This window comes from Limanda limanda, chromosome 1 (assembly GCF_963576545.1).
Source record: "Limanda limanda chromosome 1, fLimLim1.1, whole genome shotgun sequence".
Classification (NCBI taxonomy): domain Eukaryota; kingdom Metazoa; phylum Chordata; class Actinopteri; order Pleuronectiformes; family Pleuronectidae; genus Limanda; species Limanda limanda.
In genome coordinates this window covers 3,623,963-3,695,395 of record NC_083636.1, presented here as the reverse complement: position 1 = coordinate 3,695,395, position 71,433 = coordinate 3,623,963, and the positions used below count along the sequence as shown (strand labels likewise).

The 71,433-nt window shown below is 42.2% G+C and overlaps 4 protein-coding genes across 4 annotated transcripts in view; 2 read left to right on the top strand and 2 right to left on the bottom strand.

Moving 5' to 3' along the window:
* npr2 (natriuretic peptide receptor 2) overlaps positions 1–27,343 on the top strand; it is a 48,235-nt gene extending 20,892 nt beyond the window's left edge. Inside the window, exons 8-22 of the mRNA XM_061074287.1 lie at positions 2,536–2,656; positions 4,607–4,681; positions 5,670–5,747; positions 8,194–8,298; positions 10,376–10,447; positions 11,729–11,888; positions 11,970–12,125; positions 13,993–14,161; positions 19,554–19,700; positions 20,703–20,826; positions 21,695–21,763; positions 22,277–22,451; positions 24,350–24,448; positions 25,889–25,980; positions 26,760–27,343. Of these exons, the coding sequence (XP_060930270.1) occupies positions 2,536–2,656; positions 4,607–4,681; positions 5,670–5,747; positions 8,194–8,298; positions 10,376–10,447; positions 11,729–11,888; positions 11,970–12,125; positions 13,993–14,161; positions 19,554–19,700; positions 20,703–20,826; positions 21,695–21,763; positions 22,277–22,451; positions 24,350–24,448; positions 25,889–25,980; positions 26,760–26,822 (1,705 nt within the window). The 3' untranslated portion in view covers positions 26,823–27,343. The remainder of the gene's footprint in view (positions 1–2,535; positions 2,657–4,606; positions 4,682–5,669; positions 5,748–8,193; positions 8,299–10,375; positions 10,448–11,728; positions 11,889–11,969; positions 12,126–13,992; positions 14,162–19,553; positions 19,701–20,702; positions 20,827–21,694; positions 21,764–22,276; positions 22,452–24,349; positions 24,449–25,888; positions 25,981–26,759) is intronic.
* Positions 27,344–40,324: 12,981 nt separating this feature from the next.
* On the bottom strand, positions 40,325–40,735 carry pmchl (pro-melanin-concentrating hormone, like). The gene has a single exon (XM_061080295.1). The coding sequence runs from the start codon at positions 40,733–40,735 to the stop codon at positions 40,325–40,327; it is 411 nt and encodes a 136-aa protein (XP_060936278.1).
* A 17,667-nt stretch (positions 40,736–58,402) lies between these two features.
* Positions 58,403–62,825, bottom strand: ccnb1 (cyclin B1). The gene is made up of 9 exons (XM_061073849.1): positions 62,691–62,825; positions 62,332–62,457; positions 61,156–61,308; positions 60,870–61,058; positions 60,634–60,792; positions 60,316–60,552; positions 60,088–60,228; positions 59,204–59,314; positions 58,403–59,091 (listed from the first exon to the last, which is right to left on the bottom strand). The coding sequence occupies exons 1-9, from the start codon at positions 62,709–62,711 to the stop codon at positions 58,987–58,989; spliced, it is 1,242 nt and encodes a 413-aa protein (XP_060929832.1). The 5' UTR covers positions 62,712–62,825; the 3' UTR covers positions 58,403–58,986.
* A 1,512-nt stretch (positions 62,826–64,337) lies between these two features.
* Positions 64,338–71,220, top strand: LOC133026413 (AN1-type zinc finger protein 5-like). Its single transcript, XM_061093339.1, has 6 exons — positions 64,338–64,533; positions 67,283–67,467; positions 67,566–67,710; positions 69,505–69,608; positions 70,028–70,156; positions 70,295–71,220. Exons 2-6 carry the CDS (start codon positions 67,311–67,313, stop codon positions 70,441–70,443), a joined length of 684 nt encoding a protein of 227 aa, XP_060949322.1. The 5' UTR covers positions 64,338–64,533; positions 67,283–67,310; the 3' UTR covers positions 70,444–71,220.
* Positions 71,221–71,433: the final 213 nt, after the last annotated feature.

The window sequence follows — 71,433 nt, the reverse complement described above, 5'->3', positions numbered from 1 at the left end:
GGAAAAAGCGTTTCCCTCACACACCTGAACATGTTTCCTTTCACTGGATCTGAGCCCAGAGGCCATTAAACTGTAAACGCTGGAGGGAAATATAAAGTCCAGCGTCTTTTAGAAGGTTTTTTTCCGTGACGGCTCTGTTTGATACCAATGCTAACAAGTTGCTTCCTGTTTCCTGTGCAGACACCAGAGGAGCTTTGCTGATGGACGGAGACGCAGACAGCAGAGCCTTACGACCGGCCGGCTGCTGAAAGGCTCCATGTTCACTACTTGACCTACGAAAACACCACTAATGCCTTTCAAACACTTTGGAGTTGTGTCACTGTTATTCTGTCGTTCTATCTCAGATCCGACTGTCAGTAAGTCTCTCCAGCTCGGGGGATGGGGGGGTCGGGGGGGCGCTTTATACACTATGAGGGTTGCAATTTATAAGACAGATATATATTTATTTTTGAATGAGAAGAAATCAAATAGAAAACACGTTGTCGTTTCTATTAATTATTATATACTTGCTGCTGCTTACGTGTTTATTTTTTTTAATTCATGTAAGATTTTTATACTCAGATTAACAAACTCTTATGGGAAGAAATGGGATTTAAACCAATTGATCTGCAATGAAATGATGAAGCTCTATACTGTGAACTTGTATTTTGTATAACAAATCGGTGGCGGGTTCGATATTTTTCTATTACAATTTGTCCTATGAAATAACACAAGTCTTAATTGTCGCCTGTGTCAGATGCACACAATGGTAAAAAAAAATGTGTGTGAGTATACAATTTAATAATAAAAAGCAACCTGTGTATTGAATCTGTTGGTTTGTGTTGTTTATTTAAAGTCACTAGATCCAGATTCTGATTTGGATCTGAATCAAATTACCCATCGTTTAAATATCAGTCCCCTAAACAAGTTTTAATATAATCCTGCAAATTAACAAAAAAATAAAACACACAATTTCCTGCTTAAAATGTATATTAAATAATAATAAATAAGATAGAACTGTATTGTTGAAGCAGCAGATGATTTACCCTCATTATTAATCACGTGTACATGTTATCGAGCTGTATTGACGTTGGTCGGCTCTCGTTTGATTCTTGTGCAGCAGTAGGGTGAGGGGGGGGGGGGGTGCAGCAGTGGCTCTGTTGTTTTAATGGAAGGGCTGGTCCAGCAGAGGTATTCACATGTGGGACTTATGAAACAATAGGCCCAGTGTGAAGGCCCACACTTTGCCCCTCTGGCTGCCAGAGCTCTCTGAGCGACGCTCTCTAAATAGAAAAATACCTTTTTTTTTCTAAGCTGCAGGTTTTAATGGAGTTTCCTGTTCTGAGAATGTGCAGCGGCACGGTCTGGAGTATATTTGTAGACACAAACAAGCATCAGAATCCCCCCTTTAAGTCCCCGGGTCCAGCAACACCAGCGTCTGTCCAGGTGAAACAATAAAGAAAGAGGTGATTCTTTTTCGGGTCGGGGGGGGGGGGGGGTTCGGGAAAAGGCTAAAACGCGGTGATGTGCAAACGCTGCAATAATTTCCCTGCTGCCATCTGGAAGCGTTTTACACCTTTTCAGATTGGACTGGAATGTGAGGGTCCCGGCTCCTTTTTCCATTTTCTGAGCGTTTCAAACAGAAGATGAATTTTTCCTCGAGAGAACAAATAATTGGTTTTCACGACTCTGGAATAAGTAGTTTTTACTCTTGAAAGTGTTTAAGTCAGTACGATAAACACACAGTCGAGTCTGAACGTTTCAAGAAACAACATCAACAGCTTCTCTTCTCCTGAGACTTGCTCCCAAACATCTGCAGATTTACTGGAATTCCTCTCGGCTTCTGGCTCTCGGTCCTTTCCAGTCAGACTGATGCTCAAAACTAAATGTTGAATATATCACTGACATGTTAATGACTCGGTTCATTATTTACTCTAATTTGTTTAAGATGGTGAAACAGACTCTGTCTATAACATGAGGAAGAACAGTATTATTAGTGAGATCTTATAAGAAAGAGACAAACCAGTTAAACTAAGGTCTTTGACCCCAAAGATAAAGGTTGAATGACACATAACAAATAACCTGTAAAATGGATTTAGACTCATGTTTTGACAACGTTTCTATTTACGTGAAATTACAGATTAATAATCGGTCGAGTCAACGAGAAGCCGGCGGCTCTTCACTGTGGATACGTTGTGTTTTCTGGGCAGAAAGACGCCTTTGTCCTGAAGAGAAGTTTGTTTTACTCTTCACCAAAGTTCAATAAGCAAAGTGTAATTACAGAGCAGTGGAGTTAAGATCTAAAAGAACACAAACTCCCGAACCTGCACACATCAACACATCAACACATCCAAAAATGAAACAATTAGCTGCTTAAGGTTAAATCTAAGTTGTTTCAAACCAAAGCTGTGACTCAACAAACCACCTTGACTCTGAATGAGTTTGGTTAACTCGTAATTAAATACACTTTTATCCACAGCGTCCTTCAATCACCTGAATAGGATCGTGTGCTTCTTGTTCTCTAAACTGATTTTACTGAGTTTTTTCTTCTTGCAGGAAACTGAAGCTGGAGAAGGAGCTGGCTGGAATGCTGTGGAGGATTCGCTGGGAGGACCTTCAGTTCGAGAGCCCCAACAAATACCACAAGCGAGCCGGCAGTCGACTCACCCTGTCGCAGGTAGACGATCTGATGTTCCAAACTATAGAACTAGCTTCTTTACTGTTCGATAAGAGAAACACGATGTCTCCAGAAAATGATGCACGGGAAACTATGGGACCTTCAATTGTTTGGTAACATTAAAGAAAATAAATATTCGTAACCTTACTTAACTGATATGCAAAGTACCTCCGACAGTACGACGTGCTTCTAGACTGTGTTTTGAGAAGAAATCAAATAGAAATGAAAGCCCTGGTACAAGTACATCAAAGTAAAAATGTGGAATATGGCCAAAATGGCCACTAAATACAAAATAGCAGGCTTCCTGTTGTGTTTTTCCAATTGCACCTAAGACTTTTTTGTTTGTCTGGTCATGATACACCTGTGTATCGATTTTTGTGAAGACGGGTCAATGTGAACACGTTCCAGGGGTCTCGGGGGGCACCGTTGAGCCATTTTGCGACGCCCATTGAAAATTCCTTCAGAATACGTAAAATTTTCACCACTTTCTAACTTTCTGCAAATTTTGGTAAGAATTTGAGCATGGTAAAGCCCTCAAAAAGCCAATTCATTTGCCTGAATAATAATAATCCTTACAATTTCAATAGGGCCTCACCTGACCTTTGATGTCAGTGCTCGGGCCCTAAATACGTTGTCGTTTCTATTAATTATTATATATTTGCTGCTGCTTACGTGTTTGTTTTTTAATACATGTAAGATTTTATATTCAGATTAACAAACTCTTATGGGAAGACATGGGATTTAAACCAATCGATCTGCGATGAAATGATGAAGCTCTATACTGTGAACTTGTATTTTATATAACAAATCGTTTGCGGGTTCGATATTTTTTATATTACATTTGTCCTATGAAATAACACAAGTCTTAATTGTCGCCTGTGTCAGATGCACACAATGGTAAAAAATGTGTGTGAGTATACAATTTAATAATATTAAATAGTATTTAGAATTCGAACACGTTGAATACGACTCTTCTCTACGATGTGATAACAACCGACAGGCTCAAGGAAACATCTTTCCTCAGCAGATGTGATTATTTCCTGATGATCCCGAGCTTCATTCACACACGACTGATTATCAAATCCTCGAGATTCTCCCGTAAAAAACTTGGACCCTCCAGGAGCTGAGGAGAAGCTAATTGGAGGCGTTTGGAGTTTGGTGCCTCTCCCTCTTTACACACCGTGAGCTGTGTATTAAAAACGCAGTTTGTGGTTTTTCTCAGAAAAGACCCCGAGCTTCAGCCCGGAGAGAGAATCCAAATCCATTGTTAGTTTACACATTCCTGGGAGCTGTGCCTGTGGTTTGTTGAAGGTGGCCGGGCTCGGCGGTGGCAGACGCATATTAAATGATTGTTAAAATAAGCTCTCGCCCTGCGTGTGTGTGATTCCTCATCACGTCTTCCTCCAGTATCGGGTTGTGTTGTCTGAGGGCTAATGCATCTCCTCTGGGTCGTGTTTCATCCTGCACATGCAAGCGTTCATGAGAAGCACATGCACACACCTTTTTCATTACAGGCTTTCCGTCCAGTTCCTGGGATCACGTGTGTGCGTGCGTGTGGAAAACACAGTAATTTTCCAGACCAATGTATTTTCCATCGTGCAATGTGTTGCCAATATTTGCATTCTATACAAACGTGTAGTCGACTGCGCTGGCAGTTTGTGTGCTGCAGCGCCCACGTGGTTGTTATTCACTTTGTGTGGACTGCAGACATTCGCCCAAGGACTCGAGTTGGCGTTGTGTAGAAAAACTGAAATCGCTTTATTCTCTCAGATATAAGTGAAAGGCAATTTCATGTTGCACGGAGAAAAGTATTTTGTGTATGAATGTCAGTGGGTGAAAGCCCTTTAGAAAAATCTACATCGCAGTGAAGAGGAAGATTAAATCCTCCTTTCTCTAATCAACACATTTATTCCTCTCTCTTTCTCCTCTTTCTTCTCTCCATCTTCGCAGAGAGGCTCCAGCTACGGCTCCTTGATAACTGCCCATGGAAAATATCAGCTATTTGCTAAAACGGGCTATTTTAAGGTAAGGCTTAGTGAGTTCTGACATTTTCAACTCCTGCGCACTCCCTTCCCTCCCACACGTGTGCACACTCGGGCGAGAAAGAGCCGGAGAGGAGAGAGACAGAGAGAGAGAGAGTGTGGGCGAGTTTCGCCGGGTTTTGATTGCGAGCTGCAGAACGTTTTTTGAGATTTTTCTCCCATTTCTTTTCCTTCTCCGGCCTCAGTCTGGACAGGAGTTGCTGCTGCTGCTGTTATTTTGTGAGATGGAGGAGGAGGAGCAAAGGAAATGTGACACAAAGATCCTGCTGACTAATGAGATGAGTGTCTCGGTGTTGAAGCTGGGTTTCATATAAACGCTGATGTCACGGTACAGCTTGAAACAGACGAGCACGGATACATTTCTCAAATTCAATACAGGCCCGGGTCGATTAAATCTGACGCCAAAGCACAAATGAGACGCACAATCCAAGAAAACCTGCAAATTCTGGAAAACATACTCTATGCTTCTGTCCGTCTGTCACGTCTGCAGCTCGGAGGAATTCACCTTGTGTCCTGAACTGATCCTCACATCTCAAAGAAACAGAATTCACCTGCAGGCTGAACCTCACGATGCTGTTCTCTCTCTCTCTCTCGCTCTCTCCATCTTCAAGATCCTTGTTTGTCCTCTTTTTTTTTTTTTGAAATTCTCTTTTTATTTAGAAAGGCACATTTCCATCACATACATTTAATACAGCTTTAGTCTGTCAAGGACATAAGAAAGGATGGATGTAGTTTCTGGGGTTTTGTTTTATGGACCTAAATTACTCCATGTAGGAACAATAACAGAGGTAAAGAAAACACAACCGGGGAGATCACATGAAAAGCTCAAAAAAAGGAGGATCACACAAAACACAAGCATATTCAAATAAAATCGGATCTGTTTGTCCTCTTTTTTAGACTTTTGCATGTCCCTGTGCTCGTTTTACCTCCTCACATATTGAAGGTTGTGTCTCTTGTCGTGCTGCACGCAGGGAAACCTGGTGGCCATCAAGCACGTCAACAAGAAGAGGATCGAGCTGACCAGACAAGTTCTACTGGAGCTCAAACATGTGAGTGTTCACTCGAAGCTTTCAGTCTTTTACGGGTTTGATTTGATTGTTTTTTGTATTGATTTTAGTGCAATTAAATCTGATGAGATTGTTCCTGGTCTACAGAAGATAAACCGTTGTTTATAAAAGTGTAGCTTTAACACGGAGTTGGAGTTTTGTTTCAGCAAAGGTTTGTAAATGAGCACAACTTTGAGACACTACACACAGATTTAGATTAATGTATTTAATTAGTTGTACTTCATGAAGATGAATATTATCAGCTCTGATCTGTAAAACAGTAACGTCTTCCTTGTTCCAGCACGTTTGTGTTTTGCAGCATAAATGTAATATTTCCTTTTTAATGCAATCGATACAAACTTCTTGCATTTGGCCCTGAGATCTGTTCAGTGTCTTGAGTGGCCTCAGTTTAAAGGAAGCCAGACGCTGAGACCTTGAGGTGAACTGTATAAAGAATAAAAAATAAACTCCACCTGAACAAGATCATTTATCCTCTCACTCAAATGAAACATACCCGCCGCGGCTTTGAGTATTTCCCTCTGACTCAGTGCAACAGAACAAGCTTTATTCTGTACTTTTCTGAGAACTGTCGTCTTGTTAGCACACTCGACCGGAGGCTGTGACCCCCCCGCCCCAGCCCCCCACCGCCGGATGTCTCTTGTTCCTCAAGAATTATAACATCCTCAAACTGTCTCTTCATCGTCAGCGACAGCAGCTGCGGAGGACGAAGACGTTCCTCAGGCTGGAAAGAGTTTTACGAGAGAGCGATAAGGAAGCTGAGGGACTCAAACAAACTCTGGAAACTCGGTGTGACGGCATCGGCTGCAGTTATATACCCCCCCGCTCGAGGCTTAACGACCACTCGGAGCTCTTGACTGTCACTCGCTGCTCACAGGCTGCAGGCTGCAGGCCGTCAGGAGACATCTGGGATTCAGCGTCTTGCTCGAGGAAACTAAAGCTGCGTTTCCACTGAAGGAACTTTCCCAGGAACCTTTGCAGGAACTCTTTGATTCCTTCGCAGGAAATTTCCTCAAGAACTAGGAAGCTTTGTAGGAACTCTGTGTGTTTCCCCTTCAAGGTTCAGAGTCTAGATTAAATTCTAGGGGAATCTTTTTACTAATCAGGGGGTCGTACTTTGAGAGAATACAGGAACCAGAAGTGCTGAAGATGCCTAATTGGTCGAGTATTACAAGTTTGATTTCAACTGGTCAATCACCACAGGAGCTCATGAAATTTGTTTCCTTACTTAAAGGGATTCTGGGTGTTTTAAAAACACCTAGATAAACATCATGGTCTCTTTAATGATGAACAGAAGCGATATTTGAATCTCCTCCATGTTTACTGTTGTTTTATTGTTGATGCTTGTTGAGAAAAGTTCCAGGGAATTAAAAGTTCCAGGAGAATTTGGTGGAGATTTGGCTTTTGACTCAGACTGGAGGAGCTGGGAATGGAACCCTCAACCCTCTCTCCTCAGTGTGGCATCAGGGACCCCCAGAGTTCTGGCTCCTGGAAGCTGCCGCGGCCCCTCGGTCAGTCCGCCGGCCCCCCATGGGAGAGAGAGAGGCTCCTCGGACGCCCCGGGGGCCTGATCAGCTGTCAAACCTCGTGAAAACGGCAACCAGATGGAGGAAGAGACAGATTTGCCAGTGGAAACTTAACCACTTGTGTCTCAGCTCTCTCCTCCTCCTCCTCCTCCTCCTCCTCCTCCTCCTCTTCCTCCTCCTCCTCCTCCTCCTCCTCCTCCTCCTCATCCTCTCCTCCCCAGTGTGCAGCGGGGGGGATTATATAGGCCAAAGGGTAGGCTAACATCTCCAGAGCCGTGAAACACAAACCACCGACTCCCCGGGTTTCTGGTGCGAGAGCGGCCGTCACTCACTCACTTTTGCTCAAAGGACAAAAGTCGACTGTTGAGATCCTGGAGACGGTTATTGAAGTTTCACGCCGCAGAAAACTTTTCTTTCTACGGGAATCTGTCCCTCACTCGTCCTCAAACATCCCTGTTTGCAGATTGTTTTATTATTCCTATTGATTTATGTCGAGGAAGACGTAAACATGGAAGAACCAGCGTGACTCTGTTTCCCGTTTCTCTCGTCCTCCTGCTCGTTCGTCCTCTCAACACCTCCACATGTTTTTTTCCCCTTCATCACCCGCAGCACACTGGCTCATTCATAAACCTCCAAGGCCGATTTATGCACATGCACATGTTTCGACCGGGTGCCCTGAGTCGGAATGTGTCTCAACACGTAGAAGAAGACGGCGTGCCAGCTCGCCAACTGCAAATAGACCTTACGACCATTCTGATGAACGTCTGGCAGCGTGATCCCGAAGAGTTTGTTTATAAACGAACCGTCGGTCGTCTGTTTCCACCGGGTTCGGGAATGTGATGTTTGGAAAGAGCCACGGTTCACAGTTGCGTTGTGTGTTTGTGTGTTTGTGTGGTTATTTTCAGATGAGAGACGTTCAGTTCAACCATCTCACCAGGTTCATCGGGGCCTGCATTGACCCCCCCAACATCTGCATCGTGACGGAGTACTGTCCCCGAGGAAGCCTGCAGGTAAAGTCTCCGGCTCACAGAGTGCACATACCTGAAAACTGATTTCTATCTGATTCCTTCTGCTCGGTTTCATCTGCTGAGGGTAGAAAGTTCTGCTGTGAGGTTTTAACGAGCTCATACATGAGAGTTCTGTAACATTAACATTAGCTCAGAAGCCAATTACTGTCCAATATTCATGGTTTCATAGAGAAAGAAGACGAGGGGGTGATTTTAGTGGAAAACACAAATTATTATTCCAACTTTATTGAAATGAATCAGCCAAAATTCAAACATTAATTCTGACAAACAACTGCGCCAATAATTCTCGAATTTATGTCTGTGAAAACTTTATCTATGTGAAATCCTGTTTACATTGTACATGTTACTGTTATTTTATTATTTCCTTATGTTCAAATTGCACATGTACTCGTTTATTACGTTTTCCGTGACGCATATTATTTTAATATCACTTTTGCTAATGTCGCTCTCGTGGGTCTAATCAGAATCAAAAACACTTTACCGCTCCCCAGGGAAAATTAGGTAATAACAAATAAATAATGATATCTAATGCATCTGATTGGTCCGACATTATCTTATTTTAAAGATGTTACAAGCAAATAAAAAAGCTTTGAGAGACCAACTCCTGTGCCGAGGCTGTTAAATCTCTACGTCGATTTTTTAAAGGAAATATTAATTCTCTCATGTCCGTCCAATAAACCAGCAGCGAGTTAACTTGGAAACAGCGAGATTCCATCTGTCTGAAACTTGTAAAATCCAGTTGCTACCAGAGAATAACAGTCGGCTGGAGCCCTTTGCATGGCACATATTTAATAGCTCATGAAAAAAAAACCAGTACCAATGGCTCTTTTGAAGGAACTTTATAACTTAATCCTTCAGCAAATTCCTGGATCTACAACATAAAAACCACACACACAGATTCCCTGATTATTCGCTGGTGAATTTGCCAAATGTTCCAACAAATTTCACCCTAAATGTAACAAACTTGAAACAACCAATCAGACGTTACACTAACAGTGGAGGATTAAACAGCGGCAGCGTGGGCGGTCTGTTCCTGGCAGGTCGGACACCGAGCTCTGGCCTCTGAGCTCCGTACAGGACAGACTGACATCATCATTAGTCCTCAGAGAGAACACACCATGTGCCTGAAGTCCATGTAAACTAGGTCTGAGCTCAGTGTTTTCAATATGCCAGCAGCTGCTTAACCCTCTAGACTCCGGAATCAGGCTCTAACTATCAAATTTTCCATTATCAATTTTTATATTTTTATATTATTTGTTTCTTTTACAGTTGTTTACAAATACTTACATCAGCCCAAGGGGAATTTTCTTTCTTCTGCTGTCAACCTTTTTCAAAATTCCGTAACTTTGTACATTTTGGGAGAGGCATAGTGTGTACATGTAGACAATAATCACAGATAGAATAAAAAACAACAACATGTTAGATAGATAGATAGATAGATAGATAGATAGATAGATAGATAGATAGATAGATAGATAGATAGATAGATAGATAGATAGATAGATAGATAGATAGATAGATAGATAGATAGATAGATAGATAGATAGATAGATAGATAGATAGATAGATAGATAGATAGATAGATAGATAGATAGATAGATAGATAGATAGATAGATAGATAGATAGATAGATAGATAGATAGATAGATAGATAGATAGATAGATAGATAGATAGATAGATGATAGATAGAGTACTTTATTCATCCCCGAAGGGAAATTAAGTCGTCGGTATAGCTGGTATATTTGAATACAATAAAATACAATACAATAGAATAAAATAAAAAGAGGGTTAGAGGGTTAAATCTGTGTTTTAGGGTCAAATCTGTCGGGTCCTGAAGGCAAAAGAAAAGACACCAAACATGGACGTGGTAACATGATTTTAACGTGGTATTCAAATGGAATAGAAAACAAGCCAAACAAGCCCAGAACTCTGAAGGGTGATTCATTAACTCTGCTGCTAAATCTGTGATAAAGAATACAAGGCATGCAAGAGAAAATATTATTTTAACTGTCTGTAAAAGTTGTCGTGTCTATTTTCACGTTGTTGTGGTTCCTCCAGGACATTCTGGAGAACGAGAGCATCAACCTGGACTGGATGTTCCGCTACTCGCTGATCAATGACATCGTGAAGGTGCGTGGAAACAGAGCTCGATTCATCTGCTGCTTTCATAGAAATGTGCTCAAAGCGGCTACTTTTCAATGTTAAATAAGTAGATTGTGTTGCTTTAGAGACACACACACAGACTAACGTCTAGGTTGCCATGGTTTCACATGGACAGGGAAAGTGCTGGTGAGGCAGAGACGAGCTCAGAAATGTATTTTTGGCTCAGTGCAGCGGATGAAGCTACAGTAAACATCACCATTATCCTGAGTAACGTGGGACAGAAGCCGGTTCTTTCCAGCTCAATCAGAACTAATCAGGGTCGTGCTGCAGAGGATCAGGTTTAATCCGCTCCAATAAAGAGTCTTTTTGTTCTGGAGGTCGGTGTCTCGGTCTCGGTCGTACTCGGCATCGAACCACCGGCTCCGTGACGGAGCTCTGCGGCTGAAGAGCTCCACCCGGGGCTCCTCCTTCAGACAAGAGGCGCTGGTGGAGCTTAGAGAGGACGGTTGACTCACTCTGTCCAATATGAGATATTTAACATGAGTTTAAAAGAAATTAACTGTAATTTCACAGACAAATTCCCCCGGGGGATTGTTCCCTCGAAGGAAACACCGCGTTCCCCCAAACGTCCACTTATTTTATTTCCATATGTCTGGATTTTTGTGTTTTTATGTATGATTTGCTGTGAGGAAAAGAGAAGCGAGAGAAAGAGAGAGAGAGAGAGAGAGAGAGAGAGAGAGAGAGAGAGAGAGAGAGAGAGAGAGAGAGAGAGAGAGAGAGAGAGAGAGAACACAATATCGTCTCGTATAATAAAATGTCCTGATCCTAAACAGCTTTATATACAGGATAAGAAGAGGAATAATATGCATCTAAATAATAAATAGAAATATTAGAGAGAGAGAGAGAGAGAGAGAGACAGAGAGAGAGAGAGAGAGAACACAATATCGTCTCGTGTTATAAAATGTTCTGATCCTAAATAACTTTATATACCAGATAAGTAGAGGAATAATATGCGTCTACATAATAAATAGAAATATTAGAGAGAGAGAGGGAGAGAGAGAGAGAGAGAGAGAGAGAGAGAGAAAGAGAGAGAGAGAGAGAAATATCGTTTCGTATAATAAAATGTTCTGATCCTAAATAACTTTACAAACTAGATAAGAAGAGGAATAATATGCATCTAAATAATAACTAGAAATATTAGAGAGAGAGAGAGAGAGAGAGAGAGAGAGAGAGAGAGAGAGAGAGACAGAGAGAGAGAGAGAGAGAGGACACCCCATAATGCCTGACTTGACGTTTCTTCTCCACCAGGGAATGAACTATCTCCACAACAGCTACATCGGTTGCCATGGGAACCTGAAGTCCTCTAACTGCGTGGTGGACAGTCGGTTTGTTCTGAAGATCACAGACTACGGCCTGGCCAGCTTCCGCTCGTCCTGCGAGAACGACGAGTCCCACGCGCTCTACGCAAGTAAGTGGAGTTGATGTGTTTGTGCTCTTCCTCCCGCCCGTCACGTTTTCCGGGCGTTTGACCTTTGACCCGTCGTTTCAGAGAAGATGTGGACGGCTCCCGAGCTTCTGATCTACGACCGCCATCCTCCGACGGGGACGCAGAAGGGCGACGTGTACAGTTTTGGAATCATCCTGCAGGAGATCGCCCTGAGGAACGGGCCTTTCTACGTGGAGGGCATGGACCTCAGCCCCAAAGGTAAAGCGTCTGCTACAGGCTGAGGAAGGTCAGCTGACCCCTGGGCCAGCAAATGATCAAATGAATATAAACACAAAAGAAAAGTGATTATTTGGTACATGCACAAGTTTTGTGTCACTAAGAAAGTAGTCTGAGGAGAAACTGAGGAGAACCCACGTTCAGGCCAGATGTCAGCGGCAGGTGGAGTCACAAAGGGAAATAAATAGTATAAACATAGATTTCTTCATTCATTCTAAAGGAATGCTGAGTGAAATAAAAACGTCTAAAAAGAAAGAGACTCAGGGTTTGGTCGTTTTGATAAATCTGCGACGAGATTCTTTTCATAACGGATTTTTGTGTAAGTGATGGACGACCCATCCACGTTTAAATTCTGTGGGAAAGGATAATAAAAGCTGATTCATCAGTCTGAAGTTTCCGTCACCTTGTCTCCACCACAGATCATACCAATGTGCAATAATAAAGAATAAAAGAAATGCTAATACAGTAATTCCTAAGATCTTCGTAATTGCACCACTTGTCCTTCGCTTCCTCTTCCATGCTGACAATGGAGAGAAGATTCCAAGCAGCAGTTCAAGAATCTTGATTTCCACTTCCACAGAAACGCTGCAGGGGGGGGGCACGCTGACTTCCATTAGTCTCTCAGGCGGCGTCACGCTCGCTGCTGATTGAACAAGTGTCTCATCCTGATCCATTAACCGGCAGCGAGCGGTGAAAGCTGTCACCTGTTCTCCGGCATCTGAGCGTAGTTTAATCAGCACGCTAATCATGTGGCGGGCGGGGGGGAAGGAGGATGTCTCCAACAATCTGTTAAATTGATTTAAAGCATGTTTCACAGAGGAGAATTAGCTCAGTGGAATATATCACAGATCATCACCAGAAACACAAAGACATCAGAAGAACGTCAATAATCCTGGAAATAGAAGTTCACTCAGTTTAGCAGCTTCATTGGAACGTAAAATAAAACACAGTGGAATTCACAAGGCTGCTGAAAACCCCTGAAGAATGAACAAATATATTATTATTGTTAATATCATTAGTTAAATAAAAAGTATGTTACCGCAGAATGAGCCTTTATATCTGCATCGGGAATAAGAGAGAACATCTGTCTTCTTATCCAACTCTCTGCAAGAAAGAAAATGTTAAACTACTCCTTTAACTACTCCTGTTTACATTATACATGTTACTGTTATTTTATTATTTCTTTATGTTCATATAGCACGTTTACTTGTTTATTACATTTCCGTGACCCATATTATTTTAATATCCCTTTTGCGTATGTCGCTCTTGTGGGACTTTAATGTCGCTCTTGTGATACTTATCAGAATCAGAGATACTTTACCGATCCCCAGGGAAAATTAGGGGTAATAACAAATAAATAATGATAATAAACAAATAAATAATGACAATAATAATGATAAATTGATTTACATGTTTCACAGAGGTGAATAAGCTCAGTGGAATATATCACGGCTCATCACCAGAAACACAAAGACATCAGAAGAACCTCAATAATCCTAGAAATAGAAGTTCACTCAGTTTAGCAGCTTCACTGGAACGTAAAATAAAACACAGGGGAATTCACAAGGCTGCTGAAAAACCCCTGAAGACAAATATATTATTATTGTTAATATCATTAGTTAAATAAAATAAAATGTTACCGCAGAATGAGCCTTTATATCTGCATCGGGAATAAGAGAGAAAATCTGTCTTCTAATCCAACTCCCGGCAAGAAAAGAAATGTTAAACTACTCCTTCAAATGAGATGGAAGATGTCCACCTGTGTCTCACTCTCTACACGTCTGTCTGTGTGTGTCCTTTATTACATTATTATTACATTTCATTTAGCTTTACACTTTTCTCCCCTCAGAGGTCGTGCAGAAGGTCAGGAACGGGCAGAAGCCGTACTTCCGTCCCACCACCGACAACAAGTGCCACTCGGAGGAGCTGACCATCCTGATGGACGGCTGCTGGAACGAGGACCCGGCCGAGCGGCCCGACTTCGGCCACGTCAAGATCTACATGGCCAAACTCAACAAGTGAGTACCCACAATGCACTCTGTTCCCTGACCCCCGACCCCCCAGTGTCAACGTGTGAGATTTTCAGTGAATTCAATTACACCAGAACACAAGGAGCTAGATTACATTTTCTACACTTCTGTAAAAGCAGAGACAATTTGACAGATTGAAATCAACAGTTTGTCGTCTCCCGCCCCCCCACCCTCTATAAGAATCATCCCTATTGTGTAAGTTGATATTTTAAAAAAACGTTTAAAAGGGCAAACGGGAAAAACAAAGCATGTCCCGGAAATCAAAGAGACAAGTTCAGATAAAAGGCTCGTGATTCCCGACAGGCTTCTCTCGACAGGAAGTTCTGATTGTTGCCTTTCCATCCCCGACTGTGTGTGTGTGTGTGTGTGTATGTGTGAGAGAGAAAGACGAGTGTGTGAGTCCATGTTTTTGGTTTTGTTTTCAACGATTCCATGAATCATTCATATGCATATCTTGGCTCCGAGTGGAGGAACAGAGGCACACGTTCCCCCCCGAGTGGAGCGTCTCTGTCAGACTCAGTTACTGTGAGAAGCTTCTGCTACAAAGTGAATCAACACAACAAACACAAACACGTTCAATGAAGGAAGTTATTGTCTGATCCACAGCTCTATAGCTTTTATAGTTTATCTTATAATGTGCAGGAGGAAATGTGACATCGCAACATTAGGATTTATCTGACGTAACTGAATCATCGAGAACTAGAATGAAATCAATCGATTCTGGACTCAAATCTAATCAGCTCATAAGTGCTGATTGTGTTTTTTTGAAAGTTTGACTCAATATGATTAAGTTGCAGATTCCTCTTAGGTCATATTTTTCATATCCTGGATTCCAGACTCTCTATTCAAGGGGTGAGATCAGCAAGTTCTGTTGAGGGCTCTAATCTCATCTCTCTAACTTGTTTACTTTTGTATTTTATATGTACTTCCCACCATGATTTGTTCTTATTTCTTCCACTTTAAATCCTTGTGTTTGTTTTCAGTATTTATTCAAATACACTAATGATCCTTTTATAACTTTGAAGCGAACCCTGGTTTTGAAAGATGCTTTATGTGAAAAGATATGAATTTAACTAGCTCTCTTTATTTCACTCAAGGAGATTGACCCGCAGGCTTTGAAAATGTCAGGGCAAGATGTACAAATATTTCATATATTGTGGTGATTCATTATGGAACCAAATGTTCCATTCCCTTTTCCTTGTGTAGTTACACAATGGCCGTGGAGGCGATGTGAGCTGCTGCTGCATTCAAGTGTATGAATCCATCTTTGGCCATGAAAGAGCACAGACTGTCCAGGTGCAGCTCTGATGCTTCCAGTCCTTCGTCAATACCTGCTGGAGCCGAGGATTCTTTATGATATATAAACAGGTTATTCAACACTGTTGTTGGGGACATTTTGAACCAGACTAAAGTACAGGGACAGAAAAAACTCTTTTAGAATACGCAGGTTATTGTATTCGCATGTTTTCCATTAAAACCCTCATCCACTGCAGAGTCCGAGAGTTGATGTCGATTCGTGGACAACAATTCAATTCAATTCATGGGTGAATAGATCTAATATTTAATTTCTGCTGCATATCATTGATGTTGTGGTTTCTTTCACCAATTAATCAGAACTAAACTAAGGTCACTTACACACGATATAGAATTCTTTAAAACAAACACTCCACCATAGAAACCTTTTGAAAGCACACGGCCGTCACCTGCTGTGAGCGTGAATGTGTTTGTCGGTGAATCCAAGGCCGTCAGGTGTCGGGGGGGTAGGTTTGTGCACTGGTACATTCATGACTAAAAGCGGCTCTTTGAAATAATCCATAAGACGCCTTTGTGCATCAGTACTCTACGATCTTCTCCAAAGACGACTGAGCCTTGAACCTTGAGCACAAACAATAAGCAGCGATGTTGACGAGCAGGATTCAGTTTCATATTCTCCACTAAGAGCTCGCTGCTCTCATTTGAAATGCAAGCACCGGATGTCAGACCATCTTTTACACAAATTGGATTTGATGGAAGCCGGCCGGTGATGAGGAAGACGAGGCGTGTAGCGGCTTTAAAACATCTTCTCGAGGACAGCAGCGGTTTTTGACAGCTTCAACTAAAAACTCTAAATGCACTTGTGTTGCTTTGGCGTCTGAAAGCAGCTGGTTTGGAAGAAGAGATGAAAGCAGCTGGTTTGGAAGAAGAGAAGAGAATCTATAAACAGATCTGTGTGTTTCTCCCTCAGCTTGACCTCCTCCTCTGTTTGCTTTGTGAGTCAAGGCGGGATGAGCCCGGTGATGTATGGCCGTCCATTTGTAGTAGAGAGTAGAGTAGAGAGCTGTGTCTGTGATTTATATCCTCTCAAGCACTCAGGGAAGCTCCGCCCACAGGCCCTGTGCGTTAATGCACTGTTTGCCGGTTATTTTCATTAGGTAAATGTGTGTTGTTGACATGATGTGATGGATGGATGGGCTGTTATTTTTGGTGTCCGAGCGCGCTATGGCTTGAAGGGCGCGGGAACAAGGGGGGGGTGTTCAGCGGCGAGCGGGTCGGTTTGACCGGCACGGGGGGGGGGAGCGGACACTTGACTTCCATGAATAGCCGACCTGTCACCAGCCGACCTGTCACCAGCCGACCTGTCACCAGGGACATCGAGTGTCTCCCTGTTTGCCATCACTACTCACACAGCCGGAGAAATTCCCTCTCACCTCGGACTTGTTTTATTGTGTTTGTGTGTTTGTGTGTTTGTGTTTTTGTGTGTTTGTGTGTTTGTGTGTTTGTGTGTTTGGCGGGAAGTGCAGAGGATGTCAAAGTTCTGTCTAACTTTTATTTAACTTTCATAAACCAACTAGGAGCCGCACTCGAAAGGACAATATGAGCTTTCTGCTTTATTCTAATATTAAAAAGATTCAAGATTCAAGATTTTTATTATCAAATGCACAACGATAACATGAAGCAGTCGCTGGCAATAAAATGCTTGAGTCACAGGCTCTCTTCTAGCAATGCTCAATAATTACAACCAAAAAAAATAAAATAGAAATTGTATAAAATAAAATATCAAAAATTTTTAAATAGAAAATAAAATGTATATATCTAAAAATAGATAGATAGATAGATAGATAGAGAGATAGATAGTTAGATAGATAGATAGATAGATAGATAGATTACTTTATTCATCCCCGAAGGGAAATTAAGTTGTCATAGCAGCCGGTATATTTGAATACAATAAAATACAATACAATAGAATAAAATAAAAAATATTGAGGTAGAAAGAATAAAAACAGAAACACAAGATAAATAGGTAGATAAGGTGCAGTGGCAAGATGATGGTAATAGTACTGATGATATGATGGTAATGTTATTGTTAGACAGTATATAAAAATAGTACAGTATATATAGTATATAATATAACATAATATATATACATGATAGTAATTATACCAATATAATGGCAGTATATAGTAATAATGGCAGCAACAGTATATATAATAATAATAGTAAATATAATAATAATAATAATAATAACATATACACATGTATAAATATGTGTATATGTCTAATATATACATACAGCTCAAGAGAAAAATAGAACAACAGTGTTTGTTATTAGAACCTACATTACAACCTTTTCATTTATTCAATAATCAGCAGTAGCATATCAGCTTCTTTTTTGGAAATGATAAACTATGGGACCCATAAACAAAGAATAATGCATTGAAGATAAATAAATATGGTAATAACTTTTGTTTTCAGGCTCATTCACACTAGTATTCGTTGTCTGTCGTTATGAAAACACAGAATGTTGCCATCCATCACAGATACTGTTTACACAGAAGTCATTATGTCGATAAATGGGGCAAATGTAAGATGTTTGATATAGAAAGTTTTGCCAATTAATATCATAAACTTTGTTTGTTGGCCTAGAAAATATCAAAAACATTTCTCCAATACATTATTTGAGTGGTGTTTGTTGTTGGTGAAAAGTAATTTAAAGTTTTTTGTATCATCGCTGTTAGATTCCAGATGGTTTGTGGTGTCTGTGGTTGCTATGGTTACAAAGTAAGGTCGGCAGCAGAATGAAAAAGTGGATAAAATGTGTTTTATAGTTTGTTACATTCAGGAGAACTCGAGTTGTCCTCTGACGACCTCAATGGTTGTTGGGTTTGACATCGGAAAATAAATAGTGGCTGATTTACTAATGATATTATGAGTATTACGTTGTATTTTCCTCTTTAATTATGACTTTATTCTCGTAATATTATGATTTTTTAAAATTTGTTTACAACTTAATTCCCGACTTAATGTTTAACATCTTTAAAAAATAACAAATTCTTTCCCAATTACGACTTAAGTCTCATAACATTCTCGAAAAAACACCGAATTTTTGTTTTCTCCAATTTGGCCCAAATACTCCTTCGTACTTTATACATAAACTGAGAAGAGTCCATAACCATAACAAGCATCAGCGTTTCCCTCCGTCAACAGACACACGAATGGAAGAGCGAACACATCAGCGATCTGATCCATTTATCTGATTCCTCTCTCCATCCTGCTCTAAGAGGAACGAGTGTTTGAAGACGAGAAGCAGGATGAGGTGAAAATGCTTCTTCCTCTCCGTCAATGGGAAGATCCGGGCGTCTGTGATGTGGCTTATGATTTGATTCTCATCAGTGTCGTCCACGTCTCCCTCTGATGTTTGCTTCTTTAAACTTAAACAACTCGTGGGCGTGTGTAGGATCCGTGAGCCAGAGGAACCGTGGCAGGAGGCCAGGCATTGATGCTTTTAGCTGCCACGCTGGTGAGGATGAATCACCTTCTCGCTCCGTCGCAGGAAATGCGTGTGAATGTGAATGTGGAAATATCCCGAGACACACACACGTTATACAATACATGTGTTATATAATTCGGTCAATATATGGGAAAGGCTACGACGGTGAGGATAGAAATAGATTCATATAGGATGTTTGTCTTTGTGTGTTTTCCTCCGTGTTGCAAACAGCTGCAGAGAAAACAGCGAGTTGGTGTTCTACCTGTTTTACTCTCTCTCTTCTGAAAGTGGTTGCTAATGGTGACAGGTGGTCGTGTCGTGGGAGAGAAAGCGACTCTAACTCCTCTCGAGGACTGTGAATGAATGGATTGTTTGCTTTGTTCAATGTCATTTAAATGGAAAAATGATTTTACTTGTATTGCAAACTGCTCACAAATCAATGGAGAATGAATCTCGGTAGAAATTGGGTTCCTGGCTCAATCCTGTAGGAGTGAAACTGGAGATCCGACCGTTCAGATGATGTTTCAGATCATCAGGATCTAGTGCAGCTTTGGAAAAGGTTGTTTTCTTCCTGTAGTGTTACTGACTCATGTTGACGAATGCCTGACTCCTCTGTGCTTGTGTTTCCCACAGGGAGGGCAGCACCAGTATCCTGAACAACCTGCTGTCCAGGATGGAGCAGTACGCCAACAACCTGGAGAACCTGGTGGAGGAGCGGACTCAAGCGTATCTAGAGGAGAAGAGAAAAGCCGAAAACCTCCTCTATCAAATTTTACCACAGTAAGAAAGAAAAAACAAAAATACAAAATCACATTTGCACTTTTGCCCTTGAAGCCAAAGAGCTTAAAAGTCCAATTAACTTGAGCCCGGCGAATATGGAGCGGATTACCGAACCCGGCTCGATGACACTTGTGAGAAATCCCTGCGTTAATTAGGAACTCGGAAATCCTCCCGAGCGGCACATCCTGTTAACAGATGCACATTTCCCCCCCCGTGGCGTTATCTCTCTGTGAGATGAGGAGGGAAAAGTTAGCTGTCAGGCGAGCGGCTCATTAAGGCCGAGACAGACGAGGTGACACGATGGTGACTTTTAGAGTTTCGGTGCCGCGGCAGCAAATCTCTCTCTCTCTCTCTCTCTCTCTCTCTCTCTCTCTCTCTCTCTCTCTCTCTCTCTCTCTCTCTCTCTCTCTCTCTCTCTCTCTCTCTCTCTCTCTCTCCCATTCATCGTCTTCTTCCTGCTGAACAATCTTCCCTCCTTCAAAGGCAGCGGCTCCAGACTGAAGCTGGAGAGAGAGAGCTCAGATAGAGCTTCTCACAGCGCTGGTGGAGTTTTTAGCTCGAGCTGTTATTTGATTTATATCAGGGGTCTTCAACGTTTTTCAGGCCAAGGACCCCCAATCTGAGGGAGAGATGGAGCAGGGACCCCCTACTATATATATATTGTATGAAATTGTGTTTTTTATTAAACTGGTCCTAGTGCCATGTGTAAACATAGCTACCCTGTTATTGTCAATACTAAGCTATTCAAATAATACACAGAAAGTCTTCTGCCTCCATTTATCCATTCGCTATAATATGTTGGGTTCATGTTAATGTGTATTTAAAGACATTTAAATTTGTTGGAAAAACATTGTTTGAAAAAAGAGTTAAGTTTAGAGTTAAGAGATAAACTGATGAGTGTTTATAAATGAAGGAAATCACCTCCTGATCGTTTTATTCTCTGCTGTTTGACCTGTTGTCTCCTCGAAAGCTCTGACCTCCTGCTTCTCTCTCGCCACACAGTTCCGTAGCGGAGCAGCTGAAGCGGGGGGAGACGGTGCAGGCGGAGGCGTTCGACAGCGTCACCATTTACTTCAGCGACATCGTGGGCTTCACGTCCATGTCTGCAGAGAGCACGCCGCTCGAGGTACGCCGACTCCTCCAGGGAGCTTCCTGCTTCCTGCTCCTTCCCTGACTTCTCTCCGGAGCGTTTTCTAAAAAAGTCGTGATCAGAGTTGCAGTGAGTTCTCCTCTCCGGCAGCGGCAGGTCTCTTCCCACAGTGTGTCTCACCGTGCTGCTGTTCCCACTCATCCACGTCCACTCAGAGCAGTGCAGTTGTGTGATGGAGTCGTGCACTGACGCAGGGTTGAGTCACTTTGTCTCATCTCTCGCTGCTGCTCCAGGTTCAGAGACCAGAGACGTTCTGATGATGATGTCTCATGTAGGCAGAGGGTCTGACTGGACGATCTCACACTTTCACATGTAGAGGAAATAAACCTGTTCCTCGCCTCCACCTCCACTTGCTTCCTGATAAAGCCAGAAACTCTATCACCAGAATGTGCAGCCAAAAACCACACAACATGTAGAGCCTGGGTTTGATTTGAGGTTCAGACCCAATTAAAAGTAAATCAACAATAAAGACAGAGACTAAATAAATAACCGACTTATATATTACAACATTTATTATAACGGCCAACACGGCTTTGTAAACGCTGTGCAGATTGTTTGTAATATTCCATCTGTGGATTTGATTTATGAGCCTGTGCATGTGTTTGTCTCGGTGGGCGAGCGGCCAGCGACAGGCGGGAGATAAAGTGAGAGACTGTGAGGTTTTGCAGAAGCCTTGGCCCCCCTCCACCCCCCCGGTCTGGCAGCCGTTAAACAAACGAAAACAACGAGTTCAACTTTGGATTTACGGTCACTGGAGTCACGTTGCTCTCAGCTGACGCTCACTTCATGTTCCTCTCGCACTTCTGTTGTTTTATTATAATAAAAACTGTTTCTCTCTGTGCAGGTTGTGACGCTGCTCAACGATCTGTACACCTGCTTCGACGCCATCATCGATAACTTCGATGTTTATAAGGTGAGTGTGACGGAAATCTGGAGATACAAGAGGCTGGAAACAACAAAGTTATCTACGTGTATTTAATAAGGGGCTTTCTGCAGAAAGGAACAACACAGAGAAACCACAAGGCTCTCAGAGTGAAGATGAAGAACAGTCACATGCACAGATCTTGTATCGGAGAACAAGGCTGTTCAGACTGGTTCTGTAGGGTAGATCCAGACAGGAACCAAAGCACAGGAACAAATCATTTACATACATTTCCATTGGGTTCCTTGGACAGTCAATAAGTAATGGAAAGGTCAAACAGGTATATAGAAAGGTCAAACAGGTTTCAGGTCATAAACATTTAAGGTCATGGAGTCTTAGACAGGTTTGCAGAGAGTTACCCTTCAACTATCAAATCAACACTTTGCTGTTTCCCACTTCACCAAGTCATGTTTCCAATACATGAGTTAAGTTTCATCACAGGAACTGTAACTGACGCCGGGGAATACAACAGCGTTACAATCAAGCTTCTGATTGGCTCCTCAGGTGGAGACCATCGGCGACGCCTACATGGTGGTGTCCGGGCTGCCGGTGCGGAACGGGAAGCTGCACGCCAGAGAGATCGCCGGGATGTCGCTGGCGCTGCTGGAGCAGGTCAAAACCTTCAAGATCCGCCACAGACCCAACGACCAGCTGAGGCTCAGGATAGGAATACACACAGGTGAGTGCGACCTGGAACTGGGCCCGGCTGAAACGAGACCCGGGGCCACAAAGTTCCGACGGCTCCTGATGTCCAGTGTCCGAGCTGCGCAGACGTCCTTGACCCGAGCACAGACAGATTCATTTCCCATTAGATACACAGAAGAATCTGCTGAGTCAGCAGCCTGATCATGTTACAATGAAAGGTGCTCACTCGTCCACTGACAACAACAAGTCTTCCTGCAGCCATTTGGATAGATAGATAGATAGATAGATAAATAGATAGATAGATAGACAGACAGACAGACAGACAGACAGACAGACAGACAGACAGACAGACAGACAGACAGACAGACAGACAGACAGACAGACAGACAGACAGACAGACAGACAGACAGACAGACAGACAGACAGACAGACAGACAGACAGACAGACAGACAGACAGACAGACAGACAGACAGACAGACAGACAGACAGACAGACAGACAGACAGACAGACAGACAGACAGACAGACAGACAGACAGACAGACAGACAGACAGACAGACAGACAGACAGACAGACAGACAGACAGACAGACAGACAGACAGACAGACAGACAGACAGACAGACAGACAGACAGACAGACAGACAGACAGACAGACAGACAGACAGACAGACAGACAGACAGACAGACAGACAGACAGACAGACAGACAGACAGATAATAGATAGATAGATAGATAGATAGATAGATAGATAGATAGATAGATAGATAGATAGATAGATAGATAGATAGATAGATAGATAGATAGATAGATAGATAGATAGATAGATAGATAGACAGATAGACAGATAGACAGATAGACAGACAGACAGACAGACAGATAGACAGATAGACAGATAGACAGATAGACAGATAGATAGATAGATAGATAGATAGATAGATAGATAGATAGATAGATAGATAGATAGATAGATAGATAGATTACTTTATTCATCCCCTAAGGGAAATTAAGTCGTCATAGCAGCCGGTATATTTGAATACAATTAAATACAATACAATAGAATAAAATAAAAAATATTGAGGTAGAAAGAATAAAAACAGAAACACAAGATAAATAGGTAGATAAGGTGCAGTGGCAAGATGATGGTAATAGTACTGATGATATGATGGTAATGTTATTGTTAGACAGTATATAAAAATAGTACAGTATATATAGTATATAATACAACATACTATATATTTATATTATATTAAATATATATATATTATTATTATATTATCATTTCCCACTGATGAGAGGAGGAATCTCTCATCCCTAATGGCTCCAGACCAACTGTGACACTGGTTACACTGGTGCTCTTCACTTATTATAATAATAAACTGTAAAGCAGTAGTAGATTTAACGAGTGTGAATGAAGCTGGAAAACACGACTGCACAAATTCCTCCCATCTCGCGCCAATGACCAAACATCAAAGTGTGATAAGAACTAAAAACAACATAAACCATTTTGAGAAAAACGGTGACGTGTTCTGTGAGTTATTGGTTTGGTCCGTGTCCCAGCTCCTAACATGGAGGAGGCGGGGTTTCCACAACCAGGATGACCTCACCGACCCTCACATCTTCATTTACAGTCAACGTCTCAGGTTGTTTCATCTCGATGTGTCTGCCTCATCGGGTCGGACTCAGTATTTAGACGACATCCTCTCAGAGTGGAACTGTTTACGTTCTGATTCAGACACTTGACGTGCGGCGGGGATCGAACCGGCGGGCTGCGTGGGCCGGCTCGTTAGCGTTGTCAGACAAATCACTCACACACGTCGGCCCGTCCTATTTAAATACATGTTCCCTGGCAGCCGAGCCGAGCCACCCAGGGATTACTGGATATGATATTTTTCCATTGTAACGTGTGCCTGTGTTTATCTGGTGCTTTACAGGTCCCGTCTGTGCCGGAGTGGTCGGGCTGAAAATGCCCAGATACTGTTTGTTTGGAGATACTGTCAACACGGCGTCTCGGATGGAGTCCAACGGGGAGGGTGAGTGAACCCGCTCAGGGTTTTATACTCTGGCTGTAGTTCATAGCAGGAAAGTAAAGTAGGTGAGATGTTAGACAAATATCTGCCCATCGTCTGTTTTCTGTGTTTAACAATGTTTTAAAAGAACCTGCGTGTAGCTGCTGATTTAATGTTCTTCTTCTTCATTCATTTTAAAACAACACATCAGGGCGCCGTGGTTTTTTACTTATCAAACAAAAGTAAACAGTGCATTTGTCAGGGACTATTTTTTCAGCTGTGGATTAATACACATTTGGTGCTCGAGCAGAGTGGTGTGTGTTTGTGTGTGTGTGTGTGTGTGTGTGAGAGTTTCTCATTGATTTGTTTTGGAGACAATGGAAACACATGTTTTACTCCTCATGTGTTGGATTTGATTGTATTTTAGTGTAGAAGTTATATCGTTTTGATGGATTTAACAGTACTATATAATGTATATATTAAGAATAATAATAGTAACTTTATTTATATAGCCCACATAGGGTCAAAGTGATTTACAAATACATGTATTTTGTCAATATAGACGTTTAGTAATAGGAGTTAATGGGTCTCATCGTTTTTTATTATACTTTTGCTGGTTTGATGGAAACATTTACTTAAAAATATTATTTCTACGCTAAATATAAAACTATAGTCCTCCTGAGTCTGTCTCCTCGCTGGCACCGGCAGGAACCAGTGCTATGAAACTGTGGTTTCCTGCGAAGCGGATCATCAGATGTATTGATTAACGACCGAGTCGCTTCCTGTATCGTTGCCTCCGTTGGTAAATAATTGATAGCACTTACAGCGAAGGGCCCTGAGCCGGCGATAAACCCGGCCGACGCTCTGCAGGCGGGAGTCACAGCTCACGTCTCCGCACTGAGAACAGTGATTGGACAAAAACAATTCAGATTTGTATCAGCGCTGCCGACGGGAGCTCAGTCTCCTCCTCCGCCCCCCCGCCCTGTATGGAGGACCATACATGACTTAAGTATAAATAAATAAATAAATAAAGGTATAAATAAATACAGAAATAAATAAATAAATAAAAAAGGAAATTAATTAATTAATACAGAAATAAATAAATAAATACGGTAATAACAAAAGAAATAAATAAATAAATGTCTTAAATATATTTCCACATTTATTTTTTTATTGACAGCCTCATTTCTGTGTGGTTATGCTAATGAGAAAGGCGGGCCTAACCGCAGTCTCATGCAGGATTGGTCACAGGAGTGTGATGATCCAGTCCTACTACTTCTGTATTAATTAATTAATTTCCTTTTTTATTTATTTATTTATTTCTGTATTTATTTATACATTTATTTATTTTATACTTAAGTCATGTATGGTCCTCCATAGCCCTGAGGCCCCGGTGCTAAACAAGATGTCACATGTCGTCAACTGTGGGGAGATGTTCAGTCTGCTCTGCTTTGTGCTTCACAGCCTTGAAGATCCACTTGTCCTCGGCCACCAAAGAAGTTCTGGATGAGTTCGGCTATTTTGATCTCCAGTTACGAGGAGACGTGGAAATGAAGGTAAAGATAAACACTGTGGTGACCAGGGTGGTGATCACTTGTGTTGCTGATGGTGAACAAAGCAACACACTGCAAAGAAATCTGAATCAACAAGTAATTTCGCTGATGGTCATTTTCATTAGTCTGAGGAATGAAAACAATATTCATGAATAATAATTAGTAAATAATCTTGTTTCTGTGTCTTTGGAGATATATATCAACCTGAAGTTGACACATTTCAGTGCAGTTCAAACATGTGATTATTATGGCTGTAAGTTTATGATGAATATACCTGTGGATAAATGTATCAACAAATAGAAAATGAGATGGGAAACAAAGCCGGTAGATGAGGAAGAAGGAATTAAAAAAAATACAATGTAAACACAGGGAAGTATGAGAGATACAAATATTTAGAATCTAAACAAAAACAATATTTAAAAAATGATACATGGCCTAAAATTAAATATTAATTCTTGTCAAATCGTAAAAATAAGGATATTGTAATATTACGACTTTAAAATCACAATATCTTCATTCAACATAAGCCCTAATAATCTGCTGTGCTATATAGATATCCCAAACATCAGGGTTGGAAGATAGAATCGAGAGGAATAAGGTTTCCACTATATTAGTATGAGATATGATTTTGTTCTGCTTGTGTATGATATGTGTATGAAGGTGGAGGTGGAGGACAAGGCTCACCCTGATAGAAGGGCAGCTTACTGGAGGACACCACCCCCCCCCGCCGCCCTCACCTCATCTCCATCGATAAACATATTGATTTCTTTGTTTTCTTCCAGGGGAAAGGCAAAATGAGAACGTACTGGCTTCTAGGGGAGAAGAAGGACGTGTATGTAATCTGAGGCCTGATGATCACCTGACCATCACCTGCAGCCGCCGCCGCCGAGACGACCACGGGAGCCGCGGCGGCCGAGCCACTACTTTATTTGTTCTAGAATAAGTCCTTATTGGGGATTTCCACACAAAGGGAAAAATCTCCATAGAAAAGAAAACCCCAAAGGGAAATCCAGGTATATTTATTACCTGCATATTGTAACTGCAAACAAAAAAAGAAATATCAAAAAAAGTCAATCTGTTTTTGTATGAAGAACCTTTCTGTCCTGAGAGTGAAACACTTTTCACTGATAAATTCTTATTTTTTGTGCTTTCTATATTAAGATTTGTATAATGTGTTTGGAAGTCAATGATGTATTAATATTTCCTCGGAGCCTCCCAGTGGAATTTGGAGCGTTTCGGATCAATGTCACTGCAGGGGTTCTTCAGCCGTGTTACACAGTACAGAATATGATGTATATATGTATATCCAAGATACTGTAAGATATTTTGTTCAATAAACTGAGTAAAATACTCTTTTTTTTCCATTTATAGACCAGATGGTGTTTTAATATTTGTTTAGAGAAAGAAAGAGCAGCTGATTATCAAATCAATCTGAACCTCCTCCCTGTTCCTGTTAACTCTGTGAATCTGGGCCAGATCCTCCTGACAATACTCACTCACATGTTTCCATCCAAGTTTAACCCAGAAAGAATAAATACATGACCTTGTGTAGCTCCCCCCCCAACACCCTCCATCAGCGTATGTAAAAAGACAGAAGCAGATGAGAGGCAGCAGATGAGCGATTCTAAACTTTAGGGAACAACAACTGGTTTTCCTGGGGATGTTAAGAGGAAAAGTAACTGGAAATCATAGCGTCTATACACTAGATTTTTACCATAATCTCGAAAGGAAGTCTGACTCAACAAAAATTAATCCAAAAATATCCCATCATCTTGCACAGGTGGTGTCATTTGGAGCCAGAAACCGCCCAGTAGCGATGGTCGATGGGATTTTAGTATTTAAAAGCTGTCGACTTGGGGATCGAATCACAAAAAAAACTCATGTTAACATTTTTAAAACAGGTTTCAGTGTTTGAGACAGAGGCTGAACAGAGGAGCTGCAGCGATGGACAGTGAGGAGACCCTAACCCACTTATTCAACCTGAATATACAACCTGTGTGCTTTTACCCCTTGTTAGCCAGGTTTGGGTTTGTCCCACGCATATTAATATTAATTTTACACGTGAAGATCCTGGTGTCATAGAGTCTGATCCTCGTTATTCAGTTGTGTTGACAGCTTTTTAAATACTATTCGGTTTAGTATTTAAAAGCTGTCAACTTGGGGATTGGATCACAAAAAAAACACATGTTAACATTTTTAAAACAGGTTTCAGTGTTTGAGACAGAGGCTGAACAGAGGAGCTGCAGCGATGGACAGTGAGGAGACCCTAACCCACTTATTCAAATGATCAACCTGAATATACAACCTCATGCTTTTACCCCTGGTTAGCCAGGTTTGGATTTGTCCCACGCATATCAATATTAATTTTACACGTGAAGATCCTGGTGTCACATGGTCTGATCCTCGTTATTCGGACGTGTGCATTAGAGGAGCCGAGCCTCATTAGCTGCCGGCTCTTGTGGACAGAAAAGGGAAGAAGAGGAGGAGGAGGAGATCCAGCCGGTAGCAGGCAGCTGTGTGTTCCTTGTAATGACATCACTGATCATTAGATGCTCATTATCAGAGTGTGGCAGAGGGGGGCGTGTGGGGGGGGGTCGCAGTGTGTATCTGTCTGTGGTGTTTCATCTCTGCGGGAGGACATGTTTCCCTCCTGCACAGCTGTAATTACCGCCCACCTTCTCCCAGCGACAGGCGGCCGACGCCCACTGGATGTGAAGGTCTCTGCCGAACGCCACGCTGACCTGTCGACTCCTCGCCACTGACCAGGCCGAGCCTCAGCACGCCGTGTGATGCTTCCCGCCTTTTCACTGAGCCGTGACCTCCGAGCACAAAGACATCCGACACACTGATAACTGCACAGACGAGAAATAATTCACAAGGAATAACTCAAACATATTGAACTGTTTGAGGATTTCACGACTCGTGTCAGATTATAAATCAAGTTAATTCATAGAAGGATTCATAAAAAGTTGGTTTTATCTTTATTGAGACAGTTAATGAGGTTAAAGAGGTCAGAAAATATTTCAACACTAATTATGAGGTTCTTTCATATCTGCTGCACAGTAGAGTAGTATTTTTTTTTCTTGGGAGACTGCAGACACCATCACAGATGTACATGATTTTGTAAGATTACACAAAAATGACTGAGACATCTTCATTTTCAGGGAAAGTTCATGGATCTTGATGTTAAGGGGACTGATATTTATGAGAATGTGCATTTTGGTGCAGATCCAGATAAAAATGTGAATCAAGAGAATCTAAATGTGGTTTAATAAGGGAACTACTTATACTTAATACACCATAACTCCACTTAACTCTATACAGATGTTGTAATAGGACCAAGATCAAGTGTCACAGAGCCAAGCATCTGTTTTCCTGAGAGACGAATCTCTTGCAAAACCAAGGTCACTAATCGCTGATGTGAAGCTGTTTCCAGAATCCTCCGACTCGTCAAAGCATCTTCGCTCGCTAGCAAAGCTCCAAATCGATTTCTAAACATGAATGAAATCGTTCTTTGCTAATTGTTTACAACAGAATACAAATATAAAATATAAATATGACCTTTTGATCATCTTTGTTTGGATTCACAGAGACAGAATTGAGCCGGAGCTGTGGGAGTTGCTGAGACCACACAGTGATGAGGCTGATGTCCTTGACGTCTCGCTTTAGAACTGATTCACTCTGAATCCTGACGTGACTCAGAGACAAAGACACACAAGTGGGAACACGACAAATATGAAAAACTGCTGAATGCTGAAAAAAAAGCATTTCATTTGAAATGTCGAGAACAAAGTCGCTCCAAGGCCTCGTGTTTGAGAGGCAAATTGGTTTTTACTGTATCATCCAATGAGATAATGAAATGTTTGTAGAGAGCAGCTGCATGAATATAAGCTAAAGTGACTTGTCGCCATAGCTACCGCCTACTAATCCCTGCTGGAAGCTCAGAGAGGATCAACAGCTCCTGAAGGTGTCCTGCAGCTGACACAACACACATGTGCAGCTGCAGCGCTACACTACAGGATTCACGACAACGTGTTGTGTTGCACATCTGCAGACTGTGGGCCGGTGTCTCTGTGAAGGAGGAGAAACTCCCTCTGTGCTATTTTCAGAGTCCTGGAAGCTTCTCTCAGCGAGATGTTGGTCCGGTGTAGGAGGGAGGAGGTGCAGCTTGTTGATGCAACAATTAGGAGGTGGCAAGAGGAGAAAGGGAAATGACAGAAAGAAGAATGGAGCCCGGAAACAGTGCGGCTATAAGGAGGAAGAGAAATGAGAGAAGAAGAAATTAGAGGCTGCAAATAGTTAATTTAGAGTTAAATTTAAATCTTTTTGAGACCAAATGAACTGAAATTAAATCTGAGTGTTTGTAGACGATCAATTATCATTTCCACATTGGTCTTGTTTGAAGTTTTATTACAATGAGCTAATATCTGCATCACTGAGAAAGAACTACAACAAACTGAGACATATCAAACTACACATGAGGCCCAAATACATCTCTTAAAAATTTAAAATAAACTCCTCTTGAAGCACAATGGAAAAAGTAGCTCTAGATAAAGGTTAACGTAATAAAGACATAAACCACAAAACAGAAATACACTCATAACATTCTTTGCTATCAGCACTGACCACTATACACACACAGTGCTGATACTGATAAAGTAAATAAACTGGGAAATGTTTCTCAGCAAATCCACACGACACAAACTTTCTGTGTTTTGTATCAAAGTACCAGCGACAGTTTGTTCTGCAGGTTTAAAGTTCACGTGTCAGTGATCTTCTGTCAACAGGACATCAGCTAATATTGATTCATGCACATTTCCAGGGTTCAACTTTGTCACTTAACAGTCACGTGTTTTATTTTACATGTATATATATTTGTGGTGTAGTTATATCTCAGGGTTGTGTGCTTGTTGTTCAAGTTTGTCAAAGGCAGCTGATCACTGACATCATCATCAACGTGGTAATGAAGTGATGTCATGTGACGCACTATCTCAGATGTCGGGGGGGGGCTTCACTTCATCCATCCGCTCGCTGATTTGTTTGCTGAAACACGCCGACCTCCTGAACGGAGTTTCCGGGTTCTCCACGGCGGACACACCCTGAGAGACAGAACAACAGCGGATCAAATGTGGAAGAATTGATTTATATTATCTCTTTAACAAGAACTTAAACTGTCCAATATGATTTAAGACGAGACACAAAAAACAATATCGTGACAACAGCAGAACGCGACATCGTATAAGACGTGAAACAACGTGACAAACATGTATCTGCTGCTGGTTTTCACTCCAGAAGGTGATCGCCTCGTCCGTCTTATAATCATGAACCTGGAAACACAACAAGAACAAAACATCGAGGATCTGATGTTATTCTGCTTCTATTTATAAGTGTTAATTAGCATTTTGTTTCCACAACTTATCAACAAGGCCCAGGACCCCCACCTGACTTGGACTCTTATCCCGCACCCACGTCTCAATTCTTTGTTACATTAACACACATAACATAACAGTATATTGCATATTGCACATCCCCATTTCTCTCCTGCTTTGCATTTTACTTTTTATTTAACTTTTTATATCTTGTATATATCTGTTTTTGCATTTTACTCTTTATTTAACTTTTATGTCTTGTATATATATTTGTTTTATATACAGTCATTTCTTTCTTATGTGAAGTACTTATTGTGTTTTTATGCTTTATGTTAAATGTATGCACCTTTTTACCAAAGAAAATTCCAGGTAGGTGTAAACCTACTTGGCAATAAATCCTTTCTGATGCTGATTCTGAACTATCTGTCTCTAATATTAAGGAATCTATTGACAATGCTATGATATGAGTTCAAGTCTTTTTTTTAGATTACATTACATTACATTTCACAATAAGTGCATTCAACCCTGAGGGAACAAACCAAGAACAAGAAGAATCAAGAAAGTACAATTTCTTCAAAAATAAAGCAAAACTACAAAATGCTATAAGTAAGAGCCATTTAAGTGCTACTAAATTGTGAGTTTCAAAAATTGTTGATTTGATTTCACCACTACTAACTAACGTGTAACCTCGTGTCCACCACATACTTGTGTTGTTTCCGGGACATGAGGAACGAATCCCTCCACCCTGAAGTCCCTCTGGTGCGTGGAGCAGAAAACCGTTTTGGGAATCTGTGGTTTCTGTTCAGCTTGAAGCTTTTCGCTGGGAAAACGAGTGGAAATCAGATTCTGTCAGTATTTACATGCGTCGTCCATCTTCACTCACAGTCAATGCTCGGTACATTCAATCTTTTTCCTTCATGTGTGACGAATGATCCGAGTAAATAAATATACGTTACTAAATGTTTTCTTGCTCCTGCTCTGCGGACTTTGCCCTGAACGCGTCGTCACACATGAGGAGACGTGGAAAACAAAGTGACAGTTAACGTGAACAGTCTTGAATCCACAGGAATGGTAAACATGGACATTATCTCGGGGCCGACGGGTAGAAGAACTCGATCAGGAGGCCGAGAAACACTCGTCATGCAAATGTGTTCCCACACAGTCCTGAGAAGAGGTCTCATCAGGAGTGTGTGGGCGAACCAGGGATGTAAGAGCCGTTAACACTGTTCATATAGGAAGGTAATTATCTTTATGTCGATTATTTAACCCTTCAAGGTCTGTTCTGCTCATTTCTGAATGCACAATTACACAAAAGGCTTCATGTATGACAATCTATAGACAAACGTTGTGCCACCATTTAAAATAAACACATCAAATATGCCAGAGCTCATAACTGTGTCTGTCAGCAACGATGCAGTATTATAAAGATCTGTATTTCCATGGTCTGAGGTTTGGAGAACAAAATATGACAAGTTTAAATAAATAAAAGGTAGAAATAAATGAATAGATAGATGAATAGATACAAGTTAGAGATGAAAACTTAACTTTTTCTGCTCATCTACATTTATTTATACTCGTCATTATTTGTCATTGGACAAGGTTCCTGTTTTGTCTGCATGGTAACAGCTTTGAAAGATCCCACAGAATTATTATTATCCTATCACTGACTCATATCTGTTTGTTGGTTTTTCCGCAGGATGAGAAATGGGCAAAAAAATACCTCATATTCTTTTGGGGGCAGAACCAGAATTTGTTTTCGTACTTTATTTTGAATTATAAGGAGACCGCTGGGCCTCGGCTGCTGGGACATGTTGAACCAGAGATAAAGACTTAAAGTCCAGTTCATCATGTAAACTGGAGTCAAAAGAAACACTGATGTGATTTAAAACCTTCCCCTGTTCAAGCCTCTCATCTGTTTCAATCTGTTTATTAATTTTTTCAAAATGAAATTGTGTTTTAACAAAACAATTGATGGATAAAACCCCTTGTGGTCTCTTTGCCGGGGACAGGAACCGAGAAGGAACCAAGCAGCATTGGTGTGATCTTATAAAGTCCATGGAATTAAGGGTAAGACTTCAGTGATGAGACACTGTCCACCTTGGATCTTTATAATAACCACTGTACAGTTACTCCCGAAATTATATTATATATAATATAATATATATTATAATTATATTTAATTATGTTTATTTATTTCACCCTCACTGTATAACGGTAATACACATACCGTTTAATATTTATACCTGCACTTCTTTTTCTTAGACCGTGGCACTGTTTGTATTTTGTATTGTTTCTGTGACTGTTTGTATTGTATTGTTTTGTTTTGTGTTAAGTATTCTGTGTAAGCAGCACACTGAGAGCTACTTTACCGATTCAAATTCCCTGTTTGTGCAAACTTACTTGGCCAATAAACCTGATTCTGATTCTGACTACTGGAAGAGCCGGTTTCATCTGAGAGACGAAGGTTTGTATTCTTTATGATCAGTTCACATGTGCTGGATATTAATGACCACATCTGTAAGGATCCACTCTATAAACCCCATTAGGACAACAAGGCCTCCGTGTCAAATAACATCATAAAACCCGATTTCAAGGTATTACAGCTGCGACCGAACAGTAAAACAAACCCAGACGAGTAAATATTACATCACTTCGCTCCAGCGTTTTCCCGACAGCTCCGGGTCGGTCACGGCAGCGTGGACTCACCTTATCTTCTCGAACAAGAGCTTTTCCATGAGCTCGCCTCTGACGCCTGGACCACAGAAATACAGAAGAAGAGATTTAGTGAGTGTTAGAATGAGAACAAGGTTGTAATAGCCAACAATGTGCATACTGTAATTTGGTATTTTTAAATAAAACCTTTGAACACACACCTCTCTGCCTCACGTTGTGACTCTTGGGAGCGACGTACGTTGCTCTCACGGTGGTGAGCGTCGCCAGCTCGTCATCCTGGTTCATGGTGATGATCCCGATGTGTCCACGTCTCATGACCAGAGCCGGGTTGTCCTCGTTGTTGAGAGCTTCAACGTTCTGCTGCTTTAACGGACGTGAAGAGACACAAAAGTGTTACGATCGAAAGCAACGCAAATAATACAACCTCTGCTTATTCTTATACTCTACATAATACATTGTGTATTGTATTTGCACTACTTTACATTTAAATCTCATTTAAGTGTTTAATTATTCTTGTATTTTATTATATTCTTTATAAGACCTGTAGTTAGTCTGTACTTTAATACCATGATTTACCTGAAAAATAGTAGAATCTTTTTTGATCTAATTTTATCATATATATCTTTAGTAAATAAACTGCATGTATTTTTTATTTTACAATCTAATTACAGCTGTTAGCTAGTTAGCTTCTTTTCTACATTTTAATAGAACAGTTTATTCTTAATAGATTCATTGATCAGCCTGTTTAAAAATCTGCTTTTGATTTTCTGTATCCAGAGAGTTAGGATGGCTGGTCTCACGGTTGCCATGGTGATAGAGAGATGAAGAGCAGGATGAGGAAGATGAGGAGTCTGAACTTTCTGAGGCTGAGGATCTAGACTTTGTTGTACAGGATCGAACTGGAGTTGTGTGTTTGTGTTAGAATCTCCAGGACATGAACAAGGATTCCTTTGATGACGTGGACTCTCTGTCATCAAAGGGGTTTGTTTAGCGCTTGTGTATCAAAGGGTTAATGCTAAAGTTAGCTTGTGTTTATTAACTGTTTGTGTGTATAAAAGTAAACATCATGTCTCCACTCACCTCTTCCTCCTCCTCCTTCTTCTCCTCTTCCTCCTTCTCCCACATCTGCGACAAACATTTTCCTATCTCATTTCCCCGAGTGTCTCCCTGTCTACTCATTGTAGCACCGCTAAGCTAACGGCTAGCAGCGCTATGCTAACAGCTGTCACCTGGCAACGGGGCTCTGATGACGGAAGTGTCGCCATGACAACGGCAGCTTCTTTCCGGAATTCAATTAAACTATTGTTTTAAAACAACTTTATTGACATTAGCAAAGTGAACAACGACTTTAACTGCAGCACTCACAAACAAAACAGACACAGAATATTAAAAGGTGAATAAAAATGAAAGTTAGATACAGTGAATTAAAATAGAAAATAGAAAGAAATCAACAAGAAAATCTAAACTCCACTGAAGTCTTTAACTGTGCAACTATATCTTTTTGAGCATTTTCTCAAAGGAATATGAATTATAACAAAGTGAAAATAAAGTATTTACCTTATTTGTAAGATCTGCTTCCAATTATTATAAGGAGAAATGAAAAAAGTGTAAATATGAATGATATGATCTATAAACACAAATAACAGACAACACGCTGATTTGAAAATAATTTAGGTCAACTTAATATTTATATTCCATATTTTTACAAGACTTATTCACTGATGACAACTTTTATAAAACAGTTGAACGCACCAGAAAACTTTGAGGTTAGATAGTTTATTTTTTTTATTCTTAATTGTAAAGTTATATAAACACTGATCAATAATCATAACAACACTTATAAGAAATGTTACTCTTCTACTTTTACACTGAACCCCAATTTAGCGATTAGACCTCAATCCCTGGCTTTTAAAATCATGAGACCATTATTTAATCATAAGGTGGAAAGTGAACAAGGGGAGATAAACGTTTTTCAGTATTGTTTGAAATATTCACAGCTTTGCATCAATTCTCTTTCCCCCCCTCAACACATTCTGCATCTCATCACCTCACGTTTCTGGCTTTCACTCCAAAGAACATCATCATTTCGAGAAAGTATTTACTTGCTCAGTAACCGTCGTTGAAAGACTCGTTCATGGAGAATCACACACAAACCGTTTCTCCGTATCAATGCAAACCACCGTGCTCGTTGCCGTGGTTATGAGACACGGAAACAAACCGCAGGCTCTGTTGCTGAGGAACAGTGGAGGAGTCTTCACCGTCAGAGCGTCTCAAGCAGATCAGCATCAGAAATACAATCAATGCTTTATGGGCACGAGACTTTCAAACTGTTTCCTCGTCCTGCAGCATGTGATCTGATGTTATGTCCGTTGTTATAGCATAATTTTCTGCTTTTACAGTTGTATATGTTAAGTCTTCTCATGTACCCCATTAGTTTAGTTTTTCGGCCAGAGTTTTTTTTCAGTATTCCAGGGACCAGGAAGAAATCTAGAGGAGACAAACTCTTTGCCATCAAGGCCCGAAACTCCAGGAACGAATCGTCCGAGGAAATTATGTCGTCGGATTCAGAGTCAGTGTCATCTTCTGAGTCTCTTCTTAAAACAAACCTGGACTGGAAACTATTTTTGGATTTTATTGGTTTGTGAGCTTACGTTTTGAAGTCCATCTTGGTTTTTTTGAAACCAGAATTGTGACCATATTTGGAGGAGCAGGGGGTGGAGCCTGAGGACACTGCATGTACAACCTTTGCACAGTTCTAGCTGTCAAGCACATATTATCCACGGCCCAATGCACAAGGTGCTTTATGGTTTATTTGACTCTAAATTGATCATAATTCATCATCAGCTGAATTGAAGGGGATGTTAAACTAGAGATTGAGACATAAACTTATTCGGAAAATGTTTACTGACATTAAAATTCATGTCACAAACCAACATTCACATTAAACAAACATTTACTGTTCCCAAGGATGATGAGATGTGATTAAATTAAAATCCTGACATTTAGAATCTTTACCATGTGACTTGATATCATCTAAATCTGTAACCTTCTCATCAAAGCACATATGGATCTTCAGTTATATCACAAGTGACGACTTTACCTGTGATTTTCAGACGTAAAAAACATAAGAGACAAACCAGCAGCTGTCATCAGATTCTGAGACGGCGTCTGTAACATTCGATCGTATAATGAGCTGCATATGAAATATGAAATGACTTCAGACACAGGCTGGTCTTTATTCTTACATCATTAAATTCTGAGTGGCGCTTGGAAATAGCTGACATCATCTTTTACCAAGAGAAACTACTTCTGAGCTCGAGCACAGACAAAAACTTAAAGCTGCTATACGACAAAAATAATGATGAGTTGGCGAAGGATTCCAGAGTCAGACGGCGATTAAGAAATTAGGTTTTTAGGTCTCAGTGATATTCATAAGCCCTTCTCCAAAAATAACTCAAAACATATTCCAAGTGCAAACGTGTGTGAGGAGCTTTTCAAGTGAAAGTCTAAGATCTCAAATCCCTGAACCCGGGAGCAGCGTTCCCGAGTCCAGTGAGGTCACTGAGGCTCATGTGAGGTCACTGGGGCTCGTGTGTGGTCACTGAGGCTTGTGTGTGGTCACTGAGGCTCGTGTTTGGTCACTGAGGCTCGTGTGTGGTCACTGAGGCTCGTGTGAGGTCACTGAGGCTTGTGTGTGGTCACTGTGGCGAGGGAGTGGTCACTGAGGCTCGTGTGAGGTCACTGAGACTCGTGTGAGGTCACTGAGACTCGTGTGAGGTCACTGAGGCTCGTGTGAGGTCACTGAGGCTCGTGTGATGTCACTGAGGCTCGTGTGAGGTCACTGTGGCGAGTGAGTGCGAGCTGCATGAGGATCAGATTCTCCAAAACCATTCCACGTGGTTCATGACACCATCACGCCGTGCACAGACTTCATGCTGATACGATTTCTCCACCGTCTCCGTCTCGCAGCACAACACAGAGCGTTGAGGTGGCTATTTTTAAAATGCATTGTGCTAACATGTTGACTGACCTTCTCCATGACGACCAGCATCCCTGCAGATGCACGGATGGGATGTGAACGCATCAGCTTTTCATCTTTTCACCTTCATCTTCTCCTGGAGTCACCTCCCAGCCTCCACACCGACCCCACCCCCCACCGCCATTACCAGTATGAGCTCCCAGTACCTGAAGGTCGTCTTCTGGAGTCAGCTCATAGCTCCGGTGTCATAAATGAGTGTCAGAGTAAAGTCTTTACCTGCAGCTACAGCAGAAGTGAAGTAAACAACAATAAGTAACTGCAGCAATGAGATTAAGGTTTAATCTACGTTTGTCTGAAAACAATAAACTGATTTAAGCAAGATTTAATAAAGTTATGGACTCAGGCTTAAAAATTAAGATGTGAATCAAATGTGATACGGAGGTTTCTGGCTTTGGATTTGATTTTCGAGGCCAAAGACGATTTTGTTCAGTTAAATTAGAGGTGAGGTGATATTAAACCGATGCAGTCTGCACACAGAGGTTAGACACAGGACTTTCCCTTAGGAGTCTTTATCGTTTTTTTATTTATTTGGTTAATTTCAGGCAACAAAACTCCTCGGTTCAGTTGCTTTCCCGCCAGAAAAGCTTTTTCCCGCAGGAAGCGTCTCGTGTGCGGCCCCCTGAACAGGAAGTTCCTCCGTGCATGTTGCGGTCCAGGAATCCTTAACCTGTCTGTAAGTGAATGAAAACAGATTTCGGCGAGACCTCAGAAACGCGCTGTGTTGGAATCTCAGCGGCATAATTCAATTTGTGCCTGTTAATACATTCACCGCTGTTAGATGTGCGTCCTGTGTTTGCCTAGCTGGAATAACACTGGAGTGAAGCTCACTATCGTAACAAAGAGACGTGCCGCTGTGCCAGAGGTGAGAACCCCCCCCCCACTCTCCCTTCAGCAACACTCGGGCCTTTTCACGATCCTTCTAAACTCCCGGGACGAACCTGCGTGTTTGTGTTGGCTCTTGTTTTCCTTCTTCTTCTCCTTCTTCTTCTTCTTCTTCTGGACGAGGTGTAGATGCGTCTCGGGCACAAACCCTCTCCGCAGACGACTGCTTCTTCACGCCTGAAGGCAAACACGCTAAATAGTTCCTGCCTCCGCTGCTCTGCTTTCCAGGAATGTGTGAAAACCGATTATTTCATTGATGCATTCAACAGCTGTTATTATCGCTCGGCACGTTCACCCACTGGAGCGACTGGTGTTCAGAATCAGAATCAGAATTCTTTTAATTTACCAAGTATATATTCACATACAGGAAATTGCCTTGGTGTGGTTGGTGCACATAAATACCAATCAGACATTAAACAACAATATATATATATATAAAACAATATAAAACGAAACAATATATACAGTGAGAGAGTTATGGGCACGTACAGTGCTAAGGTGCAGAGATTTTCTGGAATAGGCTGTGACCGTTAATATTCATTTGCAAGGAAATCAGCTGTGTGTGTGTGTTGTTGTGTGTAAAAGTAACTCTGGTGACTTGTTAGTTAACCTCTGAGTAAACTGAACAGTTGCATATATTGGAAATATTTGGAATTGCCACTGTACATAAAAACAAAACAACAATATAACGTCTCACAGGATTAATGGGTTTTGAGCATTTTAAGTAAAGACTCTAGAGAAGGAGCTTGATTCTTATCGTGATTGAAAGTTGAGGAAATCACTTTGCTTAACACTCTGGTATTATTAGTTGTCTGCAGCTTGTCTCTTTATTGTGGAGGATGAACTCATTCTGCAAGATCTAAGGTGAAAATGTTTTAAAGAGGAGCTGGAAGTCACAAGCATCATTAACGCAACCTTTCTGCAGAGATGCTGCAGGAAATGAAGACGTTCAGAAGCATTTTTAAATAAAACCTTGTGCATTTCCTGCCTTTTGCCTTTTAGCTTCGTGATTTCATGCTGTGTTTTTGCACATTCCTTTCCTCAGTCTACCATCGTGTCTGTTTTTGAAGATTTAAAAATGGAGCTTCTTTGATTCAGAGGAGAAGAAACCGTACGCAGCTGAAACCGGGAGGTGTGAAGATCAGAGGAAGAGAAACAACAAGTCTGGTTCCGTCTAAAAGTTCAACAATAAACCTTCTAACATCTTTAAAGCTCAGCAGCCTGTTTACGTCTGTGTAGGAACAGATCTGACAAGAATCTGAAAAGAGACGCACGAGATCTGAGGCAGAATTCAACGGTTTTTATTCTCACATCTGCAATAATTTAAATATAGATACACAGAATCTTGGGTTATGTTACATCTCAGAGCGAGTTGTGGAGTGTCCTAGACTTCCCAGCACGGCCGGTACACCCGTCCCACCATGCACCTCATGTTGTCCCTCCTCAGGATGGGGATGTTCACGCCCTGGCCGGCGTCCTTGTGCTGGGTCGCCACCTGGTCGCTGTGGTCCGCTCTCCTCTTGTACAGCGACAGGCCGTTGTGCAGAACTCGCAGGTCCCTCCACACGCTGGGGTCGGCCACCACGATGACCCTGGGCCCGCTCAGCTTCTCCTCGGTCGCCAGGTCTGCGTCGCCGAAGCCGTTCTCCGTCGCCTTGTCGCTCAGCAGCGAGGCGAAGGTCTCCTGCTCCATGGAGCCGTCTTCGGTCTTGCCCATGGGTAACGCCCCCGACAGGACGTAGCCCTTGAGTATGAGCGCCGCGGCGAAGACGATGGAGATACACGACTGCCTCATGGTGAAGATCTTCCAGGTGGTGTGAGGTGGAGCTGGTTTCGTGGATTTGTTTCCCTCCGGAGAGCTTGTGTTGCTGTTCTGACTCCGAGATCGAATCAAGGTCTTTTATACCATTTCACACATGGAGGATTGGCCACGTTGAATTGTTTTTCGTCCCGTTGTGTTGAGGGAATTAACCACGAGCATTAACAGGAAGTCGTGTGGATCTCCTGCAGCGCTCGAGTGCGTTGTTTTGCCGTAAAGTTAATTAAACTCGTCCTCAGCGTGGAGACTGATGTTAGACCCATGACGCTGGAACAGTGGGAATTCTTTGAACAGGTGACACTGAGAAAAGCACTCATCCAAAATGGCTTCCTGGTAAAACAACGAGGCCGGATTACCCCCCCGTGAAGCTCTTTGTGCTGCAGGACGCTCTCTGTGATGTTGACCTATTGTTGTAATTTAGCTTCGGATTAGTGCACAAAAGGAAAAGGAAGAGATGATTCCTGAAGTGTTTGTTTGTGTTATCGACTCGTTGACGTGTCACAGACGTGAGCTGAGGTGACAACATGTGAGGAGAAGGTGTGGTCAGATCCCGACGGCCTGAGGACGTGGAGTTTGGTGCAGATCCTCATGAACGTCCAGATCGAGTACAATTTAAAATAAAAAACATTTAATCCAGTTTAAATATGATTAAGACTAGGGTTGCAATGGGGCAGAAAGTTTCCGGTAAATTTCCGGAAACTTTCCGGAAACTTTCCATGGGAAGTTGAGCTCGTGGAATTTTGGGAATTTTGAAAAAAACTACGCAACTTAAACGCTGAGCAATAGAAACATCATTCAAAACTCTATTTTAAAGATGTATGGAACGTTGAGTTTCAACCCTCCACTGTGCATTCTTCCATCACATGCACAGATAACTCCCAGCATGCTTCACTCTACAGCAGGGCTACTGAGGCCTGCTGTAGAGTGAAGGACTAGTCAGGTAAGTTTCCATGATATTACTGGGGAAAATATATTAGCATGCTGATTTAGGATTGTTCATCTGTTCATCTAGCCTATTTCCATACATTTATCCATCAATTGTTAAATATTTATACAGAAGATTCAAATTGTTTGACTAACTATTTATATCTCTGGCATTGCATTAGTGTTTTTTTACAAACTTTTTTCTCATCTTATTCTACAGAACAATGCCACGTGCACTATCTCATGTGTTGAGACATTTCACCCCATCCAATGTAGAAGGAAAGGCTGTGTACATTTGCAAATACTGTGCAAAGACCTATGTTAAGAATGACACAACGATGCAGAAGCATATAGTCAAGTGCCCAAAGTTTCCTCAGGGCTCAAATCAGCCTATGACAAAACAAAATGTTTATATTTATGTCTGTATATGACAAGGTAAATACAGTTAGTATAAATTACCCACAACATTTCCAGTTTATTCCCGTTAATTCCCGTATATTCCCGTTAATTGCCGTTAATTCCCGTTAATTCCCGTTAATTCCCGTTAATTCCCATGGAAAGTTTCCAACTTTGAATATTCCCAGAATTTTGCAACCCTAATTAAGACAGATAACTAGATCTGATTAGTGTGAGTTTGTTCTCCCAGGAGATGATTTGTGGATTCTTTTCTTGCAGGAAACGCAGGTTAAGAGTGAAAGATGGCGGCCGGGGGGGTTGAAAGAGAAGCTTGTGATGGTTGATTGTTGTGGGTCTCGTTAAAGTGACTCGGCCAACGACTGCACAGCATTCCTGACAAAGTACAGAGTGCGAGCGGTGACTCAGCAGAACGGACGACGAGCTTCTGGGAATGTCTGCACCTTTTTTTTAGGAGAAAGCTTCTGGTTGGAAAAACACTCGGAGGCTGAAGACATCAGCAGATCTGCAGCATGTGAAGAATGTGAACTCTGACCAAACGACTCTGTGGTAAACTCTGGTGCTTCGGAAATCACCGGAGACAAACAGTTATGGCAAAGTAGATGCTTTCATTTAAAAAATTCTGAATGAAAATCTTTCCTTCCATTAAGAAAGCTTTATCAGTAGTATTGTGTCAAATTATGAAATATATTATATCGTAAAACCAACCATAATCCTACAGATTCTCAAAGTACTACATTGCTTATCTTTACTATACTGTAGTACAAAAATATCTTATAAATACTTTGATGTACATATTCTCTTCTCTTTGGGACGAAGAGGCAAAAAAATCTGGAACCATTTTTGTCTTCAGCCTTCATTTAAAAATGCAATACTACAGATATTTATCCCAAGAATGTTCCCAAAGGGTTCTAACCGTCTAAATTTAATATTTCCTCATGTCGGCCAAGTTACGAGAGGGTCAAAGTGATTTATCCCATATTGTAAAGTAGAAAAATACTTTTAAGAAGCATCCCAGTGAAATATTCATGATTTCTCAGACTGACATTCATGTTGAATTAGATTAAAAACCGCATTAAAACCAACTACTCATTCAATATGAAGTTACGCAGCCTCTGGTTTAACAGCTTCCAGATGTTGCTCCGCATATTTATCTGCAAAACAAAAACACCTTCCCATAAAACCTTTATCTGGATTGCGTAACATTATGAGGGATGTAAAAAGCCAAAAGGCTCCCAGTGTAATTTGTCATAACTTTAAAAAGGGCTTTTAAACTTTCTAACGGTACGTCAAACAGGAAGCAACACACAGCGGTAGGTGCGTCTGTCTCCTGGAAACACTTTATTTAGCATAAGTTACACAACTTTACTAAAAACGTCTCGACTTTATGACTCACTGGTGAATATCTGAGTCCACGTGCTGAAAGCGTTTATCCACAATAACAAAGACTGAGAGTTCAGAGCGACACTAAACCTGCTGTAAGTAATAAAGACAAAATAATATGAGGTTAAACTTCATAGTCTGCTTTTTTCCAAATACCAGATACACAAGCTCGGCCAATCAGGAGCCGGTCTCAGCTGTCAATCATGACCTTTTCACCCCATTTCGATCATTTAAACTAATTAAAACCAAATTGATTAAAAAGTCCAATCTGCTAACATGGTGGAGACTTGAAGCTGCCGTTGTTGAATGTTGAATTAAACCTTTAATTATTGCTGCACATTGCTTTAAGGTAGGGCTGGGCAAGTTAACTCGTTTCAATCGAGTTAACTCAAGTTAACTCGAGTTAACTCAAGTGATGAGTTAACTCGATTAATTATTTTATCTCACATTCACTCAGGTTTGATTATTTATTGTTTTATTGTGAAAGTCAGGCTTTTATTTTGTGAAAGTCTGTTGCTGACTGCTGCAGAACAGGAAAAAAGAAAATAATTGGCGGATAAACAATCGAGTTAACTCATCACTTGAGTTAACTCGATTAAAACGAGTTAACTTGCCCAGCCCTACTTTAAGGTTTTTTTTCCGTATAAGACACTGAAACACTCGCTCGCCTTGAAGAGCGGATCTATTAATAGCCGAGGAACAGCAGGACAAAGGTCGAGCGTCCACTGAAACCGTCTCGGACTTCATTATCAGACAGTGGCACAGCACACACAGCTCACCCCCCCCCCCCCTCGGTTCCTGGAGCTTACACCCTGTGCACGATAAGGCCTCTGGAGAAATAAACCCTCGGACAGTTGAATGGGGGTTTAATGGAGCAGCCGTGACACAGGAAACAGTCTTTACATGTCGTTAATGCTCCGGCACCACAGACTGTAAACAGAGGGATCGGGTTTGAAACGTGTTCATACCGGGGGGGGTGTGGGGGGGGGGGGGCAGAGGGAGACTGATGGAGGCCTGTGAGAGTCTGAAGCATCTGAAGCAGCTGACACAGTGAAAGGAGGTGAACGGCTAATTATAGCCAGAGACGCTCATCTGTGTGTGAGTCTGTGTGTGTGTCTGTCTGTGTGTGTGTGTGTGTGTGTGTGTGTGTGTGTGTGTGTGTGTGTGTGTGTGTGTGTGTGTGGTTTCTCCACATCTCTGTTTGAACAGTGTTCACTTTGCTCAGTCTAATAATAAATGGCTTTCACCCCCGATGGGGTACCTCGGAGCAAAAAAACCACCAACATCTGGAAGCTGTTTGTTGGGCAGAGAGATTATTGCGTCTGGGTCCAAAAGATAAAAATCAGAACATTATTTTTTGACTAAATTGCAGCAGTGGTATTTTGGATTGATTTACTTGTGAGGCTGAATGGAGCTGAAGCCAGATCTGTCACTGGAGCTGAGATTCAGTTCCCACAGACGTGTGTTGATCACGTTCAGGATATAAATGTGTGTTTGTGCAGTTTTTGTAGTAAGCAGTGGTGGGAAGTAACGAAGTAGAAATACTTCGAAGTAGAAATACTTCGTTACTGTACTTAAGTAGATTTTTCACATATCTGTACTTTACTTGAGTACTTCTTTTCCTGACGACTTTTTACTTTTACTCGTTACATTTGAGCACCAATATCTGTACTTTCTACTTCTTACATTCTCAAACTGGCTCGTTACTTGAGCAGCGGAGGTTGGCGCAGCTCTCTCTCTCTCTCTCTCTCTCTCTCTCTCTCTCTCTCTATCTCTCTCTCTCTCTCTCTTTCACTCTCTCTCATCTAGGGTTCAAAATTTGTTAAATTATACATTATATACATTATATTCATAGCGTTGTTATAATTTTTCGGTCAGTTGAGATAAATCTTGAGGAGAAACATTTTGGGTTGTTTTGTGTCTGTATAGGCCTACTATAAAAAGCACTTTGCATTTTTAATTTTGGTACTTGTACTTTTACTTTTGATACTTAAGTACATTTCAACACCAGATACTTTTGATACTTAAGTACTTTTAATATGAGCTAATTTCAGACTTTTACTCAAGTCATTTTCTGACGGGTGACGGGTTTACTTTTACCGAAGTCACTTTCAGGTAAGATATCTGTACTTTTACTCAAGTATGGCTTTCAAGTACTTTATACACCACTGGTAGTAAGTAATAGTGAGTAATGGTGAGTAGTATTTTCCTGGTGATCCCACGTACTGCAGTTTTAAGGAGGCCTTGTTATATTATGCCCATATGAGGCCTTTTTTTATTATGCCCATATGACCAGACAATTCCTTTTTCATGTTGACACAGTATATTACAAAATTTTGGACGCACAACAATCATCACTTCTCGCAGACGCCTGAGGGATGAAACAGGAAAACAACCGAAATCCGCAGGAATTCCCAGCTTTGATGGAGGACGGCTGCTGCCATGAAAGGTTATTACAGGAGTTTAAACGTTTTGTTATTGAACGATATCTTTAGACTTCTTAAAAAATAATTAGTACTTAACGATTACGCACGAGGAACAAAGTAATGCTTGATTTAGGGTCAAATCTTGACCCCGGCCGTAGTTAAACCTGGATAATCGCCCTGAAGACATGTTGGAAAAACTGAGGTCATCGTAGAGTTCTGCTCTGGTGCAGTTTATTGATCCCTGAGGAGGAAATACACCCCCCCCCCCCTGGAAGGTGAGAGCACGGAGGCCCGAGGTCACCGCGACCACAGACACTCGGCCGACAGCCGGACGACTGCAGCCGACAGGAAGGGAGTCATGGATTCTTCTCAGGTCTCCACTCCAAGTCTGGTTCCAGACAAACAGTCGAGTTTATATCATGATGCAGCATCATTATCATGTCTGCCAGTTTGTTCTGGTTCTCAGAGCCTACAGTAGGCTAGCCTGTAAGGTAGCTGTAGCCTACATCTCGCTAATAGTGGCAGAAACTTGGACTATGGGCAGAAAAGGTCTCTGGTTCGACTCTGGTTCGACTCCACGGAGAAACAACAAAAAGACAAACCTGGATTGATCTGTCCACAAATCCAAGAGGATTCTCCCTACCCTGTCTAGTGCCCCTGAGCAAGGCACCTTACTCCCCCAACATCTGCTGCCCGGGCGCCTTACATGGCTGCTCACTGCTCTGTGTGTCCTGCACCAGATGGGTTAAAATCAGAGGTTACATTTCCCTCCTTGCATGAGTGTGCTTGTGCATGTCTGTGCATGTGTTTGGGACAAATAAATGTATCTTAATCTTAATGTTAATGACTGTCAGTTTAAAACAATGATCTAATTTGGCATGAAGCCATGTTTTGTTATTATTCTTTTGTATTAATGTCCAGTCTGATGACCAGTCAACTTCGCTCATAGTTTTACGTTAAGTAGCGTAGGCTAAGTTAAAACTCAATTGTCAAATAATTCGGCTGCTGCCAGCGTCGGGAAGCCTGAAGTTTAAAAGAAAGGTTGTAAGTCATTAGACCGTGTTTATTCCTTTTTAAAATTATTTTCCAATGTTATTATTATTTATTCATTTTTCAAAGGTCTATGCTGTAACCAGGCAGTGATGCGTTGCAATTGCTACCTGTTAAAATCCGTCGGATGGCAAATGGCGTATTTCCTTAATGAAGCTATTTTTGAGAAATATTAGTCCTGTTGTGTGTGTGTTTGACCTTAATGTGTCCGGGGTCGATGTGTGGGGGAAAAAACATGGTGGAAAAAACAATATTATTAGAATATTCATGAATATTCGAATAATTGTACAATAAAGTTATGAATATTCGAACATGAAAACTCCTGTAGAGTCCCATCCCTATTTCGAATCCAAATCATAGATCAGTCGATTAAACAACCAGTTCATCTCTACTTTTCTCTTTCTTCAAATAATTTCGTATTTTATTTCACAAATAACATATTAGAATTTGCTACGTTTTGATTTCACACGTTTATTTATTTTTCCTAGGAGACAAGATGTGATTATTTTAGAGAAGAGTTGTCGTGTCTATTTGATCTTCAAGTGAACATCTGCTCTTCCATCTGTCTCACGCCACAAACAACCCACTTATCACTTTGATTTATTGCTCCGACAGACATTGTCTCTCCGTGTAAATGAAACCTGATATTGAAATCTAATAAGACGGCTCGATTCTTTGTTTCCTGACACGATCAGACTCTAATAGTTTGGTCAACCGGTTACATGGCATCTGGCGCCAAAGGTCCCGGCCTCCTCTAATTGAATTCCTCTCAGTCCGTCTCAATAATCAGTGGAACAGCTCAACATGTTGAGACCTGAGGAGCGAACAAAGATAAAAGGCCGAAAGCAGCTCTGATATCAGGCTCAGGGAATTCGCTTTAATCCTCAAATCTTCAGGAAACTATTCATGTTTTTAAACAGCCTGTGTTTGTTCAGCTCGTACTTTATTTATTAGGATTTATATTTGAATTTTTAGGGCATTTTCACACCATCGTGAAAAGTGTTTGTTCCCGTGTTTCCGTTTGATCCGGTTAGTTTTGGTTTAACATGGTTAGTTAGGGTCTGTGTGTATTTTCTGTAAACTCTCCACTTTGTCAGTTTTCATTCTGCAGCTGGAGAAGCTCCACTGCTCTGTGTTTCCTCCTCAGACCTTCACAGAGCTCCACTCACTCGTGGGTCACAGGGTTCGATCTGCAAACAGCATTCATTCGACTTCAGGGCTCAGCTGCGTCCAGAGTAGGGTTGCAAAGGGCCGGAAAGTTTCCAGTAAATTTCCGGAAACTTTCCACGGGAATATTAAGCTCGGGAATTTTGGGAATTTTGAAAAAAAAAAAAAAACTATGCAAATTAAACGCTGAGCAATAAAAACATCATTCAAAACTCTGTTTTAAAGATGTATGGAATGCAGCACACGCTTCACGTTGAGTTTCAACCCTCCACTGTGCATTCTTCCATCACATGCACAGATAACTCCCAGCATCCTTCACTCTACAGCAGGGCTATTGAGGCCTGCTGTAGAGTGCAGGACTAGTCAGGTAAGTTTCCATGATATTACTGGGGAAAATATATTAGCATGCTGATTGAGGATTGTTCATCTGTTCATCTAGCCTATTTCCATTCATTTATCCATCAATTGACATTTCACCCCATCCAATGTAGAAGGAAAGGCTGTGTACATTTGCAAATAATGTGCAAAGACCTATGTTAAGAATGACACAACGATGCAGAAGCATATAGTCAAGTGCCCAAAGTTTCCTCAGGACTCAAATCAGCCTATGACAAAACAAAATGTTTATATTTATGTCTGTATATGACAAGGTAAATACAGTTAGTATAAATTACCCACAACATTTCCAGTTTATTCCCGTTAATTCCCGTTAATTCCCATGGAAATTTTCCAACTTTGAATATTCCCGGAATTTTGCAACCCTAGTCCAGAACCAACGTCTCCACAGTACGAGCACCGCTGCCTCCACCGCACTAATGTCCTCTTCACGTCTGATTCCTCCACCTCAGAAGAAGCAACCCTTTTCCCCGAGGGCGAGAGACTGACAGGGAGACAGGGGAGGAGAGAGAGAGAGAAAGAAAGACGACTCTTGGCAGCTGAGTTACTTTCTTCTTTCTTGACTCGGCTGCTGACTGTGTGGATTTTCCACTGTTTTAGTGTTTTCGCTGTGCACACTGTGAGATGATCTTCCCAGAAATGAGACAGAAGCAGAGCAGGAAATACCTCACACCACGCCGGAGACGTGCACGGCCTGGTTCACATGCCTTTTGACGTTTCTATTAGCGACAAGTTGTGTGTGTTTTCACATTTTATTGTCATTGTCGTTGTTTTCATAGCCTCTCATGAGAGTTCACAATATCAGGAGCAGGCGAGCAGCTGGCAAACATCAGAAGTCAAGTGGTTTATGTGGAGGTTGTTTTAAAGCAGTGACTTATTGATGCAAGTCATCGGTTCAGAACGATAACACGACTTCTTCCTGGAACTGCCGTCACAGTCGGCGTCTGATGTCAGATGGTGGTGATGATGGTGATGCTTCTGGCAGCGACAGTCTGAGTCAAGTGGTAAAGCACCGTGATGCCAAATCTGCCGTTCTGAAGACGTGAGTTTAGCATTTTGTATAATTTATTGTCATTTTTGTGCCTTTTGTTTTCATTTCCTGTCAATGAGTTCCCAATGCCACAAGTATGAGAGCAGAGTTCACACATCTGAAGTCATAAAGCAGTAACTGGTGCAGCGTCTGATGTCAGATGGTAGTGATGATGGCGATGCTTCTGGCAGCTACAGTCTGAGTAAAGTGGCAAAGCACCGTGATGCCAAATCTGCTGAAAACTTGAGTTTAGCATTTTGTCTCATTTATTGTCATTTTTGTGCCTTTTGTTTTCATTTCCTGTCGATGAGTTCCCAATGTCACAAGTATGAGACCAGAGTTCACACATCTGAAGCGTCTGATGTCAGATGGTAGTGATGATGACGATGCTTCTGGCAGCTGGTTTTAGCCAAGCACTTTTCAATGGCACCTCTGTGTTTCCTCTTCTTCATCACTATCTCTACTTTACTGTATATAAGTGAACTGAGGCCTCTGTTACTCAGTCAAAGACAGATCCCTCCATTTCTCAGCGACCACTCTTCTCCGTCAGCAGTTGTCGGCCATTAGGAGCATTGGTTACACAAGCTGGTATTGACAGACACACACACGATGCGTCCTCAGCACTCCCTCGTGTCCACCAGGGTTCTTCCTCCTGCCGGTGAAACGACCTGCGGAGGCTCAGCGCTCCTCTTCTCTTCCGGCGGAGCAGTGCTCGTCCACGGCCGACTCCATCATCTGGTCCCAGGTGCCCTCGTCTGGCTCCGCGGGGCCGGGTGACATCACCGTCATCACCTCCCCCCCCCCACTGCTGTCTCCTAATGGAGGCCCGGAGCTGGCGAAGGGGCCTTGTGAATAATTGAGGAGCTCTGGTGCACTTTATAACCCGGGCTGCAGGGCCGGCCGGGACATTCACCCTCAGTGCATTAGTGTAATAGTCGGGGAGGAAACTAGGCTTTTATTGACTAATATAATCAATAACTGTGCTTCTGTTGCCTGTTTGCTCCCTGGGGGTTCCTCTGTGTGTGTCTGTTTGTGTGTTTGTGTGTGTGTGTGTGGGGGGGGGGGGAGGGATGATGACGAGTATTATCCGTCTGAGGTGACCGGAAGGAAAACGCTTTGCGATCGAGGAAATCCGGTGTCATGATGTGACGAATGATGGAATTATCTCCGGCTTCTTGATGAAGATGAGAGAGTGTTGAGTGAGGAGGAGGAGGAGGAGGAGGAGGAGGAGGAGGAGGAGGAGGAGGAGGAGGAGGAGGAGGAGGAGGAGGAGGAGGAGGAGGAGGAGGAGGAGGAGGAGGAGGAGGAGGAAGAGGAGGAGGAGGAGGAGCTCATCCTCATGAGGTGAAAGCTGAGGGGGAAATAAATGACTCCATTCTAATTTAACAAAGTGCTTATTCAGCAGCTTGGAGATGAAGCTGTTATTAACTCGATGAGAAATCAGATCAGATGAGGTGACAACTGTGCAGCTTCTCATGGAACCAACAGATTCAATTAAATTCAACGTTTTTTTAATAGAGAAATTCACTTTTAACTTGAATTATGTCATTAATGTGGTTGATATTGTTGTGGATTTAAATTTTCTGTTCCTTGGCTCTTTTTTAACAACATGATGATGTTATAGCTGCTTTCAGACATGAACTGAACCGGATAATTTCTGGAAAATATCTGGAGGGGCCACAAGAGAGAAAGCAGCATCCGCCAGTTGTTCTGGATCTTCTAGAAGGATTAAGGTGCAGATCCAGATCAGGGGGCGGATGCAGGATGTTTTTTCACGTTATTTAACATTTTCCACATTTACTTTGTGGATGAAAACAATCAGAAATGTTTAGAGGACTGAAAGTTGTGAGTTTGTGCAATTTGGATTCAAAATTCATTCAGAGGAGTCCATCCCACGCCAAACTCCTCTGAATTTGCAAAACTGCAATAACTTATAATTCAATACATGTTCACAACAACCTGAAATCAACACACACTCATATTGTCCTGTAAAAACACGACATCACACTATAAAAATGGGTTTTTAAGAAGTGATTTTGATTGATATATTATTTATTTAAGCCTCAGAAAACACATTGAGGAATAAGACCCTCATTTACAACGGTGCCGAGGGAACAATGAAGAATTAATACATTGAAAGAAAAAATAAATAAATAAGAATGAAATAAATATGCATATATATATATATATACAGTTATACAAGGGAAAAGGTCATAAAAAATTATTTTTAACGTTTCAATAAAATACTATGGTTAAGTCAACTAACAGTTACAATCACTGCAGGAGAAGTCAGTTGTACATGAGAGAAGATTTGAGTATTCCCTAAATTAAACTATTCCCTCAGTGACGTATTTAAAATACATCATTTATATACGTATATAAAATGTATTAATTTAAAATACGTCACTGCCTGGTCTCCTCAGGTGGGTCGTTCCAAAGCCGAGGGTCCTGATGGCAGAAGCTTGGCCACCTTTAGGTTTCCACCTGGACGTTCGAGCTTCCAGCAGAATCCACCTGAGGATCTGAGGCTCTGTGATGCTGCTTGTAACTAGTCGAGCGATTCCTTTCTTTTTTTGGGACTTTATGACATAAACGTCTGAGCAAATCAAACCGTAAAAAAGTACAGCCCCACATTACACGGCTCATAAATCAGCCTGTAGCACTTGTCATCACATAAAGAGGAATAATCCACCGTGGAAAGTGTAATCACAGCCCGGAGTGCAGGATTCATGGGCCGTCCCTGTTTCTCATTTGGACCGATCTCGTAAATCACAACACAAACTCTGGCCCGGCTTCCTCCGAGGGAATCGGCCCTGATGTGACCTCCGATCGGCAGCGTGACCTCAACGGCACCTCGGCGATAATCCCGTGGCACAACAGGGTTCTGTAAAAAAAAAAAAAAAAGAAGTCGAGAACAGTTTGACAAGTACAAACGAGCGCTGCTTCAGTCGCTGTGATGTCATGTTGACATCAGGAAGTCGCGTACGTGACCGTTGGTGAGAAAGTTTGTGAGCTAATGTTTCTGAGCCAGATAAGAAGGAACTGAAATGTCCTGGGGGGGGGTGGGGGAGGTGATTCCAAGACAAGATGATTTATTCTCAAAGTTATATTCACGTCATTCGCTGCCACTAGATGTTGTATCAGCATCTTCCAGCTGTCAAAGTGAAAGGTTCGGGTTGATCATTTGAATTAGGGTTATTACAGGAAAAAGGTTTATATGTTCAGAAAGCTGCAGCTCCTCTTTTCAGCCTCTGTCTCCAACACTCACTACTGTCTCTTTTTAGGCCCCTCCCCTAAAAAGTGCGGTCAATCGCCACCTTTCTATCCCTTGAGATGTTTTAGGAGCTTCAGTGTTTTTACCGTGGAGGAGAGGAGCTGCATTTAAAACAGACTACAAGCTTTTTAACTTCACAGAACTTTAACATTCACAAATAAACCAATACAACCATGTTTCTCCTTTAAAAAGAGATTTGACTTTAATAAATCAGCTTTTTCTTTGTCTCGGTTCCAGCACCAAACTGCTGCAGCCTTTAAAAAAACAAAAACACTACCAGCATCTTCCAGCTGTTAGATTCCTCGTTAAAGGTTAAAGGTTCGGGTTGATAGTTTGAATTAGTGTTATCACAGGAAAAGGTTTATATGTTCAGAAAGCTGCAGCTCCTCCTTTCAGCCTCTGTCTCCAACACTCGCTACTGTCTCTTTAGGCCCCTCCCCTAAAAGGTGTGCCACCTTTCTATCCCTGGAGATGTTTCAGGAGCTTCAGTGTTTTTACCGTGGAGGAGAGCAGCTGCATTTAAAACACGCTACGAGCTTTTTAACTTTACAGAACTTTAACATTCACAAATAAACCAATACAACCATGTGTCTCCTTTTAAAAAGAAATTTGACTTTAATAAATCAGCTTCATCTTTGTCTCGGTTCCAGCACCAAACTGCTGCAGCATTTAAAAAAAACAAAACACTACCATCATATTCCAGCTGTTAGATTCCTCGTTAAAGGTTAAAGGTTCGGGTTCATAGTTTGGATCAGTGTTATTACAGGAAAAGGTTTATATGTTCAGAAAGCTGCAGCTCATCCTTTCAGCCTCTGTCTCCAACACTGGCTACTGTCTCTTTAGGCCCCTCCCCTAAAAAGTGCGGTCAATCGCCACCTTTCTATCTCTGGAGATGTTTCAGGAGCTTCAGTGTTTTTACCGTGAAGGAGAGGAACTGCATTTAAAATACACTACGAGCTTTTTAACTTTACAGAACTTTAACATTCACAAATAAACCAATACAACCATGTGTCTCCCTTTTAAAAGAGATTTAACTTTAATAAATCAGCTTCATCTTTGACTCTGTTCTGCTGCAGCATCACCAGCATCACACTGGCACTTTAAAATGAGTTGGACCAGACCTATTAATCCCCAGAACCAGTGTGGAGAGAAGGCCAGCGGAAAAATCAGTTGGAGAACAGAAAAACCCACGAGTCATCGTCTCCCCCGACGACCGCATCGTGCTCCGATCGGGTCCAGACGCCAAAAATAACCTCGGAGTGCCGAAACAAGATAATAACCTCGCGTTGTATCCCCATAACAACGGGTCCTGCCAAAACATGCATGTAATAAAATGTGGGATTTGTGCAGTGGCTTCTTTTTGCATTGCTCGATTTGTGTGTGCGTCTGTGTGTTTGTGTGTTTGTGTGTTTGTGTCATCACGGCTGCTGCTTGTAACGTGGAGGAGGATGAGCTGAGTTCATCAGAACATGGGCCTCATTCACTTCAGAGGTTGTGTTGTTCCCTTGTGTGTCTTTGTTGGTTTATTCGTCAGCAGGATGACACAAAACTGAAGAAGAATCTGGTGAATTAAGGTTCGGATCTGGATGAAGAGGCAGAATTTCACTTTCTTTAACGATGTTCTATGACAAATAAAATGATTTACGTCATCAGACAACTTTCTTGTCATTGCAGGAGCTGTTCTGAACTTCTACATATTACATGAACCTCCTCAAGGAAAACAGCAGCTGGATGGTTGTTCCTTCATCATATCATTTGAAGTTTTGGATAATGTGAGAACACAAGTCAACAAAATAAGTAACATAGGTTTAGTTGTTTTTTAGGCAATTTAATGAAGAACTTTAACATCATATCTTTAAAACTGCTGATGAAACCCAAACGTTTAGGAAACAAACGAGTCCTCACAGTCGCTCAAGAGAAAAAGGAGTGAATGAATCTATTCTAATATAGTTTATTCATTTTCAAAACTCAATTCACACTGATCTTTCGCCTTGATCAGGAGGAGACGACGACTTCCTGCTCGGTCGAGGCGTCCTGAGGAATGTGAGAAACCCCGACCGTGCCGCCGGCCGCATGTTTGTTTGACTTTGCCTTTATTGAATTGAGACGTGCAGACTCATGTTTTGAAGGGGGCACTTGTTAAATCTCCGTCCATCTTGGACCATGTTTAGACTGGAGAGTTCCAAGCTTCAGACTCCGGTCTTGGATGATCCTCCTGCGGGTGAGATCTGTGTTTCTGGAACACGGAGCGGTCTGAGGCCGAGCTCGGCATTCTTTCTGGACCTCAGTGCTGACTCGCAGATTCACTTAATGGGGAGGAGAGCTTGGATCAACATGGAAGAGGACAGAAGCTTTTGGGCTGTAAGGACACTGAAATGTGCACGAACAGGCAACATCCAGTTCTCACCGTGGTTCAGTGCTCTCGTGTAAGAGCTCGGTTCAGATCAGCAGATTCTATCTTTCTCTTTTAACAGCTTCTAACTAAGAAGATCGATTTGTCTTCGGCCTCAGATGAAGCTGATACACTTCCAGTTATTCTGAATTATCCTCTTACCTCATTTATCACTTATCAGATTATTCAGGGAAACTTGAAAACTAGTCTCTTTTGCTTCAGTAACAAGATTAAAAGGATTTAGTGTTGTACTTTGTTAAAGGTGATTTGACTTGCAGAAGATTGAAACAGGGGTTAGGATCCGATATCATAGACTTTAAATAACGATGGACGACATCTCCACCACTTCCCACTATCAGGAAATGAAGCCGAAATATCCCGGATACTAACGCCACCATCTTGCTGATTTGGAGAGATTGGCAGAACCACTCGGCTCAGGTCAGGTCAGGTCAGAACCGGCTCTGCAGCAGTGGCTCTGTTGTCTGCAGATGTTCAGGAGCTGTAGTGGATTCCAGATTCCAGCAGCGTCTCTATCAGCTCCGATCTCCGCGTCTGTTATTCCCATTGCAGGGGAAACGTTTCTCCAGGCAGACGAGTCGAGTGTGAGCTGCAGGAAAGATGACAAGCACCACAGCTCTTTTCGCTTTCTGGTGTCACGGCACATCGGTGTGGTGACCACCTGCACAGGGGAGGTCACATGGTTGTTTGTCTGTTATTGAGACGAGTCCTGCAAAAACTACTGGACGGGTTTCAACCAGAACCTGATAGAAGAATCATGGTGCAGATCCACATCAGGGGGCAGATGCAGGATGTTTTTTCACCTTATTTAACATTTTCCACATTTACGTCGTGGATTAAAACAATCAGAAATGTTTAGAGGACTGAAAGTTGTGAGTTTGTGCAATTTGGTTTCAAAATTCAAATAAAAATCTGGATCTAGGGAACTTAATTGTGGTATGTGCTCTATACTGAGTGTTTGAAATCTAATATTCTGACTTCCTCTCACTTAACGTTCGTTCAGCTCATGGAGGCAAACATCTCTGACGCAGATCTGTCACTGACGAAATCCCAGATCTATTTTCATGGCTCCATACCAACTCTTTTTGTAATTTGGGTGAAATCAAGCATCACAGGATTTGGAGCTTCAGTGTTTCAGAGTTCTCTCGAGCTCCTTCATCCCTACGTTCAATTTTCCATCATAATAAATGTCACTCGGCTGAATCGCTGTCAGAAAGGCCGGCTTGAGTTCCAGGCAGCTGCTAGGCCTGGAGCCCCACGCAGGAGGAATCTCTCCTGTAAACCGACCCGGCTGCCCAGGCATGACCTCAGCCTCCAAGTATGAACTCCCAGTCTGATCTGTGCGTTTAAAAGCCCGGTGCTCCACGGTAACTACTGCTAATCATGGTGTGTCTCCAGTGGAGGATAACAGAGGGAGAGCCTGATGGATGGAAGGGAGGTGGTCTCAGCTCACACTCACATGCCAGGGCTGTGTGGATCACAAGCTCTGAACATATCAAAGCATCGTTTGGCTGCGTCTCCGCCTCAGACACTGAAGCTCCACTGATCCTCCAGCTCACATTTCACTGCATGGATTCTCTCAGTAAACTCCCAGCATGTTGTTTCTCTCTCCTTCAGCAGCAGATGATTTGTGGCCTCGTCTGAACAAAGCGATCCTGACCTCTCGACCCCGGTGATGGACTCAGACTCACGTCATGCAGATGGCAGGTGGTCGTGTACAGCAGAGCTCTCTGGGTCGTCCCCCCTGGGGGGTGTGAGGACGGGATAGAGGGGGTCTGCCTCCCCCCGGGGGGCTCAGCTGTGAAGGGGTTAAAGTGATAATAGCTCCCACTCTGCTTTGTCCATTAGCTTTAAATACTTGTGGCTCGATGTGATGTAATCGAAGCTGCGAGGAGCCGGCAGCTTACATGAGATCTCCATGTGTCCTGACGAGTATTAAAGAGCATGACTCAATAGAAGGGGGTGGGCGACGCATTATCCCACATTGTCTCCGGATGTAGTCGACGTAGATGGAATTTAAATTGAGCTAAAAGGAAATCAAAAGAACGAAAACCCTTAAACTCAGCGTAACGTGATCTCACTGCAGGCCAGAGCAACGAGGCTGGATTCCATTTAGCTTCTCCCGGTCGGACAGTCTGTTATTCTGCTCTTGAATAGAACCGAACCTGCTCAAGTGTTTTTAAAATCTATTTTCCTCACGTGTCAATGTTCAGAGTTTATCAGACCATACACAGAAGGGATGTGAGTTTCCAAACGACATGTGCAAACATAAAGACCGGTACACTTAACAAATAGGCAGCATGGAGACAATATACACGAAGACCTTAAGACACTTGCAATTTAAAAATCCACTATCCCCCACTAACTTAGTCTATTTCTCTATTCCATAATACATTTTGCAGAAAACCCCTGAGTAAATGTCAAATGTTTATTTTAGACTTATAAAGATTGTTGATTTCTCTTTAAATGGTCAATAGAGCAAAATAGACCATCATGCATTGCGGGATACAATAACTCCCATATATAGGATATTTAAGACTATAGCTCCTCGATGGTGAATTTCAAATAATGACAGTCAAGTCGTCAGTGCCCTCTGGTGGACAGCAATTGTAACTACCATCTGAAGGTTTCAGCAAGTTCCATTTAAGACAATTAAAGTTTAAGATTAGTAAAATAGGAGCTTTGGAGGAATAGATAATTACTTAAAGTGAAATAGTCTAGGAGATAATTCAAAACTTGCCATGGAAACTGGCATCTTTAGTGGGAAATGAGTATTGCTGTAGTTTCGATATCATACTGCAGGAAGAGACAACAAAATATGCTCAGAACATTTGACAACACTAAGATAAGAGCTACTGAAGCACATTTAAGACCTAATGGTTTAACATTGACTTAAGTCCAAAACGCCAACCCTGTGAAGGCTATAAAAGGTTTTGGTTAAGGAATAAAATCAGCTAGCTGAGTTATTAAAGTGAATTTTTTTTGAAAGCACAAGAGTTAAGGAACAGAAGTTGCTTGTTAACTCTGTCCCCTGCAGAGCTTCAGCTAATCGTTTTGTCCCAGTTCAATCTCTGAAGCTAAAGTTTACACATTGACCATCAAGGCCCAGCAACTGTGGTGGTGCACCACCCCCTAGTGGTGAACAATACACATGACAAGGCAGCAGGAGTCTGGTCAGAGCCATTTAATAGACGCTTTTAAGAAAAACACATTCAAGTAAAATCATTTTAAAAGTATTGCTGTACATTTTAGATACTGTCACACATTAAGAACATAATATTATAAAAAGATTGGGACTGGGCCACGACTGCCCCGGGATCCTTCCATGGCCGACCTCTGACAGCACGCCACACGTTTCAGATGCAACAGGAAGTGACACGGTGGAATAAGACTGCTGGAGGTGGAGCTAAGTGACAGATGTGTCAGTACTGACTCTTCGCCACATTAAAGCTTTCAGCAAACAGAGTAGTGCATTAATGAGCCACGTTTTGAACAGACATGGTGAAAATAGTGAATTGCAGCATTACAGCGGTCACTGGTTGACTGAAGCTCACGGAGCGGAAATCATGATTCCAAAAAAACAAAACATGTGGCGTGCTTTGGAAGAGTCGGCCGGACATCACGTGAAATCCGATTGTTAAAACAGGCAAACCGCCGACATGGTCCTCTGCGTGCTGATCCTTCAGACACGTTTAAAAAAAATTGCTTAAGTTACAAATGTACAAGTGGCACGAGGAGCCGGAAACAGCTGTCTCACTGTGGGAGCCGCTTGGCGAACTCTTTGACGACAGAAGACTTGAGCTGTGGGATGTTGGCGATCCTCATCTGCTTGGAAGTAGAGTATTTGCTCTTGATGGCCTGAAGGGGAAACAAGAGAGCGAAGGTCAGAAGTATAAAAGCAAGAGTCAAAGTTTAACTTTTCAGTTTCATGTGCCGAGTACACGCCCGGCTGGTGGGAGGAGCCACTCACCATGTGCTTGGTCTGCCCGTCGTTCACCTTGGTAACATTCTTGGCAATGTGCGCCATCACAGGAATCAAACTCTCTGTTGTGTAGTCCATGTAGTGCTGCAGCGTCACATCCTGAGGAGACACACAACATGGTCCAGAGTCAGGAAAGGTTCAACAAAAAGTTAAGACTCAAGTACGGAGAGCTTAACACACTGCAAATAAAGTATCAGGGTTCATACACATTTTGACCAATGGATTTCCATGACTTTAATAACTTTAAACCAAATTTCCATGACCGAACATTGTGAAATCTCATCGTAAAACTGACAAAATGTAGTATTTAAACTAACAATGAGAATTCCAAGGCATACAGTTTACCTTAAATGACACAAACCCAAGTATGCCTGCTTATAATTTTAGTGTATTACTTTAGAAGCATAGGAATTATTTAAAACATTTAAAGCGTAAATTAACGACATGAAAATATGAATATAACAAATTTCCATGACTTTTCCAAAACTTTTGAGAGATTTTTTTTTCCAAGACTTTTCCAGGCGTGGAAAAACCCATTTTAAAATTCCTTGACTTTAAGGTTTTCCATGACCGTACGAACCCTATGGAATGGAATGTATGGAAAAGTTTCTTGTGGACCCAAAATGTTAACTTTACAAAACATTGAACTACAGCCTGGTTCACAGTTTGTCACCAGAAAATATTCCCATTGTTATTTAGGGATGCCGAAATTTGTTTAATGCATTAAACACTGAAGTGATACTGTTGTTTTACTTTGATTAGTTAGTGTTTAAGATGAGTTTGATATCGGCTTTAGATTTGGTGCTTTTCCATAATACCCTTATTTCTTCCCTAGTTTAGAAATCTAGTCTAGCATTGGAATGGCCGCTCACCCATTCACCAGCATCCAGGATCTGGAGGGTCAGAGCGAAAGCAGCACTGGCCAACAGGGACGGAGGGAAGTGAGCCATCTCATAGTCCACCATGGTGAGCTCCAGGAGGTATTTAGCCAGCGTGTGCTGCTCAGCGGTCACCTGAGGGAGGACACACACGTCATGGTTACAGGAAAATCCACTAATCAATTGTTGGATTTAGTTACTTTTGGACCGAGATGCAGATACCTCATAAATCTTTGAGGCCCTCCTGAGGAACTGCAGGGGAAGAGGGCGGCCGAGCTGGAACTTGAGCTGCCGCAGGATGGTCATCTCCATGTCTCGGATCTGCAGCGTGGTGTAGGCCCGGTCGGTCACGTAGGCGAAGTCGGAGATCTCGGGGGGGTACATCTCCTCGTACTTGGAAGCCAGGAACATGGAGGTCACGCCGACCAGCTGCAGCTGCTTCTTGGGGACTGGGTGGTCCTGGAGGAGATGGGTTTACACGTTTAGTAAAACAGACCACCTGCTGTGCAGAGGGAAGCCATCTGAAGGTTCACGACTCACCTGAAGAAAGCGATCAATGATTCCCACGGTCATGTACATGGTTTCCTGCAGCAGACGGAACTTCAGGCTGACCTGCACCAGCCAGTCGATGAGGATGGCTCGCATGTTCCCGGTGACCTCGTGGCCCTCCAGGTAATGGTGCCTGACGTCCTGCTCAACCTGAGACAAGACTCTGGGTTTAGAAACAAAGCAGAGCTCGAACACGGAGTTTGATCTGAGACCTGAGCGTTTCTTACCTCCAGCACCCGCAGGTACTTGTAGATGTCTTTGACGTACTCGCTGCAGAGCATCGGGTTCTCGTAGTCGTCTGCGTCCACGTCCCGGACGGCCGTCTCCAGCATGACGTCGGAGAACGCCTGGATGAGGTCCTGGGGCTCACAGCCTGATGTCTCCATGGGACAGGGGGACGCTGGTTCAGGGAGAACCTGCACAGGGGGGGTGGAACCAGGAGATCAAACATCACACCACCACACCCAGCAGTCATTGGGGTCTTAATGTGGGAAAGAGGCTCTGGGAACTCACCTGCACCTCCGGGACCTCCAGCACATCCGGCACCACCAGAACCTCCGGCTTAGCGGGAACAACATTCTTTAGTGCTTTTGGTTTTTCGGCCACCGGTGCAGCTTTTTCCACTTTAATCACTTTGGGCTTCTTGACCGCTTCGGTCTTCACGGCCTAGAAAAGATTTTTTTTTTTAATTAGGGCAGAAATGTGGCCTCTGATCGGGATGGTGGATCTTGATCCTGCTGGCTGATGACCATAGACTGATTGCAGCAGGACTGCTTAACATACGGTATTGAAGTTATCCTTCAAAATGTTTACCCCATCAATGCTGCTAAAAATCTTTAATCTTGATGTTTTCCTACACTTGACATCTGTTGCACTTGTGTCCGTCCTGGGAGACGGATCCTCACATTCGTCTGAGGTTTCTACATATTTTGACCTGTTAAAAGGTTTTTTTTGTAGTTTGTCCTGACTCTTGTTGAGGGTTTAGGACAGAGGATGTCTCACCATGTTAAAGCCCAATGAGACAAATTGTGATTTGTGAATATGGGCTATACAAATAAAATTTGATTGATTGAAATGTGGCACAGCAACTCTCCCACAGCTAAACACACAAACTACATTAAACTCCAGCTCAGACTAAAGGTTTATTTACACTTCAACTTGGATAAAGCATTGAAATGTTCAACCTGGTGCAACTCTATTGATTTTACAGGCGCTTTTGGGCCTTGAGGGAAATTAACTGCTTCTTGCCAACAGTCATTTACACTAAGATAGACTGGCTGGTTCCCTGTGGAATGCTCCCAAGTGTTAAAATAGGCAATTTCCTATTGTTAAAGAAAGATGAATAGAATTGACTCCATGTTAAGAGCTGAAGTGACAGTGGATGCATTTTTTAAAAAGGTGGTGGCCTTGTATGCAGAGGCCTTTTGTTCCACCATTTTAGATCTGGAGTGAAGCTGCTGAGCTCAAACACAACATGACTGCTTAACATGCACCAGCTTGAAGAGCACTTTAAATACATGAATATACATTAGATAGAAGGTTTTAGAGGTATTAGCATTGATGTGCTGCAGATTTAACTCGAGTTTTCGTGTTAGAAACTCTGCAGCTGCTTCATTTGACTGATTATATGAATCCACACACATTAGATATATTATATAAATGTTATAAAAGTTGAAATGTTGTGCTCACCTTCCTCTGCACCTCTTTCACTGCGACGTTCCCGATCTCACCCAGGGCCGCCCGGGGCTTGAGAGTGGGCCCGGCCACCGAGCACCCTTTCCCGGGGAGCTCGGTCCTGGCGGAGGCCAAACGGTTCTGCACAGAAACACCGGAAGAGACGAGTTAGATGTGATAGAACCATACAACACGTTAACAGGATTTAGTTAAAGTTTTATCATTGAGGAGAACCGCAGGAGCAGAGTCCACCGAGACGCTTTAAACTCAAATATATAAAACAATAAACCCACGTTTCCTCTGAATGTTTCAGCGAAGTTCAGGAGGAAGTAACAAAGAGGATAAACATTATAATTAACATTTAAATCACTTACTCTGGTAACACGGAGAGCCATTTTCACGATGTGTGTTCGTTCGATCGAAGCTGGAGACTCGTTCTGGGGAATGATGCGGTTTCCTTTCGAAATGCACAAGCCTGGTTTAAATCCTCGCTCTCTGGAAGCTGATTGGCTGAGCGCAGATTACTGCCGGCGTCTGATTGGTCCAGCGCAGCTGCTTCAAATGCGTTTCTGGGACAACCACTGATCGTGGGACTGTCTCACTTCCTGTTCCGGTTTAGACGATTTAGGTGTTTTTTAAACTCTAATAATATTACAGAAACAATACTGGTAATAATAAGAATGATTCCGGCGGCATATTTAATTTATTTTATGTTTATTTTATTTACTTATCTCGTAAATGTAATTTTAACGCGTTCTTATGCTGCTTAAAATCTCTTATATAGTATCTACTAAACATGTTTTTATTTGTATCTATATTGAATGTAAAGTACTTTGAGCTGCATTGGTTGTATGGAAGGTGCCGTACAAATAAAAAGTTCATTATTATTATGATTTCTTATTTTCGTTTGTCATTTGTGCCATAAATGCACTGATGATTTTACACCAGAGAGGTTCATAACTCATAAAAAATATTTTGAAGTTGAAGGAGTAACAATACGTCTATTTTAAATGTTCTTATGGATGTTAGTGTATTAAACTAAGAGTCTGTGGAGAATCCCTATGAGATCCAGTCATAAGTAAAACACTTGGGCCCAAAGTCCACTTATGAGAGTAAATAAAACTGTAAATGGTTGATATGCAATTGGAAAGTAAAATTGTGTGAGTCCCTGTTTGCTGTCTTGTAACACAAAAACACTGAATACATTTATTCAGCCTAGAGAGTATCAATATAAATATTAATTTGTCTGATCCTAGCGTTACTAAAACTTTGTTCCTGTGAAGTATTTCCATCTACTTTGGTGCAGTTGTCGTCAATAAACTGCCACATGAGCCGTGACATGCCTGTGCATCAATGCTATCGTGAGGTTATTCACCATCTTATGCAGAATTTAAGACAACATTTTAATCTTTTTCCTTTGGTTTATCACAGTTTACTCAGGCACAGTATCGGGCCCACTGTAGCTGATACTGGGAATACAGTCCAAGGTCATGCATATGGATCTGATACAGGTGGAGCCTTTAATGATTCATATTGAGCCAGAGAGCTGTCAAAATAACTTGTAAACTTTCATAAACCAGTATATATACATCTCATTGAATACATGTGGCTCTCAGACAGGGTGGTGGCGGTGGGGAAACCAGAGGCAGCTGACTTTCAACAGTGTGGCATCAAAGGCAGCTGCCATTACACATCAGTGGCATCAATGGCAGCTAGCTTTCAACAGTGTGGCATTAAAGCCAGCTGCCACAACACATCAGTGCCATCAATGGCAGCTGACTTTCAACAGAGTGGCATCCAAGGCAGCTTCCATCATAGATACATCTATTGCTGCCATTACACATCAGTGGCAGTTTCTGTAGTTGTTGCCCGGAAGTGCCTCTCCGATCTGCCGCTGCCACGCCGGGAGTTTGCCCTTCCTGTGGTACAGCTCGGTTGTCCTGGTTCCTGGTTTCCTCCGCGCATGCGCACAGGTGTCTTGTGGGGGCCCGGCGCATGCGCAGTCGGTCGCGTACAGTCTCTCCGGATGTGGAGGATGTTTCCTCAATAGTCTCCAGCTCCTCGTCAGAGGACGTTTGTGAAAAGCTCCAGCGGAGCCCGTGTGGCCTGACGAGGGGGAATCGAACCCACCTAGACGGCCCTAGTGAGTCCGATCCGCCCGGTCCACACGGAACCTCCTCGGAACACCTGGAGGAAAACAGCTCGTTTCTCTGGAAGGTGAGTCCTCTGCTCCACGGAGACATCGGCAGCTAGCACAAGTTCCCCAAGTGGAAAGTTCAACCCGGAACCATCTTTAAGTCGCTTTTTTAGTGTAATGTTTTATTACAGAACCAGACCGGATCCACGACATGATCCACTGAGGCAACACGTGTCGCTGGAAACTTTTCTCGACCATCTGCGAGGCTGTAAATCAATTAGCACAACAGCTAGCCGAGTTAGCTTCCTAACTTAAACCCTGTACAACACCAGGAAGTGAATAAAGAAGACGATCATCACTTTACTCCTTTGATCATCAAACACAAACACCTGTAAACAAGCTAGTGTTGTTTGTACATTAGTGGCCAAATCAACACGTTAGCATCAGCAGCTATTAGCACGTAGTCGCTGTGATAAACGCGTACAATCTCCGGGTTTAATCGTCGTAAATCAGGTTTGTTGTAATTTAACGTAAACTTGATTGATCCGATCTTGATGGAAGGAGAAACAAAGAGCAGACAAAACAGGAGGCGACACTTTTCTACTGAAGCTAACACCTGCTAGCATGCTAACATTAGCATGGATCACGAGAATCTGCTCGCTTGTTGTGGGGCTAACACTCGTTAGCATTTGAGCTATCGATCCAAACCACCCGTTGAATTGAAGGTTACGATGTTTGTAACTTTAATAAGTTTGTTCAGGTTTTGTTTTAATGTCCGCGTCACACCCGGAATCGTGTTGGGAGTTTAACATTTAGAGGAAGCGCCGCTAGCTGTCGCCATTAGCCTGCTAGCATGACTCAGTGGATTTGTGGGAGTGACACGGCTGTGGCCCTGTGTTTTCCAGGAAGCTGCAGATTAGAGATGCAGGAGATGGGGGACTTTACAGATCTAACCCGGAAGTGAAGTTAGGGTTTATGTGGCCTAGGGTGGGGGGGTGTTAGCATGCTACGTGTTGGCAACAGGGAGCGAGTTCGATCTGGATCTACAGGTGTTTTGTTATCTCACAATCTGCTCGCTCCACGTACCCTTGTGGGACCCTAACCCAGCCTTCTCCATGACGTGGACACAAACACAAGCTCCTCCTATAAATAGACGTGTTTACAGCCGGGTTGTGTTGAGGTAACTCGTGTCACATTGCTCCCCTGTGACAGCAGAGCCACACACACACACACACACACATCCATGTGAAGCTGCTCTGGAGACACGAGTCATGTGACCGCATCTCAAGACCCACAATCTGGTGCCAGGACAGATTGGGTTGTTACTTATTGTTGTGCAATGCACCTGTGTGTTATATGACAATTTTAGGCCGGGGACAACAGATTAAGAGCTATTTTGCTGTTGATTAATGAGCATGGTCCAAGTCAAACAAATAAGTAAATGAAATGTGAATACTTCCCACAAAAGTTACTATAACTTAATGAAATTGTTGTGCAACTCTTGAAACTTTAACAACATCTGTCCCTGTGCATGATATCTGCACAACTTCAGTCTTAAATACAGCTTGTCCCAGACCGATGGGTCATTATTTTATCTTTCAAAATACGAATACAACCAAGTAAACTTGAATCATGGGAGATTATAATACTTAAATGCAATAATACTTGAATATCTTTACTAGTTTTGTTCCCTTTCGTTTACCTCGTGTTTTGGAAAGACAAAAAAATCATCTTGAATCTTGAAATCGGTCGGCTCTACTTCTTATTGTGAATGGATGGAGAAGTTAAATAATGTGGAAACGCTCTATTTAATGAGGGTTTGTCTCTCACATGTCTGTGTCTCTTCAGAATCAGAATTCTTTTAATTGCCAAGTATATTTGCACATAGGGGAAATTGCTTTGGTGTGGTTGGTGCACATAAATAACAATCCGACATTAAACAACAATATAAATATATATAAAACAATATAAAATTAAACAATAGGGGCTCACCGACCCATGAGTCAGTTAAAGGGCGATATCGTCCGATGTTGTTTGCTAACCTATAAGTGGGTGGCGCTCTAATGTTGTGTGAAGCAGCCAAAGTGAGATGTGAACGTTTGTCAACAGCTCAGTGATTATGAGCTGTCACTAAAGCTGTTAATATCTCTACCTGCTGATGAATAGTGTGACGTGGGCGTGTTGAGTGGAGCCAGGCTGTGATTTGTAATCAAGCACAAATATTACAGCTCCGGGTGAAATGACACTTCTGAGTTGTGACGGCACAGAGTGATATTTGCTGCAGGACCCAGGGATGATATAAAATCATTTCAACAGATGCTCACCGAACATTTAGAGTCTTTTTTATGAAGTATTGATCATGATGTCAGCTGTGAACTAACAGTTGTCCGCGGTTTCGTCATATTTTTGCGGAATTAATATTCTCTGACTCAGTACTTGGGATATTGACACCTGTGTTGTTCTCTGATGAATTCAGCTGAATCATTATCACAGTACTGATGATTCAGATGATGTAACCTTATCAATGCTGTTTAAAGGGATAGTTCACTGAAAAATGAATGAATGATGGAAATTCACAAATCATCTACTCACCACTGCAGTTTTGGGGGATGGGTGCATTTTCAATTTTTGGTGAACTATCCCTTAATAATGACCACTTAGACCATTATTTTTTAATAACTGAATTCTCTTATTCCCCCCACTGGACTTTTGATGTTGATGCATATTTGACAATGGTCTCTTGTTGCTAAGTTAAAGTCTGATTTACTTCCTGTGCTTGTGTCAACACAAACACTAATCATTAGCGTGCGTGTTTGTTTGTGTCTCCAGGTCAGCTCACCAGGCGGTACACATCACCATGGCCCAGGAGACCAATCAGAGCCCAGTTCCTACCCTCTGTGCCAATGGCTGTGGTTTCTTTGGCAACTCTAGCACGAATGGCATGTGCTCTGTGTGCCACAAGGAACACCTGTCCAGACAGAACAATGGAGGAATCAGTTCTTTGACTTCTATGGGTAAGACCTGCTGTGTCTGTCCGCTTGTTTTCTAGTTTCCATGACCACGCAGGAGAAAAGTCCTGACCTGTAACATGCGGTGAAATCTCCTCCCTCAGGCAGCAACAGTGGCTCGGCTGAGGCGTCGGCCATGCAGCGGTTGGAGGCCACCTTGAACAATGCTGCAGCCGCCGCCGTCGCTGCAGCAGAGGAGGCGGCCAAGGCTGCCGCCGCCGCTGAGGCTGTCGCCGCCGAGGCGCTCAGGTGAAAATAGGGGTGGGAATTGGCAAAAATGTGACGATTCAATAGTATTGCGATTCTGCGATATATTGCGATTCATGTCCCCCATATTATTCAAAGGCATTACAAAAAATGAGGAAAATAAGACTGCTCACCTCACTTCAAATGTCACATTAAATTCTGTGAACAACATTGTCTTCTACACATTAACTGAAGTGCAAAAACTTTGTCCTTGAACATTCAGGACTACGGTTGCAAAATTCCGGGAATATTCAAAGTTGGAAACTTTCCATGGGAATTAACGGGAATATACGGGAATATACGGGAATTAACGGGAATAAACCGGAAATGTTGTGGGTAATTTATACTAACTGTATTTACCTTGTCATATACAGACATAAATATAAACATTTTGTTGTGTCATAGGCTGATTTGAGCCCTGAGGAAACTTTGGGCACTTGACTATATGCTTCTGCATCGTTGTGTCATTCTTAACATAGGTCTTTGCACAGTATTTGCAAATGTACACAGCCTTTCCTTCTACATTGGATGGGGTGAAATGTCTCCACACATGAGAGAGTGCACGTGGCATTGTTCTGTAGAATAAGATGAGAAAAAAGTTTGTAAAAAAACGCTAATGCAATGCCAGAGATATAAATAGTTAGTCAAACAATTGGAATCGTCTGTAAACATATTTTACAATTGATGGATAAATGAATGGAAATAGGCTAGATGAACAGATGAACAATCCTCAATCAGCATGCTAATATATTTTCCCCAGTAATATCATGGAAACTTACCTGACTAGTCCTGCACTCTACAGCAGGCCTCAATAGCCCTGCTGTAGAGTGAAGGATGCTGGGAATTATCTGTGCATGTGATGGAAGAATGCACAGTGGAGGGTTGAAACTCAACGTGCAGTGTGTGCTGCATTCCATACATCTTTAAAAGTAGAGTTTTGAAGGTTTTTTTTATTGCTCAGCGTTTAATTTGCGTATTTTTTTTTTTCAAAATTCCCGAGCTAAACTTCTCATGGAAAGTTTCCGGAAATTTACCGGAAACTTTCCACCCCTTTGCAACCCTATTCAGGACACAGGACCTTTGTAATTATTTTCTGAATAGGAGACCTCTCACATGAACGCTGAGCTCCCAGCACATAACTTACAATTATTTAAATACAATACAGTAACATCAAGCAGACATAATAGAGTAACATAAAGCTGAGAATAATCATATAAATAAGAGTAACCTAGAGCTTCAATCAAATTGAGAAAAATAAACAAATGTGTTCTACTAGAGTCCAGTCCAGTTGGCTGCAAGGTCATGACCCAAAATGTTAAATTCATTTGGGAATATTGGCATTTTTGTTCAGAAAAAGGAGTTGGTCAACCTGCTCAGATGTTAAAGTTCCTCTGGGCCGTTACTATATCTCCTGCAGTGGAGAACATCCTTTCCGCAGACACACTAGGTATCTTTTAAACTCTGAAACTCGGCGACCTTGAGTGTCCTGAAAGGCGCCTTATAAATAAAATGTATTATTATTATTAAACTCTCCTTGTCATGCTTTGCCAGCCAGGGGCTGTTACATATATAATTGTAAATAAAGTATTAAAAAAAAAAAAAAAAAATATTGCAATACTTTGTGCTACAGTATTGATATAATCGCGGGCACAAAATATCGCGATACAGAACAGAATCGATTTTTTCCCCCACCACTAGGTGAGAAGAGAGCTGGATGCATGATAACTATTGTAATAAAATTCATTTATTTCCCTCTTTTATAGACGTTTTGAGTTTAATTCCGTTTCTCCTTCACAGTGGGGCTTCGTCGGCCCTGTCCATGACTCAGCAGATGACGGAGATGAGTCTCTCCTGTGAGGACAGAGGAGCCTCAGGGAGCAGGACCGAGCTCGCAGAGCCAGGTTGGTCCCAAATATCGATGCCAGACATTAATGTGACATTTAATTGAAAACTGTGTCAAACAGGAAAATAAAACCCTCCTGTTTAGCTTGTGTTTTCTCTGTCAATAAAAAATGTATACTGAGACACCTTTTACTTATATATCGCTGACTGTGACTTGGCCATTGGACACAAAGTTGTAAATGTGAGTAGGACAACTTCTTGGAATCATTGCATTTAAATCACCTGGACAGATATTGTTTTACCACACGTGACCGAAACCAAACATTTCCGTCAGATATTCTCATGTGTAACTTGAAGAACCTCTATCTTCCAGTATTAGGATCTATAACTGCTTCATCTGCTTTTTTACTCGTATACACAAGGAAGCTTTTCTATCAGACTGATTTTCCTGACTCTTGTGTTTTTTGTGTGTCTCCAGTTGTGAGTCAACCCACAGTCTCGTCCTCCAGCCCGTCCACTGCTGGCAGTGACGAGTCCGAAACCCCAGAGCCCGGGAAACCCAAGAAGAAACGCTGCTTCATGTGCCGTAAAAAGATCGGCCTCACAGGTGAGACACCGATAAATGATTTATTGCCATCGCCACTAAGCCCAGCTCCACTGTGTCTGGGTCTAGTGATTGTTTGGCAGTCGTGTGTGTGTATGTGTGTGTGTCCTTGTTATTGATCAGACTCTTGTGGCGTTTCAGGTTTCGACTGCCGCTGTGGGAATCTGTTCTGTGGAATTCACCGTTACTCCGACAAGCACAACTGCCCGTACGACTACAAAGCCGAAGCTGCCGCCAAGATCCGCAAAGAGAACCCAGTGTGCGTCGCTGACAAGATCCAGAGAATATGAGGAGGCCTCTCAGTTTGACTTTGAATACTGGGAGTGGATCGGATTTAAAAAAAACTAAAAAGACTTGAACCCAAACCTTCTCCCTGAAGGATCCGTTCTTTTTTTTCTTCTTTTCTGGTTTGTAACACATTCAGGACATTTCCCCCCCCCCGTGCATGGAAGTTCACGTGTATTTTCAGCTTTGTTGTTGTTGTCAGGGGTGTGTGTGAGTCTAACAGTTTTGAAGAGTTGTATTGAACAAGCAGATATTGTGTGTGAGGATTCAGTGCGGGTGGGAGAAGTGACTGAGCGAGACTGCTGAAGGAAAGCCGTTGTTTCCCTTTAGAGAAGCTCTGTGATGCGTGTCCGGTCCGTGGTGATCGGGCTGCGATCACGTGACCTCTGACCCCGGGAAGCGTCCGGACACATCCAGGCTTCCGATTGGCCCGTTGACTGTTACTGCTGCCGGCTGATTGGACCAGCTCAGCCGCTGCGCTTGCTCTCTGCTGGCTTGAGTAGCAAAATGGACGTTTGCCTCTTTCTCTCTTGCTGTTTTTTCTTTTTCTTGGAGCCTCCACTTGAGGTCAGAGTTAAACGCTCCGGACCTGGTGGGACTTTGCGTCCTGGTAAGTTATTATCCAAGTGAAAAAACGCTTCTCTGTGCTGCCGGACCCCCGTCCCTGTCAAAATAAAGCGAGACTCTGTGGCTGGTGCTCCTCTTCTTCCCTTCTGCAGTGAAATCCTTCTTCTCCCGCCGTTACTGGACTGAATGCTGTGATTTGCCCTTGGGGGGGGGGGGGGGGGCGGACACTCAGATTTGTGCTTTTTAAAAAAACCATCCACTGAAGTCACATCACCAAACGTGTCAAGCGTTTTATTTTTTTCTCCTTTTGTTTCGTCGTTGTTATCCAGAAAAGTGATCTGTATGCCGTGTGTTGTTGTCTGACAAGTAGCCTACACTTGTATTAATTCTTGCCTTTGGAAATGTTTAGCTCCACTAATCTTTTCTTT

Bases quoted from the DNA above. Each gene is read 5' to 3' on its own strand.
- ccnb1 (XM_061073849.1), bottom strand. From the start codon at position 62,711: ATGGCTCTCCGTGTTACCAGA. The intron at 62,458-62,690 runs GTAAGTGATTTA...GTTTCTGTGCAG, and splicing joins TGGCTCTCCGTGTTACCAGA to AACCGTTTGGCCTCCGCCAG. The intron at 61,059-61,155 runs GTGAGTTCCCAG...CCCCCTGTGCAG, and splicing joins TGGAGGTCCCGGAGGTGCAG to GTTCTCCCTGAACCAGCGTC.
- pmchl (XM_061080295.1), bottom strand. From the start codon at position 40,735: ATGAGGCAGTCGTGTATCTCCATCGTCTTCGCCGCGGCGCTCATACTC.
- LOC133026413 (XM_061093339.1), top strand. From the start codon at position 67,311: ATGGCCCAGGAGACCAATCAGAGCCCAGTTCCTACCCTCTGTGCCAAT. The intron at 67,468-67,565 runs GTAAGACCTGCT...CTCCTCCCTCAG, and splicing joins CAGTTCTTTGACTTCTATGG to GCAGCAACAGTGGCTCGGCT. The intron at 69,609-70,027 runs GTTGGTCCCAAA...GTGTGTCTCCAG, and splicing joins GACCGAGCTCGCAGAGCCAG to TTGTGAGTCAACCCACAGTC.